Here is a 72089-nt window from a genome sequence, read left to right on the forward strand (position 1 = left end):
ATAGGTTTTTCTCCTGGATGGTGTCAAGCACCTCATGTTCATGAAAATTCAACTGTCCGGACAAATGTGCAGTTTTCTATCATACTCCTGCTATGTGTCTTGTAGCTGGCAGCATTGGAGAGACAGGAGATAGTTTAATTGCTATTGAATTTCCAGTCCATGAGCTCCTGTTGTTGGGGCAGTATGTAAGTGGGTGGTCCAGTTCAGGATTTGGTAAATGGTAACTTCCAGATATTGTTAATGGGGTATTTAGAACTGGAAATTCTATTGAATATCAAGGGGACATATTTAGAATTGCATTTACTGGAGATAGTCATCGCCTGGTACTTGTGTAACATAAATGTAACCTGCTACTTCTCAGCCCAAGCCTGGATGTTATCCAGATGTTGGTGCACATGGACTCTTGCTGCTTCAATATGTGAGGAGTCACAAATAGTGGTGCAATTTGTCAGCAAACATCCCCTTTTCTGACATAATGAGAGAAGGTCATTGATGAAGGAGCTGAAGATATTTGAGTCTAGGACACTATCCTGAGGAACTCCTGCAGTATTTTGCTTGGACTAAGAACTACAACCATGTTTCCTTGTATTAAGTTTGACTCCAAACACTGGGGTGTTTTTCCCCTGATTCCCACTGACTTAATTTGCTAGGGTTCCATGATGTCACTCTTGTCAAGGCTGTTAGGCACAGACACTCCCACCTCGCCTCTGGAGTTCAGTTCATTTGTCCATGTTTAGACGAAGATTATGATGACGTCAGGAGCCAATTGGCCCTGGTGGAATCCAAAATTAACATCAGTGACCAGGTTATTCTAGGTAGGTGGCACTTGATAGCACTGCCAGGGACCCCTTCCACCATTTTGTGGATGATGGAGAGTAGAATGGCAGGGCTGTATTTTGTCAGTTTGGATGTGACCTGCTTTTATACACAGGTTATAACTGGGCAATTTTCAACATTATCAAACAGATGCCAATATTGTAGCTGGGCTTTTACAGCTTTGCTCATGGCATAGTTAGTTCTGGCACTCGGTTCTTTGGTACTATTACTGGAATATTATCATGGACCACTGCCTTTGTAGTATCCAGTGTCTTCAGTAAGTTCTTCATTTTTTTCTTGTCTGTTATTCATTTGTTAATTCCCACATCCAGCTGTGTCCTTTTAGCTTCACCCAGTTTGGTCAGTAGTAGTGCTGTTAAACCACTATTGGTCTTGGATATTCAAGTGTCTCACTCAAAACATGTTCTGTCCCTTACCAGCCTCTGTGCTTCTTCCAAGCTCTGTCCAACATGCAAGTGTACAGATTCATCATGGGGGCATGCAAAGGAGTGAGGGATTTAGTAGCAGCATCATGTTTCCTTGCCCAGGTTTGACCTGATGCCAGAAGCATGTTGACATTACCTGAAATTCACTGCCTAAAAGATGGTGGAAATACTTTTAACTTTGAATTTCAAAAGTGAATAGACAATACAGGTATACCAAAAGTTGGCTTGGCGAATAAATCTTTTAAATTGCTGGTAAAGGCATATTAGCCAATAGGTGTTGATTTCTGCCAATTGATCTATGATTTAAATGCATGATTGTCTCATTCCTTCCCCTACCCTTGTGCCAATTCATTGTAACTAATGCTGTAACTATTAGTAAAGAAGCTCTCGCAATGCATTGGGAAAGGCAGAACATAACTGGGGCTACCTTCAATGAAATCTGACAAAATAGAAACCTTTGCCAACACGAATAGAGTTTTTGAAAGTGCAACTATTACACCAGATTGTTAGACCAAACTAGATTAGACAAAGATGAATCTGGAGATGTGATATTTGTGGATTTTCAATATTTGATCAGGTGATATGCAAAATGTTAATACACAAGTTAAAGGCTCATGTGTTAGGGGTGATACATTAACATGGATAGAGGGTTATTTCACAGATAGGAAGCAAAGAGTAAGGTTGACTAAAACATTTTTAAGTTGGCAAGCTGTGATTAATAGAGTATTGCAAGGATTATTGCATGGGTCTCAACTACTTCCAGTCTATAGTTATTTAGCCCCTTATTCTGAAATGGTGCCCCCTTGCTTTGAATTCTCCAATTACAGAAAAAATTGGATATCCCCTCTCTAAATGTGACTTGGCAGGTGGTGAGAGGAGCAAATAGTGCACAGGTTAGCAGCAGATAGATCATGTCCCTTTCCTGCTGCCTCAGCCATTCTGTTCAGGGCATAAGGTCCTGACCCACCAGCAATTAAGGGTGTTAAGTTGTCAATTAACAATCACTTAAAGGATTGAAATTACCGCAAGCCCTGATTGCCGGTCTTTCTGGTAGTTGGAAAAAGTGAAACAAACACACAGTGAATGCTGGAGATACTTTGCAGGATTTGCAGAATCTGTGATGAGGGAAACAGAGGTAACATTTTATACCAAACTTGTGGCTACATAGCCTAGATCTCATTGACTCTCTCCAGCTCCCAGTAGCTGTTGACCTCTGTTTATCCCAAAGCTTCAGCTAGGGCAGGACTTCCCTAGCGTGACATCTATAGATCAAGTACCTGACTCGAGCTTGATTCAGCAGGTTTTCTCATTGATGGAGGCTGGAAAAGGACAGGGACATTAGTCACCATCTGCCTTTTGTTTCATCATGCTTTGTGCAAAATGAATTAAACCCTGGGAAATGACTCAATTTATATTTCCTATAAATCCTCTTCATAATTCTGGCTGTAACAATGAGATCACATCCAATTTTTCTATTAATTTACTCAGTATCTGCCCAATGGGGACAACTGTCTCATCCAATCTATCGAGTTATTGAATCTTTGCTCCAATGGAAGCATTTGCAAAGAAACAGTGAGCGATGTATTTGTTGCTGCTCCAAAGTGAGGTGGGAATTCAAGCTTTGAAGAAGGAATCAAAGAAGCGGCAAAGAGATAGTGGCAAGTCAAGTGAGCGAGCAATAAGGTGCCAGTTGGAGTATAATGAGCGGAGGTGCTTGGATATACACTTTGGCTATGAGAACAGAAAACCACAATACCTTTTAAGAGGAGTAAACCTTATAAATGATGATGTTCAGAGAAACCTGGATGTACTTGTATGAGAAACATCAAGAGTTAGGATGCAGGTATGGCAAGCAATTAGCAAGTGGCATGTCGGACTTTATTGCAAGAGGATTGAAATACAAGAATAGACAAATCTTGCCATGGAACACCTAGAATACTATGTGCAATTTTGATCTCCAATTTTAAGGGGAATATAGTTGCACTCAGACAGTAGTTAGAATTTATTAGGCACGACAACTAGCTCATCCCAGGACCTTATGAGGTAAGGCTAAGTAAGTTGGATCTATGTTCTTAGAGGTTTAAAAGAATGATATGTAATCTCATTGAAACATTCACGATTCTGACAGGGTAGACGTCAATCCCTCAATCTGATATAGTCATTCCGAGTTAAACTGATGGACTAGAACAATGCCCATCCCGCAGTCATAACTATCTATTTGCTGCAGGCAATCTCAAACATTGGAGAGCTGGGTTTTCACCTCTCACAAGTAATCTCACCTCTTCACCCTCTGGTGCTGGAGTTCAGGAGTGAGCATTTCAATGATTGTAGGCAGGCCCACATAAAGGGTAGCAACCTGGAGTAAGGTCAGTCAGGGGTAGTGTGCGGTCAATATTTGCCCACCTAAGGGAGAGATGGACGGAGGTGTGTTTTGAACTACAGACAGGGAGGAAGGAAAGAGGGACACTACCTTCTCAAGGGTGCCACCAACGAGCAAAGGGAAACCTCCAAACCTCCTTATCTTCTGCCATTTTAAAACACTTGCCCACTTTCCCATACCAAATCTTATGGCGTGGGCAGAATAATTTTGTGGTCAGTATGTTAACAAGATCATTTATTGATATTGGTGGGCAGTTTGTTGATTTGATCACCCACCCACGATCTGTACCTTGGGCCTGAGCTTGGGGGTGAGTGGGAATGAGATGGGCTACCCAATCAATCTACTTTACATTCCCCAGTGCCAGAAACACAGGACAAGGGCATGCGGCATCCAGTCCATTGTCACCCCTAACTGGGGAATCTAGAATAGGGTTTGTGGTTTCAGGAAAAGGGACCAGTAACTGATAGCTTTTTTCACTTGAGGTGTTGTGATTCTCTGGAATTCTCTATCTCTGAGATTTGTGGATCTTTTATCAGTAAGAATATTTAAGGTTGAGGCAGACTGATGTTTGGTTTCTTACAAATTCAGGGATTTAGGGAGTGGATAACAAAGTGGAACTGAAGTGCAGAATCAGTTTTGAATAGTGGAGGAGTCACCCACCTCCATCCACCTCTTGCACTTCAGCTACCCTCCCCCCCCGGCTCACCCCCATTTATCGCTCCACTCCATGAGGCTCCCAGCCTCATTCCTGATGAAAAGCTTTTGCCCGAAACATCGATTTTCCTGCTGCCCAAATGCTGCCTGACCTGCTGTGCTTTTCCAGCACCACACTCTTGACTCTAATCTCCAGCATCTGCAGTCCTCACTTTCGCCTACATGTATAGTTCACTCCTACTCCTATGTCTTATGTCCTTATGCAGTATTTTGCTATTGTTTTCATATTCAGTTGACTTACTTTCAACAAGTCTCTCCTATTTTGTTCACAACCATTTATAACTGCCTCCCCTCCCACTGTCTGCCTTGAGCCAGAGGTACCACATGATTATTTCTGTCAACATTTTTTACGAGTCTGATCCAAATGATTGGTATGCAGTGCATTGTCTGTGTGCTGTTTTATACCAAGGTTTCAAATGTTCCTTTCCATATTACACTCTGCCTGGTGATTTGAGTTTCAGACATGCTGCTGCTTGTTCTTCTCATTTTTTGTATAATCACACGACCCTCTTGTGTTCTTAACTGAAATAATTACAGGAATTGCAGTCTGGATTCTTATCTTTACAAAGTATTTTAACTCCCGCTGCAGTTGCTTCCACCCCACCTTTTTGGTCATTTGTTCTCGAGATCAGACAAAGCGGCACATATTGCTCATCCTTACTGAGAAACTGGTGGTGGATGCTCCTTAAATCATTGCACTCTTTCTGATGGTGGGAGTTGCAGAAATCCAAGGTTTTGACACAAGTTGATGAACAGACACTAATTATGTGTCAAAAAGTGTGGCGCTGGAAAAGCACAGCTGGTCCTCGGTTGCTGCCTGACCTGCTGTGCTTTTCCAGCACCACACATTTTGACTCTGAGCTCCAGCATCTGCAGTCCTCACTTTATCCTAGACATTAATTATATGTCCAAGTCAGGAATGGCATTTGGAGCGGAACTCACAGATGGTAATGTCACCATCCATTTGCGCTTCTTGGTGATACAAATCCTGCTTCCTAACCACCTACTCCACCCTTCTCCCTATTAATTGACTGAGCCCAACTCATTTCCTACTTTGGTGTAGTATTTAACCCAGAGATGACCTATTGCTTTACATAACTGATCCTTCACTAAGACGACCTGTTTACAGCAACTGACTGTATATCTGCCTCAACTCATTCACTGCTGAAAATGTTATCTATTTGCTCACTATCTCTCAACTTGTTTTTTTCTCAATGCGATAGGGCTGATCTCCCCCATTTTGCCTTCTGTAAACTTGAGGTCATCTCAAGCTCTGCAGCCTGTGTCCTTGCACCTATTGTTCCTGTGTTTGCTGGCTTTCATTATCTCGCAGCCAAACAAAGCCATTTAAAAAAAAATTCATCCTTGTTTTCAAATGCATGCACACCTTCCGTCATTGGCTTCATATCTCTCCATTATCTCGGCAATCTCCTCCAGCCTGACAGTCCTCAAGATATCTGCGCTCCTCTTGTTTCTTGGGCCTTCCTTATGTTCATCGCTCCACTGTTGGTTACTGTGCCTTCAGTTGTCTGTGGCCTGAGCTCTGGTACCCCCAAACTCCCGAGGTCTCTACTGCACTTGCCTCATTTAAGATGTTCTAACTCTCTGAGCAACCACTTGGTCAACTGTTGTAATTTTGTCTTCCATGGGCTATATCAGATTTTGCATTATTATGTTCCCGTGAAACACCTTGAAACATTTTATTATGTTAACAACATTATATGAATACAAGTTAATGTTGTTGACCGAGGTCACCAGATTGCAAAATGTTTTCTTAAGTAAGATTGGCAAGATGTTACTGAGCGTTCTATTGACAGTCCATTGGTAATGGAAGAGGTGGATTTAATTTCTAGTGAGAGCTGCTGATGAGGTGCACTGTTTTAAATTGATAGGATAGAGCTTATAAAATGTTGTTGTGGCTGCACCCATCTTGTTGACTGATGAGTACGCTTCTGTTACTCGTTCAAGACTTTGAGCAGTCCATAATTTGGTACTGGTCACAAATTACTTAACCTCTGCGTTAGTCTTCGAATCATAGTGTTGCTATGATGATTCAGCTAAACTCTTAGGATGCTGGTAGTGAAGATTTCAGTGATGGTCATATCATTGAAGATCAGGGAAAGGTGGGAATGAGTGAAAAATGGAGCAGCATTAATGGTCATTTGGCAGAGATCTGCAAACCACAAGTACCGAAAGAACAAAGACAATTACAGCAAAGGAACAGGCCCATCGGCCTTCCAAGCCGATCCAGATCCTCTATCCAAACCTGTCACCTATTTTCTCAGGATCTGTATCCCTCTGTTCCCTGCCTATTCATGTATCTGTCTAGATACATCTTAATGACGCTATCATTCCTGCCCCTACCGACTCCGCTGGCAAGGTGGTCCAGGCATCCACCACCCTCTATGTAAAGAAATTTCCACGCATATCCCCCTTAAACTTTTCCTCTCTCACCTTGAATGTGTGACCTATTCTGCATTATCTGAGTGTGGGCGAGTGTATCATGTTAGAAATAGAAAACTGAAAGTGGTCCAAAGTTTTATGCATTGATGTTTCTCTCATTTAGTCCTTTATTGAAGGATTAACTCCCTGCAGGTATTGTTAGTCACCCCAGGTATGATTAGGAGCTGACGTTAATTGGAGCACAAAAAAAGCCTGTTTCTACGGCAAGACAATAACATTATGACATTGTTGCTGGACTAGTAAGGATCATGATTGTGTCGGTACTCAGATTCCCTTGGAATTTTCCAGGAGAGGTGAACACCATAGGGGCTGGATGTTTTAATTGTCCTCTGCCATGAAATTTCGAGTTAGTTACTCTTAGTTTTGCTCTTTTGCTTTTTTATTCTCAGTACCATGCCCCTGATGAGCAGTTATGGTTTTCCATTATTTGATTATTTGATTTATTTTAAACAAATAGACTGGTTTCTGCCAGGCAAAGAGGGGCTGATTTATGGGACACAATTATGTTGGAGTATGAACAAATGTGAAAGAGAAACCAGTTCCTGCTTCTCCCTTTATCCAAATGAACAAACCATTAGTGTCAATCGTCAGGCGTTGTTTGTTCATGAGCAGGAACTCTACCAGATTTTCAACATTTTAATGCAAAAGCTCTTATGTCAACTATAGCATCTTAAGTGCTGCCTGCCTAAGATTAGCTAACTCAATGCAGAACAGAAAAGGGCTCAGACCATGCATCTTGCTGCTATAAATGAAAAGAAATGCAGCTGTTGGAAAATCTGAAAATAAAAGTTGAAGAAGCTGGTGATAATGTCTGTGCCATTCAATAAGCAGTTACCTTATACATGTTCCAAACTTCAAGAGGTTACAGAGACAAGACTGAAAAGGTAATTAAGATTAAACTGTTTCCATAATGCCTAAGCACCTTAAACTTCTGCATATTGCTTTCAATGTAGGCAGTGCACAAACTTTGTACTGCCTGCTGATTTAAATGTGTAACCAGAAATAAGTTCACTGCTGAGCAGATACAAGCCTTGAAAAAGCTAATGTTACCTCGCATTTGAAAATGCATTCACTAACATAGATCATTAATGTGGGATCATTGAAGTTTATGTGAGACTCCATTCCAGTTCTCAAAATATTGGTTCTATTTCTTGGTTTCAAACTTTTTTAGGATAATCTTAAAACAAAACATGGATGTTAAAAAGAAATGTAATGAGCTTCAAGAAGACTCGTCCCCTATTTAAGCTTATATTTCGCCAAAACGTTGCTTTTCTGATGAAATAAGAGAGTGATGATTTTCATGTCTGTTGGCTTAGCTCGCTGGAGAGAATGAGGAAAGTCCCCTTTTGACAGAAGTACTGTGCCTGCCCCATATTCTCATTCTTAACTGCAAAAGGTGCTTAAGCTTTACCTTTCAGAGTGCCGACCACGCTGATCCCTCCCACCTGCAGTCTTTTGTTCCTAGTTCTAGCCTGTCAGACAGAACAGTGAATGAGATTTGGAGACACGGTGGAGTTGTTTCTGAACACTGTGTGTCCTCCTGCAAGCACAGTTTGGAGTGTAGTGTAAATGAATTAAGTTTTAACAGTAAGTACAAAACATGTTGCTGGTGTTTACTGCTTTAATGGCAATCTTTGCTTCTAATTTAACTGCATTGCATATGTTTTAAAATGTATATTTTTGTATTTGTAATGGTTCTAATTACTAATTCTGCAGAAATTAATCTTTGCTTAGGCACTATGGTTTAATCTCTATTATCTTTTCAGTCTTGTCTCTGTAACCTCTTGAAGTTTGGAACGTGTATAAGGCAACTGCAAAAGGTTAGCTTGCATTAATTGTTCTTTGTTAAGGCTAATGTAACTGCAGCCTGGACTTTGGAAAGGGATGTAACACACTGACACCCACCCCTCAGCGCTCTTTACTGACCCCGAACTCCAACACCCCATGACTCACTACTCTCTCACCATCAGATCAGATTCCAATCAGACACAGTCTTGCCTACATTTGAATGCGAACATCTAACTAGACGATGTAACACAATATTAATTGCTCATCAGGTACAGATGGAAGCAGATGCCAGGCCTTGGCATTCACATAAAAAGTTCTGAATCATTTATTCCTTCAATTGAAAGAACAGGAACTAAAGAATATCCAAAATCACTTTGTGAAATGTTTTTAAAGTGTGTTCACTGCTGTAATGGAATAAGTGTACTTCCACACAACAAACTCCTTAAAAAAAATAAAAACAATCTGTTTTACAATGTTGGCTGAGGGTTAAATATTACCCAAGACAATAAGGATAACCCCACTACTCTTCTTTGAGAAAGTGCTATTGGATCATTTACCTCTACCTTTTGGGGGAATGTGAGACTCAGGTGTAACATCTCAGCTGAAAAATGACACATCTGGCAGTACTACAGTGGCGTGGCAGGCTTCATGTTGAAGCTCTGGAACTCCATATGAGATGTCCCTCATGGTCACATTTGTGGACCAGAGAGCTAGCCCACATAACCTCCCATGTACTCTTCAGTTAGCAGCCATTATACACTTGATGGGCAAGTGCCAAAGTTGGCAGTCTGCCTGCTATATATCATTAAATAAACAGTGGCTAATTATGCAAACCTATTGACGTATGAATTACATATTTCCACCTAATAATCTTTAAGAATCCTTGATTTTAAATAGCTACAATACCTTAGAATTCCTTTCCTCGCAAGAATCTACCTACCTCTGCCTTAACAATATTCAATGACCCTACGCCAATGACCTAGATACTGTGCTGCCCACAGCATAACTATGATTGGCATGGGCAGCTGGGCAAGAGTGGTAGTTCTTTTTTATTGATTGGTTGGACAGGATTAGGAAATAAGGAGGTACATCATACAGAGGGTGTACTACACACATCAGGGGCAAAACAACCCCCTACCCCCATCCCACTCCAAGATCTCAAAAACCTCTTCTTTGTGGGTCAGCTGATTTTGAAAACCTGCCCCCTACTCCCCTCTCTTGTTCTTCCCTGAGCTCGAGGGCCCTTCCATGGTCACCTTCATGTTCTTTTGTTCAGTCCCAATAGCAACCGCTTCAGAGACCAAGTGAAGTGTAGATTGGGCACACCTCTGAGGATGAGATTTCCTCTTGTTGAGAGGTTGTAGTCCCGTTCGCTACCAATTTAGTCCACACTTGCGGCTGTGGGGTGGACTTATTTGGATAATGTCACTTCCAGCTGACACCTATTCTGGAGGAACAAGCAGTTCTCCCCCATACCCTGTTAAAAAAACAGTCCGGTGTGGGACATGAACAATCTGACCATAAGTGCTACAAATTAAACAGTCATCCTTTAGTAAATAACAGAGGTGAGTGAACTAGATTGTATAGGGGGACATTAGTTTCTTTGATATTCGGGTGTAGATAACTCAGGTGCTTAATAATTCTTCAATAGCCAAGGGAATTGTTGCACTGAAGTTGGAAATGATTGATTGTACTTCACAAAACTTGGAAATTCCTGTACCAGAGGAGGAGCCGTTTTGCCACCTCATTCCCGTGAAGCTGGTGAGTCACAGACGGTAAGCAGCAGCTCTCTTGGTGAGGTGTGCCTATCAGACTGAAAGTTTAGGATGCCTAAACTCTCAAAAAATGGATGTTTTTAAATCAACTTGTTATGACATCATGGTTTTTATTGGTGCCAACTCACCACTAAGTATCTAATTTAATGGAGCTTTATGTCCCCAGTTCTAGGCACTTCGGAAAACAGAAACCAAGTAATACACACAAGTGAAATAGATTCATAAGTCAGGATGGTCTGAACTTCCACTGTGGCCACTCAATGATTTTTTCTGCTCTTAATCTTCTTTTGACATGTTTTAATGTAATAACCTGCCCTGGCCTTCCTGCTCAGGTTAGAGGTAACATGAAGGTCAGAGTCCAAGAGCATCAATGGACCCAAATCTGCAAGGTGGAACCCAGGCAGGATAATGGCCATAGGTGTCAGTAAAAATCGGAACTGGGAAGGATTTGGGAAGTGGGTTGATGGGTAGGTTACCTGATGCTCTCAACAGTTTACCCACTTTGTTTCTGCAGGAAGGTTTGAGGTAAAGTCCAACTCTGTATTCAACTAACTGTTGGTGTCTTTGAACATAGAGATCCAAGAACACTTGTAGGTTACATGGGTGGTGACAGACAGATCACATTACTCCAGGTACGGTCTAAACAGGGCTTGCTTATATTCCAATTCTCTGGATATTAAGGCCAGTACTCCATTCGCATTTATCATTATATTTTTATACTTGCCCATTTTATTTCAATGGACCCTATATCCTTTTGAACTTTCACTGTTTCTTTCTTCTCATCAATTAAAAATACTTTAGAATAACTTTACAATGTTCAAACCTTGAATTTCCAGTAAGATGTCAGTGGAGTAGGGCTTCTGAGCCTGGGCTCATCTGTTCCGTCTGCTTATCTTTTTGTTTCTTTATTTTTTTTCTCTGTTTTCTTTTGTGTTTTTTCTTTTCTTCTCATTTATTTTACTTTTGTTGAAGAGCTCAATCATGGTGACAGCATTGACAGTGCTAAGTAGGCCCAATGTGGATAGATGATTGTTAGCAATTGGGCCCAGCGCTGACTCATGGCTGCTGTGTTGCAGAGTTTGGGTTCTAGGCAGTGTCTACATCCAGCTCAGATTCATGGAGGCAGTGACGGACGCAAGACTCTGTGGCACTAGCAGCAGCTCCATTGGCGAGGTGGGCCTGAAGCTGACTCATGGTGACAGCGGTGTCCAGTTTGGGCTGGTGCGCTACCTGATAGCATCAGTGGGGCCTGCATTGGTGAGGTCTAGCAAGGATTCATAGTGGCGAGGGCGTTGCTAGAGGCAAGATGGTGCTGTAGAGTGAGGACGTTCATTCCAGCAGTGATGATGTGGTGAAGGCGACTTGTGCCTGGCCACCAGGGCCATGCCCCATGCCCTATGGCCCACAGCCCATGGCGGAACACTTAACAAGATGGACTATAAATTTGAACACTTTTTTTGTTTCTTTATTCTTCCGCTTTTATATTCTTTGTTTTGGTTTATTTTTCTGTGTTTTAAGATGGTGCCGAAGAGTGGCAACATTATACAACACTTTTCCCTGTATATTGTAACAAAGAAAATGTGACAATAAATAAATCAAATCAAAAATGGATCCTTACTACATAGAAATCTGTTTGCCCACGGTTGTAACCATTCAGTTAATGTCACTTCATAATTTATGCTTCCCATCTACATGCTTGCAATTCCACCCATCTCTGTGCAATCGGCAGACCTGTTTATGTAACTCTTTACCTCTAAATCATGAATAAATTTACTAAATGTGCGAGGCCCCAGCACAATTTGCTGGACTGCAGATGCTGGAAAGCCAGAGTCAAAAAGTGTGGAGCTGGAAAAGCATAACATTTCTGGCAGCATCCGAGGAGCAGGAGAAGCCTTCATCAGGTTTATGCCAAAAACATTGATTCTCTTGCTCCTTGGATGCTGTCTGACCTATTGTGCTTTTCGAGCGCTACCTTTTTTGAATGCAATAGTAATAATCTGCTCATTAGAATACCAAGAATTTATTGCTACTCTCTGACTACTGCCAGTCAGATCCCCAAATAGGTCAATAGTTTACTCTCAGTTCCATGAGCATCATGTTTAGCTAACAATTTTATGATGGGCTTCACTGAATGCCTTTTAGAAATCTATATTTTTAAAACATTCTGTAGATTTTCCATTGTTTACTACTTTAAAATGCCTCTTCAAAAACAAAATGAATCTGGGTCATCAAACATAATACATCCTTTATGAATCCAAGTTGGATCTCTGATCAGGTGAAAAATTTCAACATATTCAGTCATATCATCCTTAATTATTGACTCTAGCAATTTCTCCATATAGATTTATATCAAGACTTTAGAATTATATTTGTATGTCTACATTTTCCCTGTTTCCTCTATCACTTTTGTTAACTAAGTGATTTTCGAATTGATTCCTGAGTGGGATGAACATTGAATTTTATTTCATTTCTTCATGGGACGGGGGGGTTGCTGGCTATGCCAGGATTTGTTGTCCATCCTTCATTGCCCTTGTGAAGGCAAAGGTGAGCCGATCTGTTTAATTGCTAAGGTTCATCTGATATAGGTACATCCACAATGCTATTAGCGAGGGAGTTCCAGGATTTTGATTAAATGACAGGGAAGGAATGGCAATATATTTCCAAGTCAGGAAAATGAGTGTTTGAAGGGGAAGTTGTAGGTGATGGTATTATCATAAATCTGCTGCCCTTGTCCTTTTTGATGGTAGATGCCATGGAAAGGGTTTGGAAGGTATTGCTGGAGTTGCTGCAGTGCAACTCAGTGATAGTGCACGCTTCTACTTATGTACGTTAGTGGTGGAGTGAATGCTTATTGTGGTGCCAATCGCGTAGGCTACTTTAGACAATTCACAATTTTTGGGATCAACATCGAGTTCAACAATTTCAGATCATGACCTTTGCCCCCATTTTTACTTGTTGAAAAGCGGCTGCTGTCCATGATTCTGTTTTCCCCATTTGTTACACTTCATTGAGATTCATTTTTTGTTTCTTTTCCTAGCCAATATCCAGCTTCCTCTGCTTTGCACCATCATCCCTTTGTCATTTAATCCTCCCTGCCTTCTAAATTCTAATGCAAGGCCATTGAATTGACAAGCTAACTGTGTTCCTCTGCCACAGATGCTGCTTGACCCTACTTATTTCCAGCATAATCTGTTCTTTTTGCTCTTACACCACCTATTTGCTTCATATAAGTGCAAAAGACCTTTCCGTGATTTTAATACACCTGCAAGTTTGTTTTTTACATTTATTTTTTGCTGCTCCCCCCGTCAGCTTTGTAATTCTTTCAGGTCTTTTCTATTGCTTCAGTTTGCAGAATCTATGCTTTTTACTCGTATCTCAATATACCTTTTCTTTCCATTTTATGTTGCTCCTTATCTCTTTGTTTCATTTGGCAAGTTAACATTTTGTGCCCGAAGGGAATAAACTGGTTCTGTATTGTATTAAATTGTTTTAGAATCTCCCCACTAATCTGTCTACTCATTGACAGATTTGCTCAGTTTACTCTGTCTCATCTTGTTGAAGTTGACCTTCCCTTAATCTGGAACCATCATACATGTTTCACATTTTTCCCTTTCAAACACATGATTGAAGAGAATCATATACTTGGCATCTATTAGATAAATAATAGCACAGATTTTCCAATCCTTTGCAACAGTATAGTTGGGAGTTAAGTTGTGGGACTTGACAAATCTCTAATGTAACAGATTCTGAGGGCACTGTTCAGGATATTGAAGATTCCAATGAGTAATTTCCATATGTCTGGAGCACTCTGACAGTATCTTTTCTTAAACATTCATTCATAGAATGTGGGAAATGCTGGCTAGATCAGCATGTTTTGACCATCCCTACTTGCCAGTTAGAAATCAACCACATTGCTGTAGGTTAGGAATCACATGTAGGCTAATCCAGCTCAAGATGGCAAATTTCCTTCGCTAAAGGACATTCATGAATCAGATGGTGTTTTTTTGCAAATAGATACTGCTTTCATGGTCACCATCAAGTTGGCTTTTTATTCCATGTTTTTATTAAATGCACATTTCACCATCCACAGTGGTGGGATTTGAAACCATGCCTCAAATCCTAGCATTCTTAAACATTAGTGCACTGTCATTGCCATGATGCCACAGCCTTCCCACTTAAATCAGAGAATTGGAGGTTTCACTGCAGTTAGTTAAATAGTCATCCATGAAATATTAGATGATAGACAAAGCTAGACTGACTCTTGGGTAATTTAAATAATAGACCCCCAACTTACTACGTCCCCTTGCAACAGTACCTCTCAACACTCACAGACTCCAACCCAACCACCCTCTCTCCAGTGCCCTCCCAGAACCTAATGACTTCCTGCTCCTCCCAGGACCAGACACCATATGCCACTAGACTTAACACCCCTTCTACACCAGAGGCCTGACAGCCACCCGCAACTGAACTGAACAAACCCCAGCCCCCTCACCACTGGACCCAATATCCCCCATCCCATGACCTACCCTAAACACTCAATGACTTTCTTGGTCCCTTTCCCACCTTGTGCTCGAGCACCCTATCCTCCTAACCTCATCCTTAGCTTACATACTGACTCTTTCACATGAGCTGTCAAAGTGACTATCTGTGATATCTATTTAAAACACAGAATGTGGCTGCTGTTACTAAAACAAAGAGGGTGAGGCTTCACTGTTCTGACTATACTGCATTATGATGGACCTCTCAGATTTAAAGAATGCTTCGCATTTCTGAAGGAGTCCTGATCAGAACCTCCTGTCAGAAATGTGGAGCCTTTTCTTAACGTAAGAAAGAAGGAGCAGAATGGAATCTGTGCAATTACCACTCTTCAAACAATCCAGCCCCATACTTATTCAGGCCAATGTCACCTGTTGCCTTGTATCCAGGACAACTTGTTGTAGAAAATAGTACGAAACACATTCAAGAAATTTGACACCTTTCTAAATCAAGCTTGTCTGCTTGTTCTAACTTAGATGGGCGTTAAATTTGCTTCTTTAACCCACTGTGCCTTTATGTAATCTGTGTTAATACATTCTGCCTCTTCACAGCTGCTACCAGAGGCCTTAAGCACACCTCCTGTGATAACCTTCATTCTTTCTCTCTTTCCTAATTCCACCTGTTAAATATCCATTGCCTAGTTACCTTTCAGCATGTGATCTATTACCATAGAAATAATATTATCTTTACTTACTAATGCTATTCCCCCCCCCCCCACACCCAGTAAAATTCTCTGTCCTTTCTGAAGATGATGTTGATGTTTGTTCACTTCCCAGAGAGTATTGCAGTCATGTGTCGGCAATGGAAACTTTGTTGTGTTTCTCAGCTGCATTTGCTCCTTCCTTGCACAGCCCTTCATTATTTTACAGATTTTTTAAACAACGTGTTTCTGTTCAGCTGCTTTTGGTGGAACTTACCTCTCTTGTGTGTGGTATGGGAAATGGCAAGGAAGTCCGGAAAATAACGAGAATGAAAATCTTCGGAATCTCAGCATGGACAAAAAGTTTCCCATTTTGCTCCTATGGCTTTCATAGCAACTTCACAGTCTCCCAACTGAGTGGTGATTAGTTATTTCCATGCATTTGCATCATAGCTCAGCTTGCCTTATTTCTATACCACTTCTGGTTCTCCTTTCCTGCCTTGAATAACTTCACGGCATAAATTCCTGACATGAAATTCAGAATGGGATACCTGGTGACAGCAGGTTACTAACTGGTTTTCCTGACTATCATCCAACTGTGCCTCCAGCACAACACTCCTCCATGCTCTATGGCACCATCCTTCTCAATTCTTCATTCCCATAATCACCATCTGCAAACCAGCACCCTTGTCGCATCATTATGGCTTTATTGGGCCCAGCCCAAACTCCACTGCAGCCCTATACTTCACTATGGAGCTCAGGAAGACCCAGCTCTTCCATACTTCAGCCAGATTGCTTTGCAAGCAGGGACCACCCCTGCAGCTTAAACACCTGCATGTTATGGTTCTTAGCTTGTTTTCTTAGAATTCGCTTACTTTACTTGGAGGCTGCCAGCCTCTATCTACTTTACATTGCTTACTTTGCACATGCTCACTGACTTCAGCACTGCCTTATGGGCTGTCAGTCTATTTGAATCTTTAATGCTCAATGACGGGATGCTAATCTCAATGGCTTGCATTGTTTCTCAGCACAGAGGCAGGCAGCAGGTCACGGTGGGGAACATTGAACAGCAAAGGACTGTGTGCATGTCATTGTGTATCACTTGATTGTTATTGTCGCATCTATAAGATATGCCAGCAGCTTATCTGGCAAACACACTTCCTGATTCCTGATGAAGAGCTTATCCCGAAATGTCGATTCTCCTGCTCCTCAGATGCTGCCTGACCTATTGTGCTTTTCCAGCACCACATTCTTGAAACACACTGCATGTGCTTCAATCAAATGGCCATGTCTGAAAGTCACAAGCGACCAGTCCTCAGTGGGGTCAAGGTGTCTATGGTCAGAAGGGGGTACCATCACACTCAGTCAAAGCGCTTGTCTGAATTTTGTTTGGGGCAGTTATACACCATTGGTCATGAGCTTGGTTTTAACAGATTCCATGGATCTATGACCTTGCTGACTGGACAATAGCCAGGAAAATTGCAAACATTCTGGGAATTTGAGGTATATCATTCAGGATGCTCCTGAGGCCTTAGGCTTATGAAGCAGGCGAGATCTCCCTGCACTGGGACAAATGGAGGGATTGGCTCAATAGAGGTGATGGAAGAGTGATTAATGCTGGTTTGACATTGGAGCAGGAAAGTTGGTGAAATGTCCCTGGAGAGTGAGTAGAAATCATAGAGGGCATGACGAGCTATGAGTTTGGGAGGATGAGCTGAATGAGATCTGTTGAATGGACATGCTACATGTAACAGTGAAAGTTGTGGTCCTTGAGCTTTGATAAGTGATGTGTAGCAGAGTTAGTGTGCATGTGGCCCTTGTGAGTGTCAGGTACCAGATGGAAGATGGTGGCACATATGATCATGGAGCACAGGAGATTGGTGAATTTATCCTGCACTTTACAGAGTTCCTGTGAATTTGGGAAACGGATTTGGCCTGGGGCTCTATCTGTGTCCAGCTGGCTCTGTCTGTTGGCATAGCTTCTTGCAGCCGTCAGCAGGGTAATGGACAGTCCTTTTCCCCGGCACCCTGTCCATCAACACCTTTGACATCCCTGTTTGTGATGTGGTGAGTGAGCTTTCCTTTCTGTCATCAGTGATCATAGTTGAGCAGTCCAAATATGAGAGGCAGTTCCTAGCCTGCAAAAGCTGAAGCTGGGCTTTAAGTACAGAAGTAGTGGCTTAAACATCCCATGGCTCCAGCAATGGTGAGCTCCCCTGTCACACAAATCCCTAACCTGGACACCAAAGAGCCTGGATGTGTGATCAACAAAGTAAAGAGTGGAAAACTGCATGAGAAAAATTGCTGTGAACTATGCAGACCGGACACCGTGAATTATAATTGAGGAACACTTTGAAAATTGGAAAATTCAGCCCTTTATCTCTTTATGAATTTGCTGCTGCAATTGCTGGGGATGGAGTGAAATTACATCAGTCCCAACCCCATTAAAAGCTTTCACGGAATCTATGTTTGAGTTGGAACGGTGTAATTGCATACAGCTGGAACCAATCATTTTTCTCCCCAAAATTTGCAGTTAACAAGCTCAATTTCTATATTTGTCCACTGCCAGGTTATTTTGTTTACATCCCTCATAAGCTTGCATGGGAAAATAGTTTGGATATGATAGAGTGGCTACTTTTAAGTGGTATATATGGAGTGTGAGCAGTTGTGAAACTGACTTGACAGTTTCCATATATCTAAGCATACATCTGTTTTACTGATACATTTCCTGCAAGCTTTATGGGATTTTTAAAAACAAATTTTGTTGTCCTTCACTCAGTCAGCAGGAAGAAAAAGAAATACCCTGAAGTAATGTTTAAAATAAGTTGGATAGAGAGCTTTCTGTTCTTTAAAAAGGTCGTGGGGTGTGAAACATTAACTGTTTTCTCTGCACAGATGCTACCAGGCCTGCTGAGTTTCTCCAGCAGTGTTTGTTATGGATAGAGACTGTTGGTTAAAAGCTATGCAGAAAATGTATGGCATTGGGGAAAGAGCTGGGGAGTGGGACTAATAGAATAGTGCCCTTAAAGGTCCTCCTTCGGCAGTATGTGTCAGATAACCTTTTCTATGCCATGTGATTCTTTGTAAGGGAGCGAGTTGAACCTTTTAAATAAGAATTACATTGTTGTGATATGATGATAGCAGTTCATCAGAACTATGCTTCTTAGTTTTATGGACTGTTAAAAATACCATTAATATCCCTTCCAGTCAATAATTTTATGATTAATTATGGTTAACTATGGTTACAATTATGTGAACATGACTGCCTTGTGGAGTAGGTATGGTAACACTGTGATTATTTTAGTCATCTACTTATCTGGAGGGACAGATGTATAATCAAAAGTAATAATCTCAATTGCATCAAAACAGTGAGGGAGTTTAAATTCAGTAAATTAAATAAATGGAGTAAAATGTTACTAATTGTAATGGTAACCATGAAACTACGAGATTGTTTATTAATGTCCTTTAGCAAAGCCAACCTACCATCCTCACTCATTCTGGCCTATATGGCTGCAAATCTTCAGCGATGTTATTGACTTTTAACTGGCCACTGAAATGCCATTTCAGTTTATCAAAAACTCAAATGATGGACTGCAATAGTTTAAGAAGACTGCTCTCCTCCACCTTGTCAAGGGCAACTATTGGTGTGAAGTATTGGCTACATCAGCAAAGCCCATACCCTGTGACTGAATAAATAAAGCTGAAAAATGTGTTGCTGAAAAAGCGCAGCAGGTCAGGCAGCATCAAAGGAGCAGGAGAATCGATGTTTCGGGCAGAAGCCCTTCTTCAGGAATGAGGAGAGTGTGCCAAGCAGGCTAAGATAAAAAGGAGGGACTTGGGGGAGGGACGTTGGGAATGCGATAGGTGGAAAGAGGTTAAGGTGAAGGTGATAGGCCGGAGAGAGGTTGGGGGTGGAGACATCGGGAAGAAGATTGCAGGTCAAGAAGGCGGTGCTGAGTCCGAGGGTTGGGACTGAGAAAAGGTGGGGAGAGGGGAAATGAGGAAGGTGGAGAAATCTGCATTCATTCCTTGCGATGGAGGGGTCCTAAGCGGAAGATGAGGCGCTCTTCCTCCAGGTGTCGTGTTGCCATGGTCTGACAATCGAGGAGGCCAAGGACCTGCATGTCCTTGTCGGAGTGGGAGGAGGAGTTAAAGTGTTCAGCCACGGGGTGGTTGGGTTGGTTGGTGCGGGTGTCTCAGAGGTGTTCTCTGAAACGTTCCGCAAGTAGACGGCCTGTCTCCCCAATGTATAGGAGACCACATCGGGTGCAGCAGATACAGTAAATGATGTGTGTGGAGGTGCAGGTGAATTTGTAACAGATATGGAAGGATCCCTTGGGGCCTTGGAGGGAAGTGAGGGGGGAGGTGTGGGCGCAAGTTTCGCATTTCTTGTGGTTGCAGGGGAAGGTGCTGGGAGTGGAGGTTGGGTTGGTGGGGGGTGTGGACCTGACGAGGGAGTCGCAGAGGGACTGGTCTTTCCGGAATGCTGATAGGGGAGGGGAGGGAAATATATCCCTGGTGGTGGGGTTTGTTTGGAGGTGGCGGAAATGACAAAGGATGATACGATGTATCTGGAGGTTGGTGGGGTGATAGGTGAGGACCAGTGGGGTTCTGTCCTGATGGTGATTGGAGGGGCGAGGTTCAAGGGCAGAGGAGTGGGAAGTGGAGGAGATGCTGTGGATAGCATTGCCAACCAGGTCTGACGGGAAATTGCGGTCTTTGAAGAAGGAGGCCATCTGGGTTGTTCAGTATTGGAATTGGTCCTCCTGGGATCAGATGCAGCAGAGGCGAAAGAATTGGGAAAATGGGATGGCATTTTTACAGGGGGCAGGGTGGGAGGAGGTGTAATCTTGGTAGCTGTGGGAGTCTGCGCCCACACCTCCCCCCTCAATTTCCTCCAAGGCCCCAAGGGATCCTTCCATATCCATCACAAATTCACCTGCACCTCCACACACATCATTTACTGCATCCACTGTACCCGATGTGGCCTCCTATACATTGGGGAGACAGGCCGCCTATTTGCGAAACGTTTCAGAGAACACCTCTGGAACACCCACACCAACCAACCCAAACACCCATGAACACTTTAACTCCCCGTCGCATTCTGCCAAGGACATGCAGGCCCTTGACCTCCTCGATCACCAGACCATGGCAACACGACACCTGGAGGAAGAGCGCCTCATCTTCCACTTAGGAACCCTCCAATCCCAAGGGAAGAATTCAGATTTGAAAATGTGTTGCTGGTTAAAGCACAGCAGGTCAGGCAGCATCCAAGGAACAGGAAATTCGACGTTTCGGGCCGGAGCCCTTCATCAGGAATCTTTCCTGATGAAGGGCTCCGGCCCGAAACGTCGAATTTCCTGTTCCTTGGATGCTGCCTGACCTGCTGTGCTTTAACCAGCAACACATTTTCTGCTCTGATCTCCAACATCTGCTGACCTCACTTTTTACATGAATTCAGATTTCTCCACCTTCCTCATTTCCCCTCCCCCCACCTTATCTCAGTCCCAACCCTCAGACTCAGCACCGCCTTCGTGACCTGCAATCTTCTTCCCGACCTCTCCGCCCCCAGCCCCTCTCCGGCCTATCACCTTCACCTTAACCTCCATCCACCTATCGCATTCCCAATGCCCCTCCCCCAAGTCCCTCCTCCCTACTTTTTATCTTAGCCTGCTTGGCACACTCTCCTCATTCCTGAAGAAGGGCTTCTGCCCGAATCGTCGATTCTCCTGCTCCTTGGATGCTGCCTGATCTGCTGCGCTTTTCCAGCAACACATTTTTCAGCTCTGATCGCCAGCATCTGCAGTCCTCACTTTCTCCTAACTGAATAAATAAAACCAACAAGATGCCTGGACTTAACTCAGTAGTTGCTGTGCACCAAAAGAAATTAAATATAAAGTGCTTTGATACATTTTGAGTTGATATGGTATTCGGTAAAGACCTCATTGCCCAATAAGAAGCATGAGAGCATGAAAGGGGTTGAACTTGCTTTTAGGGATTGAATAGGATTTTGGGGGTTATAGAAGCATTTGTGTCCAAATAAACCAGGGATCCTGGGAAAACCTTCACTTTTGAAGTTGCAGATATGGCTCAGTGAAAATTTTACTAAATTCAAAGAATTACGGTAGAAAATAACAGCTGTTGGAAAATGTTCTTTGTCAACTGAGTAACTAAAAATCTTCAGGAAAACATCCCTGTCATTATCTTGCTATTTTAAACGCCTCATTATAAGAAGCAAATTACTGGCTTGTCCACAAAGGCTATGTGCAAAATAGCAAGTATTTGTATATTTGTCCTCTTGAATGTGTACAGGGATTCTTATTACTTTCATTAGTTTCCATTGTAGCTGAGAGTTAATGTTTGTGGCTTCACACTCCATTTTAAAGACTTCAGCATCAAATCTAGAGCGACAACCTAGTGCAGTAATTTAGGCGTACTGCAAATTTGGAAATGTGACCATTATTCTGAGATGTTAAACCAAAACTCATCCGTCATCCCAAGGCAATGCCAAAGATCCCACAGCAGTATTTGAAAAAGTATAAGGGAGACAGCCCGCTCCCCCCCCAACCATTTTCCACCCAACAAGTATTCCTCAGTCAACATCACTGAAACTGCTCTTGTGGTTATTGTCTTACCAGTTCTCACTGCATGCACACTAGCTACCATGTTTCTTACGTTGCAATAGGAATTATTCTTCAAACATATTTAATTGGCTGTAAAATCAATGCACCCTGAGGTAATTAAAAACCGTTTATAAATTAACATAATTTCTTTTACCTCTTCATAGTCATTCACATAATGATCACTGAGCACTAGTGATCGCAACAGAATTGAATTCTGTTTTATGTTTGAGAGCAAAATACTCCAATCACAAACTTAAACAAATTTAAATAGCTGTGAGAGCAGAAGTGAATATGATTGGCTGGTTAAATAGACGAAAAGATATGACTGTAAATGAACAGTGGGAAACATTTAAAGTCTTCAAACGTTCACCGAAACACATTGCAGCAAACAAAGAAAGCTCATCGGGAAAGAATTTTTGTAGGTTACTCAAGAAGTTAAATTAGATTATTAGATTAAAAAGAAGAAACTTCAGGGGAAAAAATAGCAAGCTTGACGATTTCAAATGTTTTAGAAACTGGAAAGGGCCACCAAAAGGTTGATAAAAAGGTAAAAAAAAAAGTAAAATGACAGTAGAAATAGCAACAAATATCAAAACAGATTGTAACTCTAATTTTTGTCATTTACACAAATGATTTGGATGTGAGCATAAGAGGTACAGTTAGTAAGTTTGCAGATGATACCAAAATTGGAGGTGTAGTTGACAGCGAAGAGGGTGACCTCAGATTACAATGGGATGTTGACCAGATGGGGCAATGGGCTGAGAAGTGGTAGATGGGTTTAATTCAGATAAGTGCAAGGTGCTGCATTTTGGGAAAGCAAATCTTAGCAGGACTTATACACTTAATGATAAGGTCCAAGGGAGTGTTGCTGAACAAAGAGACCTTGGAGTGCAGGTTCATTGCTCCTTGAAAGTGGCGTCGCAGGTAGATAGGATAGTGAAAAAGGTGTTTGGTACGCTTTCTTTTATTGGTCAGATTATTGAGTACAGGAGTTGGGAGGTCATGTTGCTGCTGTACAGGACATTGGTTAGGTCACTGTTGGAATATTGCGTGCAATTCTGGTCTCCTTCCTATTGGAAAGATGTTGTGAAACTTAAAAAGGTTCAGAAAAGATTTACAAAGATGTTGCCAGGGTTGGAGGATTTGAGCTATAGGGAGAGGCTGAACAAGCTGGGGCTGTTTTCCCTGGAGCGTCGGAGGCTGAGGGGTGACCTTATAGACGTTTACAAAATTATGAGGGGCATGGATAGGATAGATAGACAGTGCCTTTTCCCTGGGGCCAGGGGGTCCAGAAATATAGGGCATAGGTTTAGGGTGAGAGGGGAAAGATATAAAGGAGACCTAAGGGTCAACTTTTTCACCAGAGGTTGGTACGTGTATGGAATGAGCTGCCAGAGGAAGTGGTGAAGGTTAGTGCAATTGCAACATTTAAGAGGCATTTAGATGGGTATATGAATAGGAAGGGTTAGGAGGGTTATAGGCTGGGTGCTGGCAGGTGGGACTAGATTGGGTTGGGATATCTGGTCAGCATGGATGGGTTGGACCGAAGGGTCTGTTTCCATGCCGTACATCTCTATGACTCTAAGAGGTTTCACAGGTACATGAACAAGAAGACAGTAGGTAATACAAATATTAGTTCATTTATGCAAGAATTCTTTGTATTTACAATTTATATTAAGGACTTGAATGAAGATGTGGAAAGTCATGTGTCTAGATTTGCTGATGACACAATGTGGGGTGAAAATGTAAGTTTTGAAGAAGACTTGGAGAGGCTGCAAGATGCTCTCGGCAGATTGAGCAGAATCTTACAGGAGCCTGACTGATAATGACTGTGATTCAATTTGTAGCAGAATTGTGCAAGAAGTCTGGCAAAGCCTATTTTGATATCGGGAGAGACCTGCTGCACCTTTTGTGCATCTGCCAGGTGGCGAGGGAGGTTTCTCACTAGGCAATAACAAGCTCCAATTAATGGGGAGATGTTAATACTGCACCCTGCCTCATGAATATTTGGCTTCTTAGCTTACCAAACACACCAAATAACTTCAATTGGTGACAATTCTCAACATGGAACTCCAAGTGGGTACCTGCCAACTTGCTCCAAAGGACCTTCATGTTGGACATTGGGTACCAATATTTCAGGACAAGTTCCTTGAACACTGACGACATGCCCCACATTCAGAAACACTGGCATCCGATATTTGTTCGAGTGGAAGAACTCTCTTATTTTAATTGAATCTAACTCTGAAGTGCAGGATTCTTCTGCACGTCAATGCTTCACTTTCAACTGCACCAGAAATGATCATTGTAATGCTGCGATAAGGATGTTGTCTGCTCAAACTCATACTGACTACTCATGGACTGGGGCCAGGTTACTGTTTACTTTCCCTTTTTGCGCTTTTCTTTTGCTTAACTGGATACACCAAGTTCATACTACTCTTTTGCCCTGCTATTTAGTGCAGACACAAAGCTAGGAAAATTGGCACAGTTGTCAGTATTAAAAAAGATTGCAAGAGTTACTTTACATAGATAAAGAGCAAAAGGGAGGTAAAAGTGGACGTTGGGCTGCTGGAAAATGATGCTGGAGAAGTAGTAATGGAAAACAAAGGAATAGCTGAGGAACTAAGCAAGTACTTTCTGTCAGTCTTCATGGTCAGCCTGCTCCATCAAGTGAAGTGAGATACTTTTACTCTGAAGGTGTCAGCACACTATATCGAGGATAGTCTCTGATACTAGTTTAGGGAGTTGGACATCGTCAGTCAACTTCTTGATTAGTGGTGCTAGAAGAGCACAGCAGTTCAGGCAGCATCCAAAGTGCAATGAAATCGACGTTTCGGGCAAAAGCCCTTCATCAGGAATAAAGGCAGGGAGCCTGAAGCTGGAGAGATAAGCTAGAGAAGGATGGGGGTGCGGAGAAAGTAGCATAGAGTACAATAGGTGAGTGGGGGAAGGGATGAAGGTGATAGGTCAGGGAGGAGAGGGTGGAGTGGATAGGTGGAAAAGGAGATAGGCAGGTAGGATAAGTCCGGACAAGTCATGGGGACAGTGCTGAGCTGGAAGTTTGGAACTAGGGTGAGGTGGGGGAAGGGGAAATGAGGAAACTGTTGAAGTCCACATTGATGCCCTGGGGTTGAAGTGTTCCGAGGTGGAAGATGAGGTGTTCTTCCTCCAGGCATCTGATGGTGAGGGAGCGACAGTGAAGGAGGCTTAGGACCTCCATGTCCTCAGCAGAGTGGGAGGGGGAGTTGAAATGTTGGGCCACGGGGCAGTGTGGTTGATTGGTGTGGGTGTCCCGGAGATACCCCCTAAAGCGCTCTGCTTGGAGGCGCCCAGTCTCCCCAATGTAGAGGAGATCGCATCGGGAGCAATGACTACAATAAATGATATTAATGGATGTGCAGGTAAAACTTTGATGGATGTGGAAGGCTCCTTTAGGGCCTTGGATAGAGGTGAGGGAGGAGGTGTGGGCACAGGTTTTACAGTTCCTGCGGTGGCAGGGGAAGGTGCCAGGATGGGATGGTGGGTTGTAGGGGGCGTGGACCTGACCAGGTAGTCACAGAGGGAACGGTCTTTGCGGAAGGCACAAAGGGGTGGGGAGGGAAATATATCTCTGGTGATGGGGTCTGTTTGGAGATGGCGGAAATGTCAGCGGATGATTTGGTTTATGCGAAGGTTGGTAAGGTGGAAGGTGAGCACCAGGGGCGTTCTGTCATTGTTACGGTTGGAGGGGTGGGGATAGAGGTGCGGGATGTGGATGAGATGCGTTGGAGGGTATCTTTAACCACGTGGGAAGGGAAATTGCGGTCTCTGAAGAAGGAGGCCATCACAGCAGTTCAGGCAGCATCCAAGGAGCAACGAAATCAAACTGCTCGGTCTGGTCAGTCATAATGCCCTCCACATATATGGTGAGAAGTTGAATGTCAGGCAACTAATTGCCCTATTGTGGGCTGTTTTCCCCCTGGAATGAGGGAGAGAAACAGGTTATAAAGGTGATAAAAGTGGATGGCACAAGTGTAAACTTTGGTACAGATGATAAAGTATCCCAATGTGTGAGTAGGCAGCGCAGCGGGCATAGAGAGTCGATGGATCCAAGGATTGGGGTGGGTGACTATAGGTAAGGGAGTGCAAGAGTGAGAGCGTGAATCTTTCTGGGAGAGGGGTACAGTAGCAGAGGAAGAGTGAATGCAAAGTGTCAGAGTGAAGATGAATATACTAATGCTGGTGGAGTGGAGAAAGTCACTTACCTTCATGCTGCCTTGCTGGGCATTTCTTCAGATGCCTAAGAAGGCATTGACCCAGTGGTAATCTTGGACCAGACTGGTGCCATAAGGCATTGGAGGAGAAATTAGGCCATTCGGCCCATCAAGTCTGCTTTGCCATTCAATCATGGCTGATAAGTTTATTCTAATTTTCCCACTTTCTCCCCGCAATCTTTGATCCCCTTGGCAATCAAGAACTTCTCTATCTCTGTTTTAAATGTACTCAGTGACCTGACCTCCACAGCCTGCTGTGACAAAGAGTTCCACAAATTCACCACTCTCTGGCTGAAGAGGTTTCTCCTTATCGCTGTTCTAAAGGGTCTTTCCTTTTTACTAAGGCAGTGTGCTCAAGTCCTCGTCTCTCCAGCCACTGGAAATATCTTCCCAACGTCCACTCAGTCCGGGCCGTTCAGTATTCTGTAAGTTTCAATCAGATCTCCCTCATCCTTCTCAACTCCATCGAGTATACTCCCAGAGGCCTCAATCGGTCCTCATATGTTAAGCCTTTCGTTGCTGTGATCATTCTCATGAACCTCATCTGGACCCGCTCCAGGGCCAGTACATCATTCCTGAGGTATGGAACCCAAAATTGCTCACAATTCTCAAAATATTGTGTGACCAGAGCTTTATAAAGCCTCAGAAGTATATCCCTGCTTTTATATTCTTGTCCTCTTGAGATGAATGGCAACATTGTAGTTCCCTTCTCAACTACTGTCTCAACCTGCAAGTTTACTTTAAGAGAAACTTGGACTTGGATGCCCAAGTCCATCAGCACCAGATTTATGAATTTTCTCCCCATTTAGAAAATAGTCTATGTCGCTATTCTTCCTTCCAAAGTGCATGACCTCACACTTTCCCGTGTTGTATTTGATCTGCTACTTCATTGCCCACTCTCCTAACCTGTCTAAGTCTTTCTGCAGCCTTCCCGACTCCTCAATAGTAGCTGTCCTTCCACCTATCTTTGTATCATCTGCAGACTTAGCCAGAATGACCCCAGTTCCTTTATCCAGATCATCAATGTATAAAGTGAAAAGCTGTGGTCCCAAAACTGACACTTGTGGAACACAACCAGTCACTGGCTTCCATCCTGAGAAGGACCCTTTTATCCCCACTCTCTGCTTTCTGCCAGATGGCCAAGCTTCCAGACTAGCACCTTGCCTCGAACACCATGGGCCCTTATTCAGTGACCTCCTGTTCAAAGGCCATCTGGAAGTCCAGATAGATAATATTCATTGGCTCTCCATGGTCTAACTTACTCATTACCTCCTCAAAGAAATCTAATAGAGTTGTCAGTTGTCATGCTGACTCTGCCCTGTTTTATCATGCACTTCCAAGTATTCAGAGACCTCATCCTTCACAATGGACTCCAAAATCTTACCAATGACTGAGGTCAGGCCAATCGGCCCATAATTTCCTGCCTTTTTCCTTATTCCCTGTTTGAACGGGGGCATTATATTAGTGATTTTCCAGTCCTCTGGGACCTCCCTGACTCAAGTGATTTCTGAAAGATCACTACTAAACTTTCCACTATCTCTTCAGCTATCTCTTTCTGAACTCCAGTGCGTTGTCCATCTGGCCCTGGTGATTTATCCAATTTCAGACCTTTCAGTTTTTCTCGCACCTTCTCCTTGGTGATGTCCATCATACTCACCTCTGCAACTGCCCCCACCCCACCACTTTTAATGACGTGATGGAAAGTACTTGTTTAGATTCTCAGCCATTCCTTTGTTCCCCATTACTACTTCTCCAGCAGCCCAATGTCCACTTTTGCCTCTCTTTTGCCCTTTATCTATCTAAAGAAACTCTTGCAATCTTTGTTTTTTAATACTACTGGCTAGCTTACTCCCATACTTAATTTTCTCCTTCCTTATTTCTTTCTTCATTGTCCTTTGTTGGTCTTTGTAAGCTTCCCAATCCTTTGGCTTCCCACTGCCCTTTGCTTTTATGCTGTCCCTGACTTTCCTGATCAGGCATATTTGCCTCATCCTCCCTTTATATTTTTCTTGTCCTCAGGATGGATCTGTATCTCCTGGATTACTCCCAGAAACTTTTGACATTGCTGTTCCACTATCTTTAATGCTAGGGTCCTCTCCCAGTCAATTCTGGACAGGTCCTCCCTCATGCCTCTTTACTCATCTGTAACGCTGTTACCTCTAATTCCAGCTTCTCCCGCTCAAGTTGCAAAATAAATTCAATTATATTATGGTCACTGCCTTCTGAAGGCTCCTTCACCTTAAGCTCCCTTATCAAGTCTGCCTCATTGCACAACACTAAATCCAGTATTGCCTGTTCCCTCGTGGGCTCCACCATAAGCTGATCCACAAAGCCATCTTGTAGACATTTCACAAATTCCTTTTCTTGCTATCCAGCACACTCTGCTGACATGGCCTCCTCGAATGGTCCTGGGGAAAGAGGATATCCCACTTGTGCCACACGTCATCCAGCATGAGCTCCAGCTCCCTGTCTACAAAGTGGGGGCTAAATTTCCCTGGACTGCCATGGCCAGGGCAAAGATTACAAACTGTGTACGACTGCCCTGGACTGATGCCCGAAACGTCGACTCTCCTACTCTTCAGATGCTGCCTGACTCGCTGTGCTCTTCCTTTTTGACACTGATTCTCCAGCATCTGCAGTCCTCACTTTCTCCTCCTTGATGCTGCTTGTCCAGGTGTACAATGGTCTTGTGAAGATGGTACAGGCACAACAGATCCTGGGATATCTTGGCAGCTGTGAGATGTTCCGGGATGTCTCATGGTAACATGGAGATAGAATTGAAACTGAGGCATGCCGTGTGCACAGTTAATGAAAGAAGTTTGATAGCCTATGGCAACAAAACCCACTGAACCTCACAGAGAAAAACAACCTCCCAAAAACTTAGCATAACTTTGCCACAACAATATAAGATTCAGCCCTTAAAGGATAAAAAAAAGGCAGATGGATAATAACACGGGGAAGTGTGAGGTTATTCACTTTGGTTGTAAAAATAGAAAAGCACAATATTTTTAAAAGGTGCAAACTAGAACCCCTACAGAGATAAGGAATGAAAGTGGAGTTAAGGCCTAGAAGACAGGCATGATCTCACTGACCAGTAGAGCAGATCTGATGGGCCAAATGTCCTAGTTTTGCTCCCATATCTTACCTTTTAACATTCTAGAATCTGCTCTGTACTTAATAAATGCTGCAAACATAGCCTATAAATCTGTGTTTCTTCAGCATTCCTGATGAAGGGCTTGTGCCCGAAATGTCAATTCTCCTGCTCCTTGGATGCTGCCTGACCTTTTCCAACACTCTGGACACAAAATTTCTCAATATTGATGATCACACCGACAGGGTATATTTATGAGGAGAGTTAGCAGGCAGGTGCAGCAATCAATTTAGGAGTTAAATAGTATGCTGGCCTGTTTGCAAAGGAGATCAGGAATAAAGATGACTTGCAACACTAGTACAGGGCTTTGATGAAACCACACCTGCAATACCTTTGATCTCTGCATTAACAAAAGACTATACTTACACTGAAGGGTAATGCAGGTGAGAGTTCATTAGATTGGTACAAGGAATGAGAGAATTGTCCTATGATGAGATGTTGAGTAAGTTGCATTTATATTCTCTGAAGTTTAGAAAGATGAAAGGTAATTTTAGTAAAACATACAAGATTGTGAAGGGGTTTGGCAGGGTCGACACTGAAATGTGACTTGCCTTAGCTAGGCAATCTTCAACGTGAGGCTCTGTCTCGAGGTAAAAGGAGAAATGTTTAAAGCTGAGATGAGGAGAAATGTCTTCACACAGTGTTGCGAATTCTCTGTATCTGAAGTTCATGGAAGCTCCATCCTTGGCTGTGTCCAAGGCTGGAATAGAAGGATTTCCAGTCTCTCAGGTGTTAAGAGATCTGGAGAGTGAGTTGGATGAAGCCTAAGATCAGCAATGATCAGAATGAATGGTGGAGCAGACTCAATAGCTACACTAGGCAAAAGTGAAGATCAGAATGGTGCTGGAAAAGCACAGCAGGTCAGGTAGCATCCGAGGAGCAGGAAAATCAACGTTTCGGGCAAAAGCCCTTCATCAGGAATAGAGGCAGGGAGCCTCCAGGATGGAGAGATAAATGGGGAGTGAGGGGGGGGAGCGTGGACTGTCCTCATGACCTGTCCTACCTGCCAATCTCCCTTCCCACCTATCTGCTCCACCCTCCCCTCTGACCAATCACCTCCATTCCCACCCCCATTCACCTATTGTACTCTTTGCTACCTTCTCCCTTCCTCCACCCACCCAATTTATCTCTCCACCCTGGAGGCTCCCTGCCTCTATTCCTGATGAAGGGCTTTTTGCCCAAAATGTCGATTTTCCTGCTCAATAGCTACACTGTCTATTCCTGTTCCTATTTCTTGTCAGTGGCAGAGGAGAGAAATCAACAAAGTAAAGGTGAAGGAATTTTATTAATGTGCAGCTGGTGTAGGTGGCGATGCCCTTGTTTGATTATGTTCTGTTAAATATGTATACATGGTTAGTTCTTCTATAATGTGATAGTTGCGTTCTTGTGCCACATTAGAGAAGAAGCGTGCTTTAGAAAGTGCTCTTAACGTGTTGGCGATGGAATTGCATTGCGAATACGTCCCAGAAAAATTCTCATGCCCTTTTACAGGTGCAAGGATGAATCTGATGGAGCCCTGCAATATTGAATTAATAAAGAAATTAACTTATGTTATTCTGCATCATACTGTTTTGAAGGAAGGGTTCATTTCCATGTCCTCTCTATCATAAATACACCATGCTTCCACGTCTGCAATTTCAACTGTCTCTGCCCCTATGATGACACTTTTATCAAACCTTTTGCTGCCTGCTATGGGTGGGAAGGAATATTAGACAACTTCCCCCTTTTCCCATCTCCCACTGACTGCAACAGTAAGAGTTTTTTTTAGGAAAAGAGTATTTTAATTCCTCGAGCGCTATGATTTTAAAGAACAGATACAGAAGGCTTTAAGTTTAAATCAAAATGAAGGATTAATGTCAATCTTTAGCCACACTCAAAATGTTAACCTGACAGACATCCCTATCGAACTCAACAAGGTTACTTAAGAGGTAATAAATATCCAGATTGCCAACAGTGTGAAACAAAACAAATCCCTTGTTCACATAATCCTTAAAATGGTGGTTTAAATATTCCAAGCCTGATGGATTCTCTGTTGATTCATTTGAGATGATGGAGTTTGGAAATCACTGTCTATTTCAGATGAGATTGTGACTAAGGTCCTGCAGTGAAGAAATATAATCTTGCAGGTAAAGTGAATGAGACTTTCTCCACTGACAAAGGTGACTTTTAAGCCAGATTGCTCGCATCTGCTGGGCAAGATTTGGCTTCTTTCTTCCTCTTGTACACCAGATCAACCACTGCACTGATAGTGGGAATTCATAAGGTATTGCCTCACTAGTTTCAGTCAAGTAATGACAACTTCACCATTTTCCATACATAGTCTGTTTCCCTCACAATGGGCTGAAGCTGATATAGTCAAGAGCAACTGAAGATGGACCACAAAAGCTGTCCCAGCCAGTGATGCACACATTCCCTGAATGAATATTAAAACATTCAAATGGGAAATGTTTGATTCCAGCTATGATTATCCTCGATTTTATTTGAAATATCATAATTGTCGGGTGGGTGAATGTAGCAGCCACTATCATTTTAAATCTCTTACATTGAAATGGTGAGGGGTAGTCAATTAGCATGGGGAGAGGTCATTTGAGGTTTTATTAAGTTTGCAGCAATATGTTCATTGATATTTGTCTCTGGACCAAATCCACAATCAAAGTTACCTGTCTCTCAGGAGTCCATTTTGTGCAAAGTCAGTATCCCATCTTGCTTTCTAAAATTGAAATGTCCACCTCTTTATAAGCTTTATGGACATTTGACATGACTGTTACACATCTCCAAATTTGATTATTTCAATACTCTCCTGGCTGGCTTTATAGTCTCCATAAAGTTTAATCCATCCAAAATTCTGCTGTCCCTGTGCAAAATCTCACTTGCTAATACCCTGTCCTTCAGTAGCTTCCAGCTCCTCCAATTTGAAATGCTCACTTTTGAGTTTAAAATCCCTAATGATCTCTCACCTCTTCTTTCTGTAATATCTTACAGTACCGTTCAAAATTCCCTGTTTTTCTCTCTTGTGCATTACATCATTTCTTCCGATTAGGTCAGATTCCTTCTCAAATTTCTCTGCCTCTCCTCTTCCTTCATCTCTTTAAGACCTCTTTAAAACCTACTGTTTGAACAGGTTTTTGGTCACCTCACTCTCTCTGTGTCTAATGTCTCCTCCTCAGGGTTGGCATCCGCTTTTATCTGACAGACCCCAAAGGAGCAGTGGGGATGTTTTTCTCTGTTAATGGCTTTGCTGAAATTGAAGTTGTTGTTATAGTTGCTCTTTCATGGGAGTGGCTGGTGGAGTAGCTGAAGATCTGATCCATAAATGAAGGACCATAAATACTTGGACTGTAAATAAACCCCAGCCGGACAGATGACAGTGTAGATCCTCCATGGTCTTGGATATACCTGAGTTCCTGAATGCAAATAGCAGAGGAAGATTGAGGATCGCATGCATACAAAGGCATAGTCAGGGCCACACGATATATATGCCTGTTCCCGTGGACTTCCAATGAACTTAAAATCCCAGAGTCTGTCAGAATTGCTGCTTATTTTTGGACTTTCATCTTTGGTTCCCTGGCTAAGAATTTTTACCAAGTAGGATATAACTGTGCAAGAAGAAACCAAAAGTATGAAGTAGAATCAAATGTCAAAGGAAAGAGAATTCCACTGAACCTGTTTACAATTTAGACTGGAGCATTAATGAAAGGAAATCTTGCACTGAACATTTTTACTGTTAATGACACAGCTCTGCCTGATCTGAATGCCAAGTGCGGCATTAAGCAATGCAACGTTTCAAGCCGGAATATACAGAGCATCAATAAACATGGAAAATGCTTTTCTGTGTGGCTTTTATGAGCTGGTTATATTTAAATGATCATGCACATGCCTTTTGAAATGATAATTGAGAACATTCCACAATTTGTCTATCGAGTGCAGCTTGGAAACAAACTGACCTGGTGAAAAATATTAACACAAAGTGTTCAAGTGAAACATTAAGTACACAATAAAGAAAATCTTTAGAAGGTTCCTTTCCTTTTGAAGATTTTCTAGAAATGCCACACTCTGTGGGCTCGATTTTACTCTTCTCTTTTTGACAGCTTTGAAGACAAAAGGTTTGTTAAATGTAGCACGTGCCCTGTCCACTGTTTAACCAACTGGTCCTGTCCAGTTTGCTGTTCTGTGGATTGGTGTCAGTGTTTTGGATAATATTGGACTGACAAATAGTTCTCTAAAGCGGAGTTCCCACTCAAAAACAATTAAATTTGCTCCTGGCGTTGAATAGTTGTTGGTCAACCATGGGATGGTGGGTGATTACTCTTGTTAGTTGGTGTTGGAGATTGAGGGGATAAGGTGTGATGTGGATAACCAGAGTGCCTCACAGAGGGATTGAGGAATTTTGAAATATATCACTTAGATCAAATATCTTGAATGTACAGCAAACAATGCAGCTGAATGTCATGTTGGCTTTCATTGGGGTTTGCAGTACAATAAACACAGAGTCTTGCCTGCAATTGTACGGAGCTTTGGTGAGACTACACTTGGAAAATTAAGAAAGGAATTGCTTGCATTGGTGCCATAGAATAAAGATTCACTTGTGTGGATCCTGGGATGAAACATTTGTACTATGATATGAGGATAAGTAAGTTGGTCGAAAATGTTATAGGGACTGAATAAGGTTCTTTCTCCTGTTGGGGTGTCTTGAACAGAAGGAACATAGTAGACAGATGCTGGAAATCAGAGTCTAGATTAGAGTGGCACTGGAAAAGCACAGCAGGTCAGGCAGCATCCAGGAAGCAGGCAATAGCCCTTCATCAGGAATGAAGGCAGGGAGCCACCCAGGTAGAAAGATAAATGGGAGGAGTGTGGATCTGGGGAGAATGTAGCAAAGAGTACAATAGGTGGATGGGGGTGGGGATGAAGATGATAAGTCAGAGAGGAGGGGGGAGCGAATAGGTGGGAAGGAAGATTGGCAGGTAGGACAGGTCATAAGGATGGTGTTGAGCTGGAAGATTGGAACTAGGGAGGTGGGGGGAGGGGAAATGAGGAAATGAGGGGAAATGAGGGGAAATGAGGAAGTCCACATTGATGCCCTGGGATTGAAGTGTTCCAAGGTGGAAGATGAGGCGTTCTTCCTCCAGGCGCCGGGTGGTGAGGGAGCGGCGGTGGAGGAGGCTCAGGACCTGCATGTCCTCAGCAGAGTGTAAGGGGAAGTTGAAATGTTGGGCCACAGGGTGATGAGGTTGAATGATGCAGGTGTCCCGGAGATCTTTCCTAAAGTGCTGTGTGAGAAGGCGCCCAGTCTCCCCAATGTAGAGGAGACTGCATCAGAAGCAACGGATACAATAAATAATATTGGTGGATGTGCAAGTAAAACCTTGATGGATGTGGAAGGCTCCTTTGGGGCCTTGGATAGAGGTGAGGGGGAAGGTGTGGGCGCAGGTTTTGCAAATCCTGTGGTGGCAGGGGAAGGTGCCAGGAAGCGAGGGTGGGGGGCATGGACCTGACCAGGTAGTCACGGAGGGAATGGTCTTTGCAGAAATCAGAAAGGGGTGGGGAGGGAAATATATCCCTGGTGGTGGGGTCCATTTGAAGGTAGCAGAAATGTCGGCGGATGATACAGTTTATGTGGAGGTTGGTAGGATGGAAGGTGAGGACCAGGGGCGTTATGTCCTTGTTATGGTTGGAGGGGTGGGGTTTGAGGGCGGAGGTGCGGGATGTGGATGGAGGGCATTGGAGGGCATCTTCAACCACGTGGGAAAGGAAATTACAGTCTTTAAAGAACATTCCAGCTCAGCACCATCCTCATGACCTGTCCTACCTACCAATCTTTCTTCCCACCTATTCGCTCCACCTCCTCTCTGACCTATCACTTTCATCCCCAACTCCATCCACCCATTGTATTCTTTACTACCTTCCTCACCCTCCTCTCTGACCTATCACCTCCATCCCCACCCCCATCCACCTATTGTACTCTTTGCTCCCTTCTCCCCAGCCTCACCCCCCCACCCATTTATCTCTCCATCCTGGAGGCTCCCTGCCTTCAGTCCTGATGAAGGGTTTTTATGCAAAATGTCGATTTTCCTGCTCCTCAGATGCTGCCTGACCTGCTGTGCTTTTCCAACACCACTCTAATCTCGAAGGAACATCATGTCAGGTTAAGGGGTTGATCATTTTGAATAGAGCTGAGGGGAATTTCTTCACATAGACAGTTGTCAATCTTTGGAATTCTCTGCTCGAGGGGTCCTGGATGTACATGGTTGAACATATTTAAGACAGGTAAATCTCTAATCTCTAAGTAAATTCAGTGATATGAAGAGTAGTTAGGAAAATGGAGTTAAGGTTGAAGATCAGGCATGCTAGTATTGAATGGTGAAGCAAGTTTGAGGAACGAGAGTCCTATTCTACTCTACTCTATTTCTGGGCCTATTTTTTATGCCTTTATATTTAGTAGGTGTTCAACATTTTCATCATGAAACAGTAAACCACGTAATTAATTTATGGTTGCTCATCTGTTTAATTCCCAATCTCAGGTAGGCTTAATATGTTAACTCAGCTTTGTCATGGTGAAAAGGGAGGGTGGACTGTGGGTAGCAGACTGACTGTAAGATGATGCAAAGATTGCCTTAGATTAATTTCATTACCACCTCACTCTAGTTGTTGAATGGTGCAAATCATGAATAAAGAAAACAAAATGGAAGCAAGAATTAGATAAATCTTTTGACACCTGTGTTAAGCTTAATTTTAAAAGATAGCTGTATCTTATGGGCTGTGTCATGTTCTGTTTTTGTTTTATTGGCAAAGCTTCTAAAGACATAGCCAGTGGCAATAAATTTCAATTTAAAATGTGATGTGAAAGCAGAGGTTCATGACAAAATACCATGATTAAACAAAGTGCTCTTTGCAACATTAATAAGTCCAGACATGAAGCTGTTTGTGATATCTAGGCATCATTTGTGATGTATTCCACCTGTCTGTTAAGTTAAACTCAATAAAGTTAAATTGTTTCAAAATATTTCTACTGTTTATCTGTTAATTAACATCCCTGCCACATGAAAGTTGGCTGTGTCATGTTAATGGACTGGAAATATTGACTGAACCCAAATTTGGACCAATTCAGTCTGAAAGGAGTTTGACCTGCTTTGCTTGAATTGCTGATTTCCTGAATAAAGTCATGTTGATCTGTCTGTGTTCTTCTGATGAGAAAGAGAAAAAAGGAAATGAAAGGAGTTGTTAATCGTGACAAAATAATAAGCAGATGGATGAAATCTAAAACGAGATCAATGCTAGGGAGAGTCTTTGTTGGCAGCAGAGGATTGACTTCAATTGATACCAAACATTAATAACTTTTCGTTTAAACTTGTGGATGAAATGATGTGGAAGGTCTTCATTGTTCTTTATTGTGGTATTTTGCATGTAAAACAAAGACTGATTCATGTTTAAAGATCTCAAAACTGGACTTTCCCTTCACAACGCAGACACGACCTTCATTTAAACAGGTGACACCACAGTATCATACTTTATACATTGAGGAAGACATAGTCATCTAATTGATTAGGTTTGTATATACTCTTTTGCTTTTTGAGCTGTATCCATTGAGCCTGGAGTGAACACAATTTTCATGTATTATTGTGACAGCTGGTAGCACTCCAATCCTGAGGAGTTTCCTACTTTTTATATTTGCACAGCACTCGAAGCAAGTCAATCTGTCAGTCAATTCGAAAATGCAGCTGTTTCCAGGATCTGCTGAGACAAGCAGAAACAAGGGTTTGCAAGACTGAAAAAGTGGTGGTTTCTGCAGTTGTTCTTTTGTACCAGCACATGAATTTGGTAATCTAGCAATCTGTCTGTACAAACCTGGGATGGTATTTTGCCAACAGGAAAGTTCAGTGGAGAGAGGCCCGTAGCCCGCCAGGTTCTAAAAGCCAGGTGGATGGGGCGTCAATCAGGCAGCTGCCTCAGCTTTCTGCTGGAATGATAAAGGTGGACTGGGAAGCCTCATCCAACTGGAGCTGACACCCAATCAGAGGTTGGTATCTCCAGAGCCATGGATGTAGCCATGACTGCAGTCCCCATGCCACCTTTGGAGAACCTGTGGCGAGAAGGGTCAGTGTTGTTTGGGATGTGTGTATATAGTTTCACCCCACCGCCCACCCCAAACCCCGCCTCGCTGGGGGATGGGAAAGGGGGCAGCATTGTTTGAAGTGAAGTCGGGGGGGCTGTAGGTCTCAGAGATCACATCCCTGCTGAGGTTGGATCCCTGGATCTTGTATAAATTAATACAATTTGAGGTACCTCTCCCCCAACAGTCTTCCCACACTGGGTCACCAGTCCAAAAGACCAGCTCTCTTGCTCATCCTGCCTACATTAAATTAATTACAGCCCAGGCAGTGTGAGGGCCTTAGGTGGTCATTAGTTAGCCAATAAAGACTCTTAAAATGGCATTGGATTGGTGAAGTCAACCTCCTTGCCCAGACTTTAATTTCTGAGGTAGTGAGAAGGAGTGGAGGTCTCTCCAATGCCAACCCACCTGATGTTCCCACCATCTTCCCCCAGCCCTTCCCAGGAAGAGAAAATTCCTCCCTCAGTCTTGCACCTTGTTGCTTCTGGTAGAGGAGGAATGCTGGGAGAATTTCACTTTCTCAAACACCCTTACTAAGAAGGTTTACAAGAGAAGGATTAGCATCATGTAAGAGTATACCATTGTTATATAATTGTAACCATGGATGATCAATTTTTAAACGTCTGTCCTCTGATTTTCATGCCTTTCATAGTCCAAAATGTTGTTTTTTGAAAGGAAAACACTGGCTTAATTTAGTCACCTGACTATATTGAGCTAAACTCATGAAACTGTCAACAAGCAAGAACCGGTCTGAACCAAAACTAAAAGTTACTGGAACTCACATCCATATCCCCGTGTTGACTCACATTTTTCTGGAGGTTTCACTTACTAGGTTGAAAGCTGTCTGTAAATCATTCGGCTTGGAAAAATAATAAAGCTAGACTTAGGAATACATAAATGAATCGTCCCAAACCTGCCTCATGAACTGCCTACCATACGTTTATGGAAACTTTCATGCTTGGTGCTAGCTATATTCTTCCACCTGCTCTGTGTCGAAGTACTTGCCACTGCCAGGATATCTTGGGATTGTTGGAGCTGGAGCCATCTTTCAGGCCCTAGCCGTACTTTCGCAGTTGGATGTTGTCCGTCACCATGAATGTAATAGCACAGCAGCAAGAAACCAACACCACTCACAGTACGTAGGTGGTACCCTGACACATCTTTGTGCATACAATTGCTTCTTCCTATATTTGTCATGACTTAAGCAGGAGGTCACTCACCTTATCTGTTCTTAGCCACATTCAATGTCACCATCCTCTACATCTCTGCTACTCTTTCTCCAATGTCCACCATAGCCCAGCATCTGTATCTCTGGAACTGAAAATTTCTCTATTAGTCCTACTATCACTTTTCACTCGACTCTCAAACCTCACTTTGGATAATGGATCTGCTCTTTTCACAATGAATTCCACATAATGCCACTTTTTCTGGCAATACTCCTTCTGAGTTACATTCATCATCTCTCCTCAATGATTAACTTGCTCCTACATCTCTTAATGTTTTTTTTAACCTACTCCTTCCTGTACACATGAGTAAACCTTACCCACAGGTAATTTATTTGAAGAGATCTGGTAGTTTCTTATTCACCAACCCTTGATCAGGTTGTACATTCTTTTGCAGCTCTTTAGCTTCCACTGAGATCTCCTTTACCACTTTCATAAAGCCTACTGGCTTGTCTTACTTTACCATATCAGTCTTCCCAGTTCTTTTCCTAAACCACCACCACTGTGATTTCATGTGTTAAAGTGGTACGAAGTTACAAAAGATCTGAGGGTATTTATTTCGTTTTCCCCCTCATGGGTTTCCTTTATACCCTGAAGTAAACTATCTTTACAAGCTTCAGTGAGATCTTCTCTTCCCTTACCACCTAAGGATTTTTCTTTTCCCCAATTTCCATCTTTCACAGATTGAGGTTTATGTCAGAAACTAAGGTTTGATTTATGGACCAACTCATAAACATTGGCCATTTCAGCTAATTTTGCAGTTTTAACTCTCTTTCACATGATTTCCCATTAGTTCAGGAAGTGAATTTTTGAACTCCTCCAAAAAAACAGTCTCTCTAATAACATTATATGTCTGATAGGTCACCACCTCCCCCATCGCGCACGCGCGCGCGCACACACACACACACAAAATTAAGCAAAATAAAAGGAGAGAAACCAATAAGTGTGGTGGTGTTGAATGGCTCCAGTTTTTGAAGGCCGGTGTGATGAACCTTTTGCTTGCCAGGATTTTCTGTTCTTCAATCTCTATTTTTGAGGTTTGTTTCATTTCTTCACAAGAGACACAGGTGATTGTTACATTAACTGCAAAGTCTCTGAGTTACTTTAATAAACGGCATAGCTTGTAGCAACAGGTGAGGAAAAAACAAACCGGCTTTCTTCAGGTACTAGATACTTTGTTGGAGAGAAAGATGTGTAATCTGCCCAATGCAGCCTCTTCTGTTATTGTGCACACCATAATAACAATAGAATTATCGAGGAGCTAATCAGATTGTTATCATCAGACTAATGGCCTTTGTCATCTGCAACTGGTCACAACTTTGCACACCAATCAGCAAGCCGATGCAGGTTGTATTTCACTTTGTACATGCCCTTCTGGTGCTAGCCCATCTATAAACAGACATCCGCACTGCTTGAACAAAATAGCAGTGCAAACATGACTCAGTCAGTAAGTTGCTTTTACAAGTGCAGCAATTCCTCTACAAACCTTGGTTTGTATAGGCCTTTCTTCCTGTTTCAGTTCACAATCAATTATACAGGAAAACAAAAAGAGATAGTCTTTACAAATAGATGATTCTTCTTATGGAAGGAAAAAGAATTAGAGGCAACTATTTAAAAATCAGAGGTCACCCATTTAAGACAGAGATAAGTAGTTTATTTTTCTCTCACAGAGACTTGTGAATAATACACTGTGCCACCCAATCTTTAGGACATTAATTAAAGCAAGATACAAAATGGAACAGTATTGCTGGATTTCAATTGTTGAAAAGTTAAGCATATTTAAATATGTTCATGTATACCTTTAAGATTTTCAGCATTCTCTACTTTTGACCCACAATAGCATAGAAAAGTAACAGTAACACATGAAGAACTCTAAGCAGCATTGTTCATGTTTGAAATTCAAACTCTCAATGCAGAAAGTTAATAAGAAAAATAAAATTCATACAGGCACCAATAGATTAAAGGCTATGGGTCTTAAGACTGTGCTTGCCATCTGAGGAACAATTAATTTGGCATTATTGCATGAATTTGTTATTCATGGAATTTGTAAAAAAACACTGTAGTGTGGTGGCAAAGAAGATAGAGCTCTTTCTTATTGACAATGACTGCATACAGATCTTAAGATCTTATACAGTGCCAGGAGATTTCAATGGATGTATTGGAATGCTGTTATAAATGGGTTCCCACTGTTTTCAAGTCATTAAATCTGCTGATTTAGAGCCAGCAAGCTACAGACAAGCCTACGCTTGTAGACATTGCAATCTCTCTTCAGCTGTTGTTGCCCTTCCATTAATATGATCAAATCCAACCATGGCTAAAAGTACAGGATGTAGTTCATTGGCACTAAATCCTGCTATTGTTTTCCCAGCTGCAAAGCCTTTGAGGTTAACTTGCTGATTTATCATTCTTACCAGAGAGGAACCACTTTAAAAAGGCTGCAGTGATTTGTTGTTGTCATGTATACGCTGAAGTTCACAATGAGAAGGATTGCAATCCACAAGATAACTCTCCATTTAGCCCTTTAGCTTCTATTAATTATGATTTTGTTTTTGTCCTGGATGTTGTTTATACTCATTCCCTTCATTTGACCTCACAGCACACATACTGCGTAACTGGAACAGAGGAGTGAAAGTGCGTGAAACAAGTTGGTGGTGGCTGGTCATCTTCATTTTTCTTTCCTTTCCACTGCAAAGGATTACCCTATTCTCAGTACTTCCCATTGATTGAATAATCATGGCTGAGATCTCTCCAAATGGGGGGATAGAGTCACAGCTTTAGGATGCATTCTTTTGGTTTGTACTTCTTTACTACTTCAATGGCAAAGTACTTTCTTTTCTGCTTGTTGGGATGGTTCTGTGGTTGAAAGGCCAAATATTCTGCTTGTTATGCTAAAACATCAAATAAGACCAACTTGCTCTCTAGCTAAGGTGAGAGGGTGATGCTGGGAAAGCACAGCAGGTCAGGCAGCATCTGAGGAGCAGAAGAATTGACATTTCAGGCATAAGTCCTTCATCGTGATGAAGGACTTATGCCCAAAACATCGATCCTATTGCTCCTCAGATGCTGCCTGACCTGCTGTGCTTTTCCAGTGCCACACTCTTGACTCTGATCTCCAGCACCTGCAGTCCTCACTTTCTCCTCTCTAGCTAAGATATAATCGTCACACCCTCTCCTCTGAGGCTGAAGGTTAGGAGTGCCAAGACTGAATCAGCAGGGAACACTGGACTCTCAAAGGCACTGTCTTTCAGATGAAACTTTAAAATGAGGATCTGTCTGTCATCTTGGATGTGCACATAATATCACACAATAAGAAGAGCAGGTAACATCTCCCTTGTTTCAGTGTCCCAAATTCATCCATCAACTAGCAGCACAAAAGAAGAGAATACCTTTCATTATCATGTGGACTGCTAATGGTAGCTTACTGTGCTCAAATTAGCTCCTCCATGTTAACAATGGCTACACTGCAAGAGCACGTCACAGTCTGTAAGTGTTTTTGGGATGTCTTGAAGTTGTGCAAGATACATAAATGCAAATCTTTCCTTTAGTTAATAACCAGGAACTTTGCAAGCATGAACTCTCATCACAAATGTTCCTGTGAACTGCAACTTTAAAATCACAAATAGGAGAGCTTAGTTTTTTTGGAGGGTCTGAGAGTCATAATTAGCCACCTGTCCATGTATGTTTGCAGTGGACAACACCCCTTTCTGTACCCAACACTGAGTGATTGTGACGTTAGCTGGTGTGCCTTCAGGATCACTGTCTGTTGAGAAACATTGCTGCTAAACTGTGCACACTGTCAGGGGTCCTGGTAGTACTGTTTTCAGACATCAGTTGCTATGGAAGGATGACTGTCTCTTAAAGGAAAGCTGCACAAAAATACTGCTGTAGGTTGTAGCAAACAGAATTTTGTGACAGACAGAGGGATCTTTGTTGATGTACACCAGTGGTTGAATGTTACTGGTGCGGGACAGTAGGAGGATCCCATACATCCATGAGAATTTAGGAAACCTTTAAGGGCCAGGCTGAAAAGGCAGCATTCCATGGAATGTTAACCGCTGGAGTTTGTTCCTGGCAACAGGATCACAGGGGTCTAATTACTTCACTTGAGTGGTCAAAGTCACCAAATGCACCACCATATTACATCTCCCACCTAACAGAGTGCAGACCTTTCATGTTGCTCAATGCACCAACTACAACTCTCATCACAAGACTTCCTGGCACTCAGGACACATGCCTGACACCCAGATGCTCAACTCCCCTTCACACACCTTCCCAACAGTGCCAGCCCCACACCCACCTCTTGCTTCCTTCATATAACTCCAACTATTGAGCTATGACAGGCACACATCTTAACAAATCCTTCTCTGTAGCACCAAATGTAGATGCTCAGAACAAATCTGCATTCATGTTCAGATAGTTTTATTTTCAAAATAGAGTTTTTTTTTAAATAAAGCAAGTCTGACCATTTGTGATAACAACATAAGCTGAAATTATTTTATAAAGTGAAATACTCCATGTACTAGCAAGTTAATCAGTTATTAAGAGAGGATAATTGAGCTAATGTCCTCAACTTTCAACTTAGGAGCCTTTTAGACATGACAGGTGGCAATCAATTGCCACATTCCCATCCCATTCCCTTTTCCAGCACTGTTTATTGACATAAGTTAAAGGCATATGCAATGTACCTGTCCTTGCTAGCTCCATTATAAGGGATGATTTTTGAAGAGTTTGACTTACTCTATAAGAATATGTAGTGCATGATCTCTCAGTCCTGAATGAACAGGCTTTGTAACACACACACATAAATCTGTTTTGGTAGCCAGTTCTGCATTGTAAGTGAGAAGTGTTTTCATTGCATTGATTGGTATCGGGCTTTGTACTATTAAGGTAAGTCAATGATTACAATCATCAGCATTGTGTAAATGTTAAGACACATTGGGAAAAATGTTCATATACATTCAGTACTGAAGAAAAAATAGCTTCAGAACTCTGAGTCTTATCATCTGAAGTGAGTTAAATAATCAGTCCTGTAAAAGTGTTTTTCACTTCGAAGAAAAAAGAAAACAGGTGGATTACTTTGATTATTAGACCACTTACTATATAATTTAAAAAAGAAAACTTAGTTATGTGTGCTTTTTGCAATTTTAGTGAGGTTCATTGTTTAGAAGTTCAAGGGTGATTATTACAATTGAGCATATTATGAAAACTTGTCTGATTTTCAGAAGTTAATAAATCACTTACCATAGGAGGAAGCTGATTCAAAGGTTTGTCTCACACTTCCAGGAGATTATTAAATGATTGGCTATTTCTGAAATGGTTATTGCAGTTTAAATAAACCTGTTGGACAATAACCCAGTGTTTTGTGATTTTTGACTTTGTCCACCCCATTCCAACACTAGCACCTACACATCAAAAATATTTCTTATTTTTACAATCGCTATTGAAATAATTCAATTGCTTAACTGGCTGTTTTACAGGAGAGATTTTTTTCCGTATGATGTGTTTGAATGAGAGCACTATTAGATTGTTAAAAATGTATATTTTTAATATTCATTTCAAAGACATCCCTGAGGTCTGTCTATGACATATTTTAGGTAAGTGGCAATGGAGGCATATGGATTATGGGAGGGCATGGAGTGTATGAGGATATAGAGGGAAATGAAGGGCATGAGAAGGGAAGTGAGACTTTTTTATTCTTTCATGGATTTGGGCATTATTAACAAGATCCAGCATTTGGTTGCCCATCCCTAATTACCCTTGAACTGAATCGCATGCTGGGCAATTTAAGAAACAAATAAACTGCAGATATTGGAATCCAAAGTTGACAGGCAGGAGGCAGGAAGAACACAGCAAGTCAGGCAGCATCAGGAGGTGGAGAAGTTGACATTTCTCAGGACTTGGGGTGGGTGTGGTGGGAGCTGCAGATAAAGGGGGAGGTGAAGTGGGGATAGGTGAAGACAGGTAGAGGCTCCCATCTGGTTGGCCAATGGGAGGAATGAATCCAGTTGGTGGCTGGGAGAAGTGGAAGGGATGGGAAGAGGCTGGGAAGGAAGTCGAGGGATGGGGAGGGAGCTTATTTGAAATTGGAGAACTCAATGTTGAGTCCTCTGGGCTCGTGAGGTGCACAGGCAGATGCTAAGCATCACACATAACCAGACTAATTAAGAATAGTAGATTCCCTTGCTGAAAGCATGTAATTAAACAGACCTCTTTACAACTAATAAGGCTATACTCATATTCACTGTTACTGAGACTAGCTTCCATTCTAAGTTTTATTAATTGAATTTAAATTCCACCAGTCACCATAGTGGTATTTGAACCCCTGTGCCAAGGGTATTGGCCTGTGCCTTCTTGATTACCATCACTAGGTCAGTATGAGATGGGCATGGAGGGTCTGAGGAAGCAGCAAGCAACCTTGGGGATTATAGATGAGTTGAGGGGAGTGGGGGTTAAGGGTTTGACAGACTGATATTAATCCTTAAAGCTGAGTTGATGTGGCAGTAATCGGAGGTGGATGTTTTATCCTGTTAACCTGTTATCCTGCCCAAACCCACCCTGCCTCCACTTGCCTGGAATGAAACCATGCGAGTGGGAACTTTTTAAAAAAGAGACGTATCTATCAGCTAATAACATTCCTCAATTTGACTTTACTGCTTCCTGTAGTAAAGTTCGGCCTAATGGTTCAGGTCATGAACTTCTTCAGAACTAAATGGTTAAAGTACAATTTTGCTGCTAAATCCTTTTATTCAGTGCCACCTAGAGTTGTTATCTGCAGGCTTGTAACATTATCTGTCATTGGCAAGCAAGCACATCACTTTATATTAAATTTTTGTATACAGCATTTGATTTGGAGGATGTGACTCAGTTACCAAAACATATGTTTGATGAAATATAATTCTGCCTTATTTACACAAGAATTTTGATTATGCTTAGAAAAAATTGAGCTAGTGAAGGTTCATTTGGATTTTTATGCACGAATTTGGAATGTGTTCAAATCTGGACTGGGAGCTTTAGTCTTGTTGAATAATCTGGACTAAACAATAGCCTGAGATCTGTTCCATTAATACTCATGGATGGTGGCTTTATGTTCATCATGTTTTGAATTACATTTTGCACATTTGTGGACATCAATTACTGTGTATATCTGTGTGGGTGTATGTATATGAGTGTGTGTGTTAGTTGGAAATCTCAACCAGGAAGCTGTTATACCGATATTTAAGGTAGAAGATAGAAGATGTTCACTGAACGATAGACCAGTCAGCTTAGTCAGATTGTGGGAAAGATAATAGAATAGCTTCATCTGGAGGCTCACTGACGTTACCTAGGATGGTGATGAAACTTCTGAAAACGAACCTTCTAGCTCAGCGAGCAAACTTACATCCAAGATAAAACAATCTCTATTGAAAGAAAAAACAAGTATCATCTAGAAAACCAATAATATATAAATGAATAAATCTGTAAGTAAGCTCACTGAGCTTGAAGGCTTGTTTTCGGATGTTTCATCACCATACCAGGTAAGATCATCAGTGAGAATCTCTGCTGAAGCACTAGTGCTATGTCCCACCTCTCTCTCGATAAATGTATTGACTTATATCCTATCTACCTTCCCTTGAAACAAATAACCAGAAATGATATCACCCATCACCAGCACTTAACCAGAGACTCTCACTGAGAATGTTACCGAGTAGTGTGATGAAACATCTGAAATTAAACCTTCAAGTTCAGTGAGCTAACTTACAGATTTATCATCAACCTGAGCTACAAATCATTCTCAAAAATTGCTAAAAAAAGTGAATAGTCATCTTGGATTTTAAAATGGAGAATCTCACTTACTCAACATCATTGATTAGTTTGAAGAGGTAACAAATAGAATTGATAAGAGTATTACAGTAAATAAAATGTGTCTGGCTTTCACAAGGGCCTTTCACAAGTTTAGGATACCATATAATGGACCAAGGAGTAAGGTCAAAGCATGTGGAGTCATGGACAAAATGCAATGTGAAAAACTAGATCTCTTCAAAAGAGGGCAGGTAGGGTAAAGACTTGGAACAGTGCTGGGACTCTGGTTGCTCTCAATTTACATTCATGATTTACATTTCCAAATTAAATACACAAGTCTTTAAATTTGCAGATGATATTTGGACGGAGACACTAAATATATCTGTGGAGTTTCCACACTGTAGGGATTTTATGTTTCTCTAATTCCAAAGACCACACATGTTTCAAGAAAGTTTTTTTTAAAAACTTGCATATTGGCATATAATTGAGCTTAAACAGTGATAAATGTAAGATATTACATTTTGGTAAGAAGAGCATGGGTGTTATGTACTATTTGGATAATAAGATTCTAAATGAGGCAGAGGAGATGTCATATACATGAACTTTAGAAAGGCGTTTGATAAGGTTCCCCATGGTAAACTAACGGAGAAAGTAAAGTCACATGATGTGTAAGGTGTTCTAGCTCGATGGATAAAGAACTGGTTGAGCAACAGGAGACAGAGAGTAGTAGTTGAAGGGAGTTTCTCTAAATGGAGAAACGTGATCAGAGGTGTTCCACAGGGATCAGTGGTGGGCCTACTGTTGTTTGTGACAGACATAAATGATCTGGAAGAGGGCACTGTTGGTATGAACAGCAAGTTTACAGATGACATGAAGATTGGTGGAGTAGCAGAAAGTATAAGGGACTGTCAGAGGATACAGGAGAATATAGATAGACTGGAGAGTTGGACAGAGAAGTGGCAGATGGAGTTCAATTCAGGAAAATGTGAGGTGATGCATTTTGGGAAGTCTAATTCCACAGCGAATTATACAGTAAACAGAAGAGCCTTGGGAAAAGTTGATGGGCAGAGAGATCTAGGAGTTCAGGTCCATTGTACCCTGAAGGTTGCTGCACAGGTGGAAAGAGTGGTAAAGAAGGCATATAGTATGCTTGCCTTCATTGGATGGGGCATTGAGTATAAGAGCTGGCAGGTCATATTAAGATTGTACAAGACATTGGTTGAACTGCATTTAGAATACTGTGTACAGTTCTAGTCACCACATTACCAAAAGAATGTGGACGCTTTGGAGAGGGTGCAGAGAAGGTTTACGAGGATGTTGCCGGGTATGGAAGGTGCTAGCTATAGAGAGGTTGAGTTGGTTAACATTGTTTTAATTAGAAAATAGGAGATTGAGGGGGAACCTAATTGAGGTCCACAAAATCATGAAGGGTAAGTTTTTTTTCCCCATGGTGAAGGATTCAATAACGAGAGGTCACACTTTCAAGGTGAGAGGTGAAAAGTTTAAGGGGGATACACGTAGCAAGTACTTTACACAGAGGGTGGTAGATGCCTGGAATACATTGGCAACAGAGGTGGTAGAGGCAGGCACAGTAGCTTCATTTAAGATGCATCTGGACAGATGCATGAGTAGATGGGGAGCAAAGAGATACAGATGCTTAGGAATTGGGCGATAGGTTAGACAGTGGATTTGAATCAGTTTAGGCTTGGATTCCTGTTCCTGCGTTGTTAATTTTCTTTGTTCTTTGTAGGAGCAAAGGGATCATTGATGAGCATAAACGTACACACCACTAAAATTAATATTAATGAATAAGCAAAATAAGCACTCTGGCTTGGTTTGAGAGGGCTAAGATTGAAATATCGTTCTGTTAAATTTGCATTGAAACTTTGTCAAACTCCAATTGGAGCATTATGCAGAGTTCTGGTTATCATATTGTCAATTTGTCTTTTATACTGTCCTTGTTTCTAGTGTTGGGTCAGGAACATGCCCTGTGTTGGTCAATGCTTATGAGCAGAATAGTATAGGGTTTGTCTTTGCCTTCTGCAGAACAGTAGACCAGAAGTATCTCCCTCTTATTGCCTGCCTACCCCTTTGGCCACATTACCAAATAAGTCTTCCATGACCAACAATTCCTGGTGATGGACCCAAAACCAGAAGCTTCTAGGCCAGAGGTTGCTGCTCTGCAAAGTTTCCCTACACTTGGTATATTATCGAAAGGATATAAATGTCCTGGAGAAGGTTGACAGGGATGGTACGAAAACTTTGAGGTTATATCGAATAAAAAAGAAAAATAGGCTGGGTCCCTTTTCTTTTAAAATAGGAGTCACCAAGTAAACAAATAAGGAATCAGTAGAAACATTTTTACCGAGAAGATGGTGAGAATGTGGAACTTGCTACCTTAGAGAATAATTAAGACACAAAGTATAGACACATTGAAGAAGAAGCATAAGCAAGAAGGAACTGAGTTACGTAGAGAACGTTGAGAGGAGGCCTGAATGAACTAGAAATGCTGGCACAACAAGTTGCTTGGACTGAATAGCCTGTTTCTATGTTACATGTTACACGTAATCTTATATAAAATCACCTCCTAAACTTCTTCACTCTAAGGAAAACAGCTCTATCATTCTCAACCTTTGCTCAAAACTGAAATTCCACCTCCCTGGTAATATCCTGGAATGCCACCATTATATAATTTCTAAGACCTTTACAGTTTTCTTGGATGTGGTCCTTTGGAGATCTACAATCATCCCCATCCCTCATCACATTTCACATCATCTTCAAATTTTATAATGCAGCTGCCTTTAGTTTTCAAAAACATCTTCTTGGAACATAAGCTATACTGGCTGATCCAGCGTTTATTGCCCATTCCTTGAAAAGGCGGTGGTGAGCTGCTCTTGAACCACTGCAGTCCATGTACTGTAGCTAGACACACAATGTTATTAGGGAGAGGGATCTAGCATCTTGACCGGTGATGCCTGGTGATGTATTTGCTAGCGTGATGAAAGATGTAAAATTTATATGTATATTAACGTCACTTGTTTTAGAGTTTGGATCAACTAGTGGCATATGGTTGTTAGCCTTTTTTATGGGAAGGTGTTTAATAATTAACTAGTTCAGTCTTTTTGAACCAATATTTTAACTAGTTTGTGTCAGAGAACAGTTAACCAGAAGTGTTATCTTCAGAGCGCCTGGAGTGTACTTTTGAAAATTAATTTGAGTTGGGGATTTTATGACAGGAGAAGGAAAAAGGGTAAGGCATCAGATTATCAGAAGGTAGGATGAACAAGTGTTTTAAAAAACAATTTAGTTAAAAAGCTTCTGAATTTAATTCAAATGACACCTGACTGGAGTTTGATGTAAGATGTTTCTCCTGGAGAAAGGGGTTCATTCAGATCATTTACGGGACTGTTAAGGTGCAGTATATGGGTTTCAGTTTGTGAAATCTTTCAGACTGGTGTGTTTGGTTAGAAACCTGCACACCTCCAGTGTGGAAGCAGCCCATTTGGCCCATTGAGTCCACACCAACCCTTTGAAGTGCATCCTACCCAGACCCACTTTACCTCTGTAACCCAGGTGTTAGAATTGGAGGTAGGTGAGCACTTTGGGGACAGTGACCACAATTCGGTGACTTTTACTCTAGTGATGGAGAGGGATAAGTGTGCACTGCAGGACAAGAGTTATAGCTGGGGGCAGGGAAATTATGATGCGGTGAGACATGACTTAGGATGTGTGGCTTGGAAAAATAGGCTTCAAGGGAAGGGCGCAATCGATATGTGGAGCTTGTTCAGGGAGCAACTATTGAGTGTCCTTGATAAGTATATACCTGTCAGGCAGGGAGGAAAGGGTCATGTGAGGGAGCCGTGGTTTAATAAGGAATTGGAATCCCTTGTTAAAGGGAAGAGGGCGGCCTATGTAAAAATGAGGCGTGAAGGTTCAATTGGGGTGATTGAGAGTTATAAGGTAGCCAGGAAGGATTTAAAGAGAGAGCTAAGAACAGCAAGGAGGGGACGTGAAAAATCCTTGGTTGGTAATGTTTGGGAAAACCCAAAGGCTTTCTATAGGTATGTCAGGAGTAAAAGAATGACTAGGGTAGGAATAGGTCCAGTCAAGGATAGTGGTGGGAAGTTGCGTGTGGAGGCTGAAGAGATTGGGGAGACACTGAATGAATACTTTTCGTCAGTATTCACTCAGGAACAGGACATTGTTGCCAATGTGAATATGGAGTCACAATTAATTAGAATGGATGGTTTTGAGATATGTAGGGAAGAGGTGTTGGAAATTCTGGAAAGGGTGAAAATAAATAAGTCCCCTGGGCCTGATGGCATTTATCCTAGAATTCTCTGGGAAGCAAGGGAGGCGATTGCAGAGCTATTGGCCTTGATTTTTATGTACTCGTTGTCTACAGGAATAGTGCCAGACGACTGGAGGATAGCAAATGTGGTTCCCTTGTTCAAGAAGGGGAGTAGGGATAACCCTAGTAACTATAGGCCGATAAGTCTCACTTCTGTTGTGGGCAAAGTCTTAGAGAGAATTGTAAGGGATAGGATTTATGAACATCTGGATAGGAATAATGTGATCAGGGATAGTCAGCATGGTTTTGTGAAGGGCAGGTCGTGCCTCACAAACCATATTGAATTCTTTGATAAGGTGACTAAGGAGGTGGACGAGGGTAAAGAGGTAGATGTGGTGTATATGGATTTTAGTAAGGTGTTTGATAAGGTTCCCCATGGTAGGCTACAGCAAAAAATACGGAGGTATGGCATTGAGGGTGAGTTGGAGGTTTGGATTAGGAATTGGCTGGCTGGAAGAAGACAGAGGATAGTAGTTGATGGTAAAGGTTCATCTTGGAGTGCAGTTACTAGTGGTGTTCCGCAAGCATCTGTTTTGGGACCATTGCTATTTGTCATTTTTATAAATGACCTGGAGGAGGGGTTAGAAGGTTGGGTGAGCAAGTTTGCGGATGATACAAAAGTCGGTGGAGTTGTTGACAGTGAAGAAGGATGTGGCAGGTTATACCGGGATATAGATAAGCTGCAGAGCTGGGTTGAAAGGTGGCAAATGGAATTCAATGTAGGTGAGTGTGAAGTAATTCACTTTGGTAAGAATAACAAGAAGATGGGGTATTGGACTAATGGTCGGATACTTGGTAGTGTAGATGAGCAGAGGGATCTTGGTGTCCATGTACACAGATCTCTGAAAGTTGCCACCCAGGTAAATAGTGCTGTGAAAAAGGCATATGGCATCCTGGCTTTTATTGGTAGAGGAATTGAGTTCCGGAGTCCTAAGATCATGTTGCAGTTGTATAAGCCTCTGGTGCGGCCGCATCTGAAGTATTGTGTACAGTTTTGGTCGCCATACTATAGGAAGGATGTGGAGGCACTGGAACAGGTGCAGAGGAAGTTTACCAGGATGTTGCCTGGTATGGTAGGAAGATCGTATGAGGAAAGGCTGAGGTACTTGGGGCTGTTTTCATTGGAGAAAAGAAGGTTTAGGTGTGACGTGATAGAGGTGTACAAGATGATTAGGGGTTTAGATAGGGTTGACCATGAGAAGCTTTTTCCACGTATGGAGTCAGATATTACAAGGTGGCATAGCTTTAAATTAAGGGGTGGTAGGTATAGGACAGATGTTAGAGGTAGATTTTTTACTCAGCGAGTCGTGAGTTCATGGAATGCCCTGCCAGTAGCAGTGGTGGACTCTCCTTCTTTATGGGCATTTAAACAGGCATTGGTTAGGCATATGGAGGAAAGTGGGCTAATGTAGGTTAGGTGGGCTTGGATCGGCACAACATCGAGGGCCAAAGGGCCTGTACTGCGCTGTATTTTTCTATGTTCTATGTTCTAACCCGGCATTCTCCATGGCCAATCCACCTAACCTGCATATCTTTGGACTGTGGGAGGAAACCAGAGGACCTGGAGGAAACCCGCACATGGGGAGAATGTACAAGCTCCCCACAAATGGTCGTCCAATTGGGGAATCAAACCTGAGCCCCTAGCACTGTGAGACACTGTGCTAACCACTGAGCCACCACTCTACCCAATTGGTTATTCAAGACTGGGAAAGTCTCAGATCTCAGTTGTATAACAGTAAAATTTTCCCAACTCACAGGACCCTGAAAAGAAGCAGTTAAGTCAACATACAAAATTGCCAGGAAAGGGAAATGTCTCTGGATTTTAGTTAACTATAACGCGATGGTATTAGGATATTGACTGGATTTTATTTTGTTGGTTGTTTGGAATTATTTAACTTGTGGTGTATGTAGGTATTTTGGATTATTTTGTTTGTTTTTCTGTCTTTTGCATAATAAACTTCCATTTCATTATTATAACCAAATCTGGAGCCTTTTGTTTTAGTGAAAGACTGTCACATTAAACTAGAAAAAGGAACAAACCATGACTTAGCAAGCAATATTCCTTCTGAGATCTGACTTGTCCAGCAGTAATATAATGATGATGGTCAGTGGCTTGGAAGAGATCCTGCAGGTGGTGGTGTTCTCTTATATTTGATGCCCTTGTCCTTCTAGATCATAGTTGTTATGGGTTTGGAAGATACTATCTAAGAAGCCTTGATACACACTGCTGCGACTGATAGAGGGAATGAATATTTGTGGATGTGGTGCAAACAAGCTGGCTGCATTGTCTTAATAAGTCTCTTGTGTGGCATTTTGTTAACTGTGTTTCAAATGTCCTTATGCACAACAACTATTGTGCTACCTTGATTGACCTTCTCTGTTACCTGATCAAAGGATTTGAATAACTTAAATAGGTATGATTTGCCTTCAACAAACCCATGCTGGCTCTCCTTGATTAAGCTGTGATTTTCTAATTGGAAATTTATTTTATGTCAGGCTTGCACTGATATTAACCTCATGGCCTGTAGTCCCCTCGTTAATCTTTTTTGCCTTGAAAGTGGATTAACGTTAACAGGGTTCAAGAGGGTTATAAAGCCCTCCAGACAACTTTAAGAGATCAACAGGAGCTGTCCAGCTCAAAACTGGTGTTGTAGCCCTGGAAAATTAGGATGAAGTGCTGAAAGAAGTTCAATGACTTAACGTGCGAGGTGACGGTTGAGGATTCCTCCTGAGACGTGATATCCCATACTTCATCTTCGTAGCCTCATCTCACCTCGGCCTCACATAATTAGCACTTCTTCAAGCTTCACACCCGCATTTCACAGCTTGCAGACATTGCCAACTATTCCGCCATGATAGATGCACCTCACATACTGCGCCACACTCTCATATGTTGCGCCACACTCAAACATATTCCTTTTGTTTGCAGAATGTGGTGTAAAACCAGAGGCTATAGCTTTCCAGTGGGCAATAGGCAGGGCTGCAGGAGCTAACCCCGAAGGAGGAGACAGTGCAGGTTAAATTGCAGTGATCTTGACTATGGCTATAGTCAGCAATTGTGCTAAAACCTCAAAGGTGAGAGCACTTAATACTTGTTCTCTTTCTTGAATTATCCATATCTCACAATTTCTTTGCTACAAGCTGTAGATGGCACAATCATGCTTCTCTTGCTCCCCTGATCTCCCCACACCATAAATGTCCCCTTTTCCTTTCAAATAGCCAAGAACTTTGACAGGGTTGAGTGCAGGAGCAATAAGATATCAAGGAATAAGAACATTAAATGGTGAAAAACACTCATCAAGTCAGGCAGTATTAATAGAGACAATCAGAATTAATACTTCAGGACAATGATCTTTCATCAGAACCGAAGAAGGACAGAAGTGATAGCGATTTTTGAAGTGAAGGAGATGAGGGAGCCGGAAAAACAAAGAGGAAGGTCTGTGAAAAGATGGACACCAGGAGAGATTAAATTAAAAAAGATTACATCATACAACAGCAATAGAGTGGTCAGAGATATAATGAATAAACAAATGTTGTGTCCAAATGAGGTGTCAATTGTTACATGAAAACATTTTAAAGAATTATAAAGTGAAAGAGAAATAAAAATCAAGACCAAGTCAGAAAAAAAGCAAAAGCAATAAAAGAAACCCATGGAAGGAGACAGAGATAGAAGTTATGATTTAAACATGTGGAGCACAGTGTTGTATCCAGAGCGCTGTCGACTGCTGAGTGGTTTGCTGAGTAAAGAACTGTACTATTCAGTTAGGTTGTGTTCTCAATTTTGTTTTGAGTTTCACTGGAATACGGTAACAGGCCACGGACAGAAAGATCAGGATGGGAGCAAGATGGAGAATTAAAAGGACCAGTAACTGGAAGGTTGGGGTGATGAGCAGAGTTGTTCTGCTAAGCAGTTGCCCAGTTTGTATTTGGTGCCTTCGATGTGTACTCATATCATGAACAGCTGTGAGGCAGCAGGGAGACTCTGCAAGGATGGCAGATAGCATTGAGCACTTGTTTAATGGAATTGTATAATATACCAACTGATTTACTCATCTACCTCCTCCTCTCTGATTGGAGCTCTATGAACAAGCAATGCAATTCTTCTTTTCCTTAATTCAAAGCAAATAAATTCTATCATCAGACCATTTAATATCTTCTTTCTGTTTAGGACTGCAGTATTATCCTTAATCAGGACTACAATGGCCCCTCAATTCTTTCTTTTCTTATGATTCATGAATAATTGGTACCATGAATGCTAAGATCACATTACTGACTTTGTTTGAGCATGTGTCTGCATATGCAGCAATGTCTAAACCTCATATGGAAACATGTACTTACAACTCATCAACTTCATTAGTTCTTTTGAATGATGCCCATACAATCCAATGCTGCATGTATCACTTTTCTTAGTTTCCACAATCAGTATTCGGAATTTTTAGGATGTTTCTAATATTGTTCCATTCATATCTCTCTATCCACTGATCTAATCTCTGTTCCTTTCCATTATTTTTAGTTTTATTCCTCCATACAACATATTAGTTTACACCTTCCCTAATAGTAATACCTAACTACTCAGTGAGAGTACTTTCTTGGCTTTGTTCTTCTTGACCCAAAACTTAAATAACATTCCAAAAATTTAAAACCATTCTTCCTCTAGTGACATATTCACTTACTGTATTTAGTTGAGAATATGGCACATACATTTCTTTTAACCCAGGGTCTTTGAAAATATGAGATACAGGATGGTGATGAAAAGTGAATGGTTGGGGTGGTGGGAAGGAGTGGTGTCTGCGGTGTATGTGTTAGTTGTACATAATTGTTTTATGGCATAGATTCCAGACCAAACAGGTTAAGATAGTTATATTTTATGATAATAAATCATGTTCCAATATAAAGGCCTCCCTTCTGGTCACTTACTCTGTGTTGTGGAATCAGTGTAGTGTTCAGTTAGCTAGCTTTTGTGTCTGGAATGTACAGCAATATCAATAAGCACAGAACCCAGATGATATGTGAGTCTGAGATATTGTAGCTCTATGCACTTACTGCTGTAAACTGTCTGGTGCTTCCAATCGTGAGAGGGTCATCCAGCCTCTCTGGTCACAACCAAACTCACTTTTTTATGTTTGAAGCTCTGTATGTAACTTTATAAAACTATATGAATAATGTATTCAATGCACGTTTCAGATTCTGAATAATAAGACTATGTTTAATACATACAAAGAATTTCAATATGACATAGCCAATGCTAAATGTTCTTATATGACTCATAATAAAACAGATTACTTCCCCTTGGACTTGACTTAACTGAATCCCTCTGGGATCACAGGTTGTTAATCTTCCAAAGTTATCTAAGGTTTGGACAGATGATGCAGGGAAACTCTCTGGCAGTGAGTTGAGTAATCTGCAGTCTACAGGGTATGCAACTTCCTTTGGTCCCAATTGCCTAGAGGGGGGCAGAGAGAGACTGCTTGGATGTACCACCCTTGTAGAGTTGTGCACTCTGTGCTTCTTCCTTCCTTTCTCCACAGTTCAATCCCTTCCTTTCTGAGGCTGCCCCAGTTACATTGTTTTCTGACTGTTCTCATCAGATGCAAAGTCAAACCAGAACTGATTAGCCCACTGGACAGAAAACTTGGTTTGCATGCTTATCATTTTTACACTCTTTGTATTGCAGGTATTGCAAAACAATGGGAACTCCTGATTTTGAACATTATGCAATGTGTCAATGGCCTTCCAATAGACTCTGTCTTGACCAGTGGATGCCATTATCCCGTTGTCTAATGTGGAGTCAGAGATTAGGTGTTCAATGTCTTTGTGGGGTGTGTTTGGTTTTTGTTTAGAAATTTAAAGACTTTGTCCTTTCTGGTTTTGGATCAACAACCTATTATTTTAAACAGGTCCTTTCTCATAAAATCATAGAGTCATAGAGTTATAGAGCATGGAAACAGACCCTTTGATTCAACTACTCCATGCTGAATGTAATCCCGTGCTAAAGTACTCCCACCTGTCTGCTTCTGGCCCATATCCCTCCAAACCATTCCTATTCATGTATCTATCCAAATGTCCTTTAAATGTTGTAACTGTATCCGCATCCACCACTCTCCCTGGAAATTCATTCCACACGAGCTACCCTCTGTGTAAAAAATTTGCCCCTCATGTCTTTTTTAAATCTCTCTTCTCATCTTAAAAATGTGCCCCCCTCACCCCCACCCTAGGGAAAAGACAGCCATCATTAACTCTATCTACACCTCTCATAATTTTATAAACGTCTATCAGGTTGTCTCTCAATCTCCTATGCTCCAGTGAAGAAAGTCCCAGCCTACCCAGCCTTTCTTTTTAACTCAAACCTTACATACTCTCCAACATCCTGGTAAATCTCTTCTGAATTCTTTCCAGCTTGATAATATTCTTCCTATAACTGGGCAACCAGAACTGGACTCAGTATTTGAGAAGAGGCCTCACCAATGTCCTGTACAACCTCAACATAACTTCCCAACTCATATACGCAAAGAACTGAGCAATAAAGGCAAGGGTGCCAAATGCCTTTTTAACCAGCCTGTATGTGACACAAGCTTCAAAAATTTATGTACCTGCACCCATAGATCCCTCTGTTCCATTACACTACCCAGGGGTCGACCATGAATTGTATAAGCTCTACCCTTGTATGTTGTACAAAGGTGCAATGCCTCACAACTATCCAGAGTGAACTCCAGCTGCCATTTTTCAGCCCATTGACCGATTTGATCAAGATCCCTTTGTAATCTTAGAAAACCTTCTTCACTGTTTAATATGCCACCACTTTTGGCGTTATTCACAAACTTACTAAGTCTGAAAAGAAACTCTCCACTATTACTGTCTATCTCCTGCCATTAAGCCAATTATGTATCCAACTGGCACGCTCACCCTGAATCCCATGTGACATAACTTTACTAATTAATTTACCAAATGGAACCTTGTCAAAAGCCTTACTAAAATCCAAATAAACAACATCTACCGCACTACCATCATCAATCTTTTTGGTAACTTCCTAAAAAGACTCAATCAAGTTTGGGAAACATGATTTTCCTTGCACAAAATTATCCCTAATCAATATTTGCTCTCTAAATGTTCATAAACTCTTTCCCAAAAGTTGAATATTCACTGGCAAAAACTTTGGATTAAAATGATACCTTTCCAAAAGAAACTTCAAGACATCTACCTCAACAAGAGCCCAACTCTCTGTGGAATAACTTTAAAAAGCACAAAGTATAGCATGCTGACAGTGATTGTGGCAGTAAATGGGCCCTCAGAGCTAATTATCACAGCTAGTTTGCAGCAGGAAGTGCCAATACTGGCTGAAGAGATAATAGCAATGTGGCAGTTATGAAAAATCTTTTTTTCTTGAATGTCTTTAATTAATCTGCCCGAGTTCAGAGCTGGAATTAGAACTGCAACCAAAACTAAACGCTACAGTCCTGTGTGGAAGAAAAATGAGTGCAATACTTCTTTCTCACTTTAAGGAAAAAGAGCAGTTAGACGTACTGAAAGAAAACATTATCTGAGAAAGCAATTTGGAACAAAATACAAAAACGAAACACCGAACCAGGAAGCTTTTGATATTATCAAGTCCTCACTCTGTTGATTCCACCAACTTCTTTTTCTCAAATAGTGCAAAAATAACAAAAGAACACGTCATATTGACACCACCCCAACAATCAACCAGTTCATACATGAGTGTTGGCACAAAACTGCAGAATGTGAGTTCACTGAAGCTCACTTAACTGCAAGGGTTAGGGAATTTGTCATTGCCTTTACACACAACAAATAATTTAGAAAAACATTTCTGGGTAAACTTAAGCAACAAATAGATCATGTTGCTGCTGAATAAGATGCTGGTGAGGCCACACTTAGAGTACCGTGCACAGTTTACATCTCCTTACTTGAGAAAGGATGTACTGGAACTGGAGGGGATGCAGAGGAGATTCATTAGGTTGATTCCAGAGTTGAGAGGGTTGGTTTATGATGAGACATTGAGTAAACTTGGATACACTCATTGGAATTTAGAAGAATGAGGAGAGATCTTACAGGAACATATAAAATTATAAAGAGATGAGACAAAATAGAAGCAGAGAGGTTATATCCTCTGGTAGGTGAAACTCGTAGTTAGCGGGCAAAACCTCAAAATAAGGGAGAACAGATTAAGGACTGAGTCGAGGAGGAACTTACTTACCTAAAGGTTGTGAATCTGTGAAGTAGTTGAGGCTATCTAGTTGAATGTTTTTAAGGTAAAGATAGATAGACGTTTGAACAGTAAAGAAATTAAGGTTTATTGTGAGCAGGCAGGAAAGTGGAGCTGAGGCCACGAAAAGATCTTGTTGAATGATGGAGCAGGCTGGAGGGGCCAGATGTGAAAATGTGTTGCTGAAAAAGTGCAGCAGGTCAGGCAGCATCCAAGGAGCAGGAGAGTCGACGTTTTGGGCATGAGCCCTTCTTCAGGAATGAGGAAAGTGAAGTAGGGCTCATGCCCAAAACGTCAACTCTCCTGCTCCTTGGATGCTGCCTGATCTGCTGCACTTTTCCAGCAATACATGTTCAGCTCTGATCTCCAGCATCTGCAGTCCTCACTTTCTCCTGGAGGGGCCAGATGGCCTACTCCTGGTTTTATTATTTTATATTTTCATGTTCTTAAATGATTAACACTCTGCTAGGAGAAGGATATAATTTCAAAGCAGGCCAGCAACATCTGCAGGTATTTGATTTTGGAACAACCATTGCTGTCATCACCAACTTCAGTGAAACAATCAAATCTCATTTGAAATGTGGCTTGTCTCATCCACCAAGAGTGTTCAGCATTTCGTGAAACAAACAAGCTATTTTCGCACAACCCAGCCAGAGAAACACAAGTACCACACAGTGCTCCACAGGAGTAGATGAAAGAAATCCAACCGAGGATCAGTGTCAAAGATTTTTCCAAAGTTCATGGCACTCAAGCATGTCAACAAAATCCAAAAGGTACCTGCAATGTTACAGCTCATAGTCCCCAGTCACACAGTATATACAGTGAACTTGCCACACCACATGGATGTCTTCAGAAAAGCCAAAGCCTTCACCTCCATCTAAGTAACATATCAATGGACATCATGCACTATCTGTCAAAATCAACAGTGGTGCATGTGTAAATATCCTTACATTGCATATTTTATATGAGACATACTCAGGAGACTGAGACATCATAGTGCAGTAGACATACAATAGGCTAAATGTTTACAGTGGGCCGACATCCCAACAATGAGATTATGCATCTTAAACGCCAATAAGAATCCTTGGGATAGACACATGAAACCTTTCACATCACTGAAACAGATGGAGCACCTATTATTGGTCTGTCAGTACGTATAAATCTACATGTTCTCATGACCCATAAGATGATGTTGAGGAGCCAGTGGACAAAGTTAAAAATTTCTCAACACCAGGTTATAGCCCAACAGGTTTATTTGGAAGCACTAGCTTTTGGAGTGCTGCTCCTTCAGCAGGTAGCTGTGGAGCAAGACCATAAAACACAGAATTTAGAGCAAAAGATTACAATGCCATGAAACTGAAATTATATATTGACCAAACCTGAATTGTTGTTAAGTCTTTCCTCTTTTAGAGTGGGTTACAGGTTTCAGTTCATTAATATGTAAATCCCAGAACTTCTTTTAAGTCGCCTTCTTGAGATAACGTAAGGTTTTCTGACAAAAGGTGACATCTCAGCTCAGACAATGCATAAAAGGTGTGAGGTCAGAGTCTGTCTGTATCTCAATCGTGAGTCAGATTGGTTCTATTTCCAAAGTGAAATTTACAAAATATTATGTGGATTGACTGCCTGTATTGACTACTTGCAGGTTGTCATGCAGAATGCTCTCCTTCATTGGCTGAGGTATAGAATACAAAAGTAGGGATATAATGATGAAACTGTATAAGATACTGGTGAGGCCACAACTGGTGTATTGAGTGTAATTCTGGTCACCACATTAGTGGAAAGGAAATAGACTGCAGAGAACATTTGCTAGAATTTTGTCAGGTCTGGAGAAGTGTGACTACAAGGAGTGATTGGAGAGGTTGGAGTCGTTTTCCTTGGAACAGAGAAGGCTGAGGGGTGACATGATGTGGAGATTGAGATAGAAGAGACAAGGATTAACCTGTTTCACTAGGTAGAGAGTTCAAAAATCAGGGGTCATAGATTCATGCTCAATGGCAAAAGGATTAAAGGGGATATGAGGAAAAGCGTTTGTCTGCAGAGGGTCGTGGGTGTCTGGAATTCACTGTCTGAGTTGGTGGCAGTGGAGACAGAGACCTAAACTGTTTAATAAAGTACTTGGATCTCCATCTCAAGTACTGTAAACTGCAGGAAGATGGGATTAGAAAGGGCATCTGGGTGTCTTTGTGTTAGCATGACAAGATGGGCTGAATGGCCCATTTCAGTGCTATAATATATCTATGGTTCTAACTAGACATGAACAGGAGTCATATCTCTGTCAGCTCATATCAGTAGCATTTATTTTCAACAGTGAAACTCTCAGATCAACATGAGCCAAATCAATTTCCTTGGATCAACCTACTCATAAATCTGCATTTGAGCCAGAAACAGAAGTTGCACATACACTACCTGTACTACAAGACAAAGCTGACTTTAAAAAAAGTGTCTGGTTGCTATAAGATTCTATCGCCATGTGATCCGAGTTTTGCGAGCTTCCAGATCTTCCCTACAAAAGCACAAAATTGAGCAGGTAGATCACCGGGATGTTATACTGGCATTCTATTAATAAGGACATGGATCAACTCGGCCAGTGAAATATGCCAACTTCATCAAGTTCAACAAGTGAGAGAACCTGTCCTTCCAAATGAAAACCCTTTTGAGCTGTCGGGCAAGATTGAGGCTGACGTTTTCCATGTCCACAGAGACTATTACATTCTGTGACTGATTATTATACAAAGTTCTCCTGTCTATGACAAAGATACTACCAGTACAATGGATGTCAACACATTGATCACAAAATTTACTATATTTCACATGCTTCAACAAATTGCATTGAACAACTGTCTTCAGTAATGCATTAATAAATAGCACGGTGGCTCAGTAATTAACACTGCTCCCTCAAAGTGCCAGGGATCCAGGTTCAATTCCACCCTCGGGTTACTGTCTAGGTGGAGTTTTCACATTCCCTCAGTGTCTGCATGGGTGTCTTCTGGGTGCTCTGGGTTCTTCTCATAGTCCAAAGATTCCTGTGCTGGATTGGCCATGCATAATTGCGCATACTGGATGTGGAGCCTAGGTGAATTAGCCATGGGAAACATGGGGTGACAGGGGGATGTAAGTTTGGGAGGAATGCTCTTTGAGCGGAGGGTGGTGGGTATCTGGAATTCGATGTGGACTCGATGGACCGAATGGCCTACTTCCATACTATGGATTTGATGATTCTATAATAAAGCAGCCTTCCTAGCCATGTGCAAGTATTCGATATATTACCTAATTTCTTCACTCCCTTCAGTTGAACAGCGTTTCAGAACGAACAATTGATACTATGAAATGCATGTTAATTAAATGTAAAGCACTGTGTCAAGATTTTCTGAAAGCTGGGTTAAATCTACTCAAGATATTATACCAACGATAAATACGTAACAATGACAATTTGTACAAATCTACCTGCAATGACAGACTGAGTGAAGTCAAGTTGTGATACTTACGAAAAGATTGTAAAGACTAGATCTGGTCATGTTGTATGTCTGCCAAGGTGTTAGCTTAATTTATGCAGACACTATATTAACATGGATCTCTGCACTTCCTTACTGGGAAAAAAAGTTCCAATTCTTTAAAGAGAATGAGGGTGGATGGTGTATTATGATATAGATTCCAGGTTAGGCAGACATGTACCTTTAAGACGCTCATACTGCGTTTGTCATGTTCCACTATGAAGATATCTGTCTCACCTTCAAAACCTCTCCCTGTATCTTGGAGTTAGTATTGTGTCTTCAGTCAGTCAGCTATGTCTATGTAACATGCAGCAACATTAGTCTTCACAAAACTCAGAATATTTGTGTCAGTCTGTGATATTGTAGCCATGTAAATAGTTAGTGTTTTTAATAAACATCATGGCAACTTTCTTAATAAGAAGCCGACTCTGTATGGTATATGTTATCTGCTCAACATATAGAAAACCAGAAAGCACATTAGTAATTTGTTCATTGTCTTTTCGCGTCAGTTTTTCTACTGTTTTATGATTGTTGGTTTATGATGATTAAGATTCAGAACTCTCATTCTTGAACAGCATTTGATACTGTATCTTATACTTTTCATGACATTCCACCTTTGTAACTGCATTTGAGTTATTGCTGTTTGAATAAATGCTGTGGCCAATTTTCACGCAATAAATTTCAAAATTAGCTGAAAGGTAATTTACTTGTGTTTGATGTCATGTTGCAAGTTTTAAGCATGACCAGGGGAATCAAATGCATGTAGTTAATGAGGACTGTTGGATCTTTCATATGTATCTGAACATCTTACCAAAAGCATGATTAGATAGTAAAAAGTAAGGATTATTTGTGTGGCATTACTGGTTGAGTACCCACCACTGGCTGGTAATTTACTTCAGATTTATCCCTGACTTCACAAACACTCTATTATTTGTGTGATCAGTTTTTCGTTTATCAATCACCCACATTGACAATGTTGGGAATTCGAGGCTATTGTATGAAAAGCCAATGCTTTATCTACTGCATTGTGGGATTGCTTATATTCAGATTAAGTGCTTAACTCCAGCCTTGAATCCCAACCTTCCAACTCAGGCTAGAATGAATGCATGTGACTATCAGTATTAATATTTTGAATGAGTTTCGGTTTGTGACGATAAATACAAACTTGGAAGGTCGGTTCATGGGATGGATTTTCCCATTGACAGTCAAAGCGTTATCGAGTGGGATTCATGGTGCAATTCGACCATGACTCACGGTGACTTTTCTCACACAACCCTCTCCTCTCTTTGTCTTTTTAGTTATGCAACTGGGACAAAGGGGGCCTTTCTTAGGGAATCAGATGACTGGAGAGGTGCATATGCTTGCACAGCTGGAATAGCCCTGAGTGCATGCTGCTGGCACCAAAGTAAAAGCTCAACTTTGCACCACTTCAGGACATGCCCCTCACCACGTGGTGCTTGATGGTGAGGTAATGGCCCAGGGGAAAGGAAAGCTCAATCCCCACTCCATAGACAGGGATGTTCACATCTTGGTGGATGGGATACTGGGACGGAGGGCAGTGCCTTTTCTTGCAGACTGCCACACGCAGCCGAGCCACCAAACCAAGCCAACCTGGACCCCAGTTGCAGTTGAGACCAGTCCTGTATCCTGGGTGAAGTGGGATGTCCAGCAGTGCTGGAAGAATGTCAATGATTTCCTGCTCTCTGCAATGTGGGGTGCTACCACTTTCCTTTTGCTACTTCACCCTTACAAAATCGCACCACTCACTCTGCCACTGCATGAGCCTCTCACCAAAGCTCGTAAACCACCACTGTCGTTATTGCATGTAGCATGTCCACCCAACAGCGCTCATCCCTTCCAAACTATTAATCCTTTCAGACCTTTGTACTTCCCACTCACTCATTGGAGACAGAGCACCACCCCTCCTGCTCCTGAATCACCAATGTGTTCTCTTCTACCCACTTCCAACACACTTAATCCTCCCTTTGAATCATTGCAGGAATACAGTTGGTGCACCCCTGGATTGATGCCTCTACAGCATCCCCCCACCCCCAGCCCCGGCCCTACCTAAGACTGGTAGGACTAAGTGCCTGACTAATCTTGGCCAACGCCCTGGATCTGACTAAGGACTGTGCTCCCCTTTCACTTTCAGACTGGCTATTTGATGGAAGCACATGCAATGTTATAGTTGTTCGGACAAGCTGCCAGTGTGACGTTGATGTGTCATGGTGTGGCATTTCTACATGTCTACTCCTTGACTGTTCAGTGCCTCCCACTGTAACAGGTTGGCTGCCTGTCCATCTTCACTAAACAACAACAGGAGACATACAGGTTGGCAGCACAAATTGAGCACTAAAGACCCTATGCACTAAGAAAACAATGGGAAGTATACAGAGGCTGACAGCTCGTAAGTCAGTGCTGATGTTATTGAGTGTACGTTAACAAAGCAATGTGAAATCTATGGAGACTACCTCTAAGTAGGCACAAAGTAAGTGGGTGCTAAGAAAGCAAGAGCCATAAGTTATGTCCTGTGCATGAGGTACGTGTATGCAAAGCAACATTGCAACCTTGCAATTTGTAGCTGTTCCTGAGCTCCGGAGTGAAGTGTTGAGAGGCTGAATTGTTTGGAGGGTGTGTATGATGATGAGGTGAGGCTGGTGGTTTGCACGAATGAAGGGTGAACAAGGGCATGTCTGTAGAGCTTACAGGGAGGTGCTGGTGATGAAACAGTTGATGATCAGACCAAGCAATCGGTGAGCTGCAGCCAGGTACTCCCACTGATTTATGAGTCATTAATTTGCACGTCTTCTTTTTTGGGGAAGGAGAGGAGAATTGGAAGTGGCATTTAAGTTACGCAAGTTGGCGATTTAATAACATTAAAATGCCTGAAAATAAGGTAGTTGGCACTACATAGTGTTATTTAGAATTTGCAATTAATTAAGACTTGGGATTTTGAACATTTAACTTTCACCATGTTTTCCCAACTTGGTATTGCTCACATTTACACTAATGAGAGAGAAAATCTATCCGTAATGTACAAAACCTGTAGGAGTGCGCCAGGAGACAAAACATTTCATCCCTGCTTACTGGTGTGATGAGTCTGATGGTTTAAGGAATAATTGGAAAAGCAGCATGTTGTCAGTTTTGTGTTTTCTACTGTAACACAAAGAAAGCCAAACATCCTGTCTTTCTTACAGTGGTGTTGCGTGAGTATTAGGGTGGACATGGATACTTTATGGATGCCTTGCTGTAAGGGAGGTAAATGTGTGTCTGTGTCTGTCTCTGTCTGTCTTAAGGCTAGTCAGTTTCAGTATAAATACATTGCAGAGTATTTCTGGTGTGAAGTGTAATCAAATATTTAAAATTGCTTCCTCTATTCAGTGTGAATGAAGCCCAATATAGATTGGTGAACATTTTCCATGTTTCAATAGAAATCTAATCCCTTTAGATTTACATTGTTTACAAAAGATCAGTGTTGATTTTTTTTGTTGGAAAACAATTGCATTTAATTATATGGTTGGTGACTAGGTCGTACCAGCAACTCACCAATCCCATTGTAGTGATTTTCAGACATAGACTTAACAAAATACATCTCAGGAATGTCTCTTTCAGGTAATTTTTGCATTTGATCTAACCTCTAAATTCCAGATGACCTGAAACAAATGAGTCATCAAGCCACCTTATGGTAGTTATGTCTGGATTTTGAATTGACTTCAAATCATGAATAGATTAAGTTATTTGATCTGGAAGTTATTTTCATCAACTTGTAATGATATACAACATAGGAGCCAGACCTTCTGGACCAGAGATAGGGGCCCCACCACTGCATCACATGAGCGCTTAGTATAGGTTTCATTCTGGGTGAGGCAATGACATTTGTTAATTACCTAGCAAATATTTGGAGAGTTTTACATAATTTAATGAGCTGAACTCAATCAGCACTTCATTGTGGTTAAACAGTTCTCAAACTCTGGATTATTATTAAGCTTAGAACTGTTAATTAATTGATACCTTTTCTTTTCTCAAGACTGCTGCCAAGTTCTTCTTTGATTATCTTAAATAGGCCTTGGCTTGCAGAGTATCCCCCTAATTATTTTGTGTTGTACGATGTAGTATCAGTTCAATGTTGCTCCACCCCAAATCTGGGAGATTCTCATTCATGTTCTCGATTCCTTTGAATAAAAATCATCCATTGGAAATTGCGATGGATACATGAATTAAATTGTTATGAAGACTTGTGTCAGTTAAGGTTGGTACTAAATACATGTGAGACATGATTTCATGTTGTCTTCTGGTTCTTATTAAGTGAACTAGGTCAAGGCTTTTTCAGCTTTGTTCCAATTTCTTAATATGTTGTACACTTTTTATAACATGTCAATTTATCCTCTTCATACTAAGCTAATGCCACAGACTTCATTTTAGTGCGTGGGTTTTAGGATTAGAGTTATACAGTTAAGATTATGCTTTTAGAATTAGGGTTTAGTATTAGGGCTTTAGATTTCAGATTAGAAATTGGTCTCAAAGTTCATGGCTACAGAAAATAAAAATCCTTACGATACCAGCTCTTCTGTAGGACAGGAGAGTGAAGTTGAGTCAATTGAAAAAAAGAAGTACTTTCTCTGTGTAAGGATAGGGATTGGAATTATGCTACCTGAGATGAAAGGCTAAAAGACTGATCCATCCTTTCAAGAGTGTACCTTTCCTGGAAAAGTACAGCCAGTCAGGCAGCATCCGAGGAGCAGGGGAATCAACGTTTCGGACATAAGCCTTTCATCAGGATTGAGGCCCTTCATCAGGCATGATCAATCCTTTCACCAAATGCCGCAATCTAATAAAATACTGCTCGACCCAGTGATGTGGAGAAACTAGGCTCGAGGTCAGGTAGAAAACGTCTGGAGGTTTCTGAGATGTCATTGTGAGAAATTAAGCCAAATAGAATTTCATTTCTGTTCTAATATGCTTATTGAACCATCAAAGAAACGAAAAGATGAGTGAGCTGTGGATTGGTAACTTACCAAATGTACTTAATATAAGGAGCCATTATCCATGAATGACCACAGGCAGCTCTCTCCATTAAGAGAGACACAATTGATTATGTATAGCTTCAGGATAACCACTCCACCAGCAGGGAGTAAGCTGAGGAGATAAGGTCTCCAGGAACTTCCTCACCCAGTATAGGGATTGAAACCTTACCACATATGTTTAATAACTTAGTGCATTGTTCTGAAATGTTTTTAAATGTAATTTTGTACTTTGTTTCATCATGAACCTACTTTTCACCCATTACCCTACACTGTAATTCTAACTGCCCTAAAACAGAGGAGCAAATTGTCATACACAAGGCAGGGCGATAGGCAAAGTGATCAGAATGCCTGCCCAATGTTTCACACGTGAGATCCTCACCATCTCGATTGCAGCCCCATTTGATCTCTACAGGTGATCTATGTACACATTTCTATCACTGATGGGCATGCCATTGCTTGCAATGCTGGGATTTTGAATGACATGGGTGCAAATGCAAATCAAATTTGCAATTCTTTGAGCAGAGGCATCTTTTTATTTGTGCTTCTATTCATAGAAATGTTTCCAAAATTTATTGTAAAAGTTACTACTGCCTAGACACATAGATAAAAATGATCAGATTGGGCATAATTAGCACAGATGTGTGAATGGAAAATTTTATTTGCCAAACTTGCTGAAGTATTTTGAGGATGTTACTATGAAATTTGATAAAGGAGAGTCAATGGATATTGTATGTTTGGAATTTCTGAAGGCTTTTGATAAGGTCATGTAGGAGGTTGGTTATCAAAGTTAAAACACATTGTATAGTTTATAATGCACTGTCTTGAAATAATGATTAGCTTACAGACAGAAAATCAACAGTAGGAAGGTATGTGTCATTCTCATATTGGCAGACTGTGACTGGTGGGGATCACTATGATCAGTAAAATCATAGAATCCCCATAGTGTAAAAGCAAGCCATTTGGCCTATCCACACTGGCCCTCCAAAAAGCATCCCACCCAGACCCTCCCAATCCATATAACCCCACATTTTCCATGGTCAATCCACCTAACCAGCACAACTGGAGAGGGGAAAAACAGAGCATCTGAAGGAAACTCACACAGACACAGGGAGAACATACAAATTCCGCACAGACGGTCACCTGCGGGTGGAATCGAAGCCAGGTCCCTGCTGCTGCGAAATAGCAGTGCTAACCACTGAGCCACCATACTGCCCACTTAGAGCCCAACTATTCACAATTTATATCAGTAATTTAGACATGGAGACCAAATATTCTAAATTACAGGTGATACAATGCTAAGCAGAAGTGTGGGTAGTTAGGAAGATATAAAGCATTATCAGGAGGATTTCAACTGTCTTAGTGATTGGGAAAGAACATGACAGATAGAATATAATGTGGAAAATGTGACGTTATCCACTTTGGTAGGTGAAAGAGATGTACAGAGTATTTCTTAAATGGTGAGCAGTTGGAAAATGTAGATACATAAAATGACGTGTGTCTTTTCAATAGGTCACTACAGGCTAACAGGCAGTTGCAGAAAGTTATTAGGAGTGTGGATGGAATGTTAGCCTTTATCATAAGAGGATTTTGAGGACGGGAGTAGTGAAGTTTTGTTTCAGTTATATAGGAGTTTGGTTAGATTGTGCTTGGAGTAGTGCACACAGTTTTGGTCTTCTCAACTCAGGAAAGATATTATTGTCATAGAAAATGCAGAAGACTTGCACCCAGGATAACAGGACTGTCCTATGAAGAGACACTGGACAAACTGGGCATGTATTCTTTAGAGATTCAAAGAATGAGTGATGATCTCATTGAAGCATACAAGATAGATAGAGTAAATAAAGATTAAATGCTTCTCTTAGTTGAAGAGCCTAGTACAGAGGCCACAATTTAAAAATGGTGGGAGATACTTAAGATTGAAGTGAAGAGAATGTTTTACTCATAGGGTTGTGAACCTTTGGAATTATCTACATCAGATTCCTTGGAAGCTCGGGGTTTGGATTTTGATTATCAATGGGGTAAAAGGTTATGGGGATGCTATAAGTAAAAAACATTGACGTGTTCAGTCAGCCATGATTGTGATAAGTGGTAAAGCAGGTTCAACAGGCTGAATAGCCTGCTCCCATTCCTATGATTCCTTATATTGTTGATGTTCAAGATTATTGAATCATAACTGGAGCAGGAAGAAGGAAGACCCCAGCAGAGCATATCCTTGATGTCGGAATGGGTAGCAAATGAGTTGTTCAGTTTTGTCTTCTAACTGTCCTCCCATCCTGGTGTCTGCCAATTGTTATGATTTAGGATCAAGGTCATAGTTCGAGCAGATTGGGTTTGAGAGAATGAGAAGTTAAGTTTTGAAGTAGAATTTCAAGAATAGTAATCATTTATCACTCACAATGTCAAATTAGTCTTTAATAAATTAAAATCCCTGCTGAGATTTCTTGAGGGGCTCTTTCAATCAGGAGTTACAGCTTCTAAAGAAGATTGACAAAAACACAGCTAAAATTAAACACATTTGGTTTGTTCACAGAATCTCTGCACATTCGACCCATTAGGTTCACACCAATGCTTTGAAGAGAAGCCCAACAAGACCCACACCCCTAACTTATCCCTGTGACCCTGCATTTCTCATGGCTCACCCAATACGCCTGCATACTCCTGGACATTTTGGACAATTTAGCATAGCCAATTCACCCAACCTGCACAGCTTTGACCTATGGGAGGAAACTGGAGCACCAGGAGGAAACCCACACAAACACAGGGAGAATCTGCAGACTCCACACAGGCAGTCACCCTATAATGAAATCAAACCTGTGTTCCTGGTGCTGTGACGCAGCGGTACTAACCACTGAGCCACCAGGTTGCCCCATTGCATTAAAGGCAAGTATTTGGCCAAGAATAAAATTGACAAATACTTTTTACAAGGCAAAGATGCCTTACTGATCACTTGCTACTTGAATTATTGTGGGAATTATTTGACAGATGGTAATAATCTAGAGGTATTTCTTACAGAGTATATTCTTCCAGTATATTACATATTAACATTGCTGTGCTTTGCACCACAACATTTAGACTCATCCCATTTTGGAACCAATCCTTCCACATTTGTTATCTATCCATCATGATAGCGTCAAAACCAAAATAGAGATCCTTCATTGCCTAATCTTCATTGCACCAAATAATGTTTTAATTTGAACATGAGATCACGGTAAATTTTTAAACAGCAATGAATTCATGCATAGGCAGGTTGAAACTTGGGTGGTCTCCCAGCGACAGTTTAAAGGTGGCAGCTCTGAAAAGAATAACTCAACTAGTTCTCTGAGGAGAAAATGGAAATGAAGAGTCATTGATTAACCATTTCAACTGTCTGAAGTGGAAATTGATTTGACTTCAAAAGCCACTGAGTATTATAAAAACTTGGAGTTTTGTTAAAAAATTGTTGGGTAATTCTATCAAAATCAGCCTCCCAGAAATAATGGAAGGATAGCATTTTCCAATAATACCAGAATGTTGTCAGGAATGGAAGGTTTGAGTTATAAAGAAAGGCTGGGACGATTTTCACTGGAGCGGAGGAGCTTGAGAGGTAGCCTTATAGAGGTTTATAAAAATCATGAGGGTATAGGTAAGGGTGTCTCTTCCCTGGAATGGGCAATTTCAAGATTAGGGGGTATATTTTTAAGGTGAGAGGAGAGAAATTTAAAAACGAGATGAAGGGCAAATTGTTTACACAATGTGTGGTTTGCATGTGGAATTGACTTCCTGAGGAAGTGGTGGATGTGGGTACAGTTACAACATTTAAAAGACACTTAGATAAGAACATGAATAGGAAAGGTTTGGAGGGACCCGGGCCAGGAGCAGGCAGGTGGGACTAGGTTAGTTTGGGATTATGTTTGGCATGGACTGGTTGGACCAAAGGGTCTGTTTCCATGCTGTATGACTCTATGAGTCTAATCGTAGCACAACAATATTTCACCTCAACTGTTGTCCACACCTTATTTGCGTTATTGTTGTCAGAACCTAATCATTTTCTGTTTGTGGGTAATGAAGATTCATTGGAAATCAATGGATTATTATATTTTTTTCAGGAAGGAAAATAATAAAATGGGGGGGGGGGGCAGATTTGCAGGCAAAATTCTCAAATTCCTCACCTTCTTTGTTATGTTCCAGTACAAGCGTATTGAATGCTGCACATCAGAACAAAGTCAACATAACCTCATCACAGAATTTTATTCTACAGCACTGAGACGAAAAAAACTTCAGTGGATACTGGGAACCAAAAATAAATTCAGAAAATGCTGGGATCGTTAA

Source organism: Hemiscyllium ocellatum, chromosome 15, assembly GCF_020745735.1.
Source record: "Hemiscyllium ocellatum isolate sHemOce1 chromosome 15, sHemOce1.pat.X.cur, whole genome shotgun sequence".
Taxonomy (NCBI): Eukaryota; Metazoa; Chordata; class Chondrichthyes; order Orectolobiformes; family Hemiscylliidae; genus Hemiscyllium; species Hemiscyllium ocellatum.